This window comes from Pan paniscus, chromosome 13, assembly GCF_029289425.2.
Source record: "Pan paniscus chromosome 13, NHGRI_mPanPan1-v2.0_pri, whole genome shotgun sequence".
Classification (NCBI taxonomy): domain Eukaryota; kingdom Metazoa; phylum Chordata; class Mammalia; order Primates; family Hominidae; genus Pan; species Pan paniscus.
In genome coordinates this window covers 141,066,289-141,138,377 of record NC_073262.2, presented here as the reverse complement: position 1 = coordinate 141,138,377, position 72,089 = coordinate 141,066,289, and the positions used below count along the sequence as shown (strand labels likewise).

The window sequence follows — 72,089 nt, the reverse complement described above, 5'->3', positions numbered from 1 at the left end:
GTCTCCCTAAGCTCCATCCACTCCCCTTCCCATCTCCATGCTGCCCCATCCTGGGTCTCTCCCCTAGCCCACTCAGGGTCTCAGCCCTCTCGCTGTGTCTGCCTCTGCTGCCTTCTCCTCCAACCTCTTGTCTTCTGAGTGAAGCTACCTAAGTGGCAGTGTCCCCAGGGTCCACCCACTCCCTGCGTGCTCTCTCCAGGGTGCTCGTTGATGTCCATAGTTGAGCCCCCTGGGATCCTGAGGAGTGTTTTTGAGGGGATATTAAACTGGACTGGGGTGGGCACATTATCATGAGCTTACAGGACAGGCTGAAGTCAGCAGGTATTTCAAACCCTGCCCGGGCTGTGGCTTCTCCCGCCTGGACAGGTAGTGACAGCTCTCCAAATCTGCGGTCCTCACCCATCAGGGTACCAGCTGCCTCCAGGGTGCCTGGGCCAGCACCACCCTCACAAGAAGCCAGGAGTCTACTCCGGACCGATGGCCACATGAGACCCTCGGAGAGCCAGGGGAAGGGTGGGGACAGGCTCACTGCCTCCTTCTCTCCGTAAATGCCTCTGCCTTTCTGTGGGATGTTGGTGGTTATGGTGCCAGGAAGGGAAGCACGTGGGATCTGCCACCTCCTTGACACCCTCTTCCTTCCAGCTGCGTGGAGAAGCAACTCACCTGTTCCCAAGATGCCAGCGAGCCCACACAGGTCAATAAGCTCACCCGGTTCTCGATGCCACACAAAAAAATCCACACGCTAGCCTCACTGCCCCCCATTGTTCAGAACCAGCCTGGTCCTCTGGACCAGAGGCACCCAGATGTCCCATGGGCATCACGGCAGGACCTGCACGCCATCCTCCATCGCCCCCTAAATCTGGTCCTCAGCAACACCCACTCTTCTGTCTGCTTTGCCGTCCAGTCCAGAACCTTCTCATCTTCAGCGCCTCTCAACCCTCAGCCAGCCGGTCTCCAGCCCTGCTCACTTAGCACCTACGTATTTCCAGAATCCCCCACCCAGTCCTCCTTGCCCTGCCCTAACCCAAATCTGGCATCTCACCACGACTGTGGCAGCCTCTCCCCATCTCTCGCTCCTTTTCAGAGCCTCCTCCCCAAAGGGTCCTCATAGAGACCTATGTCCATGGTGAGGCACCGTGAAAGTTGTCAGAAGCAAAATGGAGTTGCTTGTGTTTAAAGAAACCCTGACAAATAGAGCCAGGGAAGGGCATGGAGAGAGGCTTCTCCTGCACAATACCTGATAACAGAAACTATCACAAAAGACTGTGAAAACCACCACCCAGGCCGGGCGCAGTGGCTCACACCTGTAATCCCAGCAGTTTGGGAGGCTCAAGAAGGTGGATCACTTGAGGTCAGGATTTCAAGACCAGCCTGGCCAACGTGGCGAAACCGTCTTTACTAAAAATACAAAAACTTAGCCGGGCATGGTGGTGCACGCCTGTAATCCCAGCTACTTGGGAGGCTGAGACAAGAGAATCACTTGAACCCCGGAGGTGGAGGTTACAGTAAGCCAAGATCGCACCACTGCACTCCAGCCTGGGTGATAGTGAGACTCTGTCTCAAAAAAAAAAGAAAGAAACCCACCACCTTGCACAAAGGCTGTGGCACAAAAAAATAATTATGTGAGGACATCTGCCTACAACTGTCTGACCAGCCTTGGACTGGCATCACCCTTGTGACTGATCTCTGTAGCCACGGATAATTACCCCAAAACAATGACATAATCCTCCTAGTTTTAGTAACCAGTGTCTTTTCTCTCCTGAGTGTACACATGGCTTACTCTGGCACATGTGCTCCCACTGCAGTGCTCCATTCAGAGATACAGTCCATTTTCTTTCAGAGTCTCTGTCTGTTATTTAGGTTAACACGACCTGGCGCTTTGGGGGTTATACCATCCTGTGAGCTCCCATTCACCCACAGGATAAAAATCCAAATGTTTAGTTAGTTTTTGAAAAAGAAATATGTCTCTCAATATCTCAAGTCAGGAATTTACTATGAATCTATGTACCCTAGAACTTAAAGTATATAAAAAAAAAAAAAAACTTCGTCTTCCTTGAACGTCCTCCTTGCTAAGTAAGCTCAGATTGCCCCAGGAATGAGATACATCAGTGGAGAAGAGAAGTTCTCTGCAAGGAACCAGTGCTAAGAAAAGGCCCGAGGCATCAGCTCCAGCACCTTCCATCCGGACACCGTCCTCCAAGTAGACGCTTGGCTACTTACACCAAATTGCACAGACTGACGCCCACCACCTCTCTTAGGAGCAGTGGAGAGCGATGTTCTTAAAACCTGCCTGAAGAGAATCTGAGTGACTGAAAGATATTCTATGCACAAGAAAGGCTCTTCTAAGCGCTCAGTCCAAGTCCTGGTGAGAAGAACAAGATCTGGACTGATGCCCAGCGTGAGAGCCCTTAGGATGGGCTGCCTGGAAGGTCCAGCCCTTTAATCGTAACAATTAGGAAACTGAGGTTCAGAAAGGGCGGCTGGCTTTCCCAAGCCAGGACAGCTGCCTAGTGGCAGAATCAGATTACAGCTGCGGTTTGAGGGTGATTCCCTTTTTTCCTCTATTGTTTTTTTAGTAACATCGGTGGAAGCAGAATGGAAGAAACGGGAACGTAATACTCATCTGCTTTTGCTCAGCTTGGAGCAGGGAAAGGAGGAAGACGCGGAGGGGGAGGAAGCGGACATGGGCATGCAGGCAGAATAGAACCCGGCTCCTTGATCTGTGCGGGTATGTGGTGGGGTAATACCCAGGCACATACTTTTCCCCCAGTTTTGAAAAAGGTGGTAGGACAATGACCTGGGATGTGGAGACTCTGCCATGCATGAATCAAAACCAGTGTTCCCTGGAGTGGCCCAGTCTGGGGAAGGGCTTGCCTGGCCTTTCTGTGTCATCACAGTCTCTGCCTCCCTTTGACCGCGAGGCAATGGAAAAGACCCTCTCTGTGAATATGAGGTGGGCAATTGTATGTTTTCCCATGAGCCGAGAATCCTGTGAGAGCAGCATGCTGAGCACGCGGAGTTTGTCTGCGAGTCAGCACCTCGCACATGTTTGATGCGTGAATGAATGGCGTGAGAGCATCCAGGAACCCAAACGACATCATTGTTCCCCAGAGGCAAATGGCATGGATTGTCTTTGCGACAGCAATAATGACAGGAGAGCAAATAGGGATCCCCTCTCTTCAGCCATGTGGCTGCGGCGTGTGTCACAGACAGACAAGCACACAGGAGCAGAAACGCAGGCGTGGGGAGAGAGGGCCAAGGGTTCGGGGACTCCGCAGGTCTTGCCACCTCCACATTTCATCTTCAGAATACACTGACCCAGCCTCCCTCCTGTGCGGCCCAGAAAAGGAAGTGCAATAAAAAGGGCTAAGGTCGTTTTCAGCTTCCTTCTGAGTCTGGAAACCTCATCGCTGCCTCCCTTCCTAGGATGGTTCAGGTTAGACGAGCAGAGACAGGAAGCCTGTGGCCTGCACGGGCTGCCGGGAGAGCAGAGCCTGCACCTCGCCCACCTGCACGCTCACCTCCTGCGCTTTCCCTATCTGCTTGAACACTTAAGCAGACCTTCTGGGAGGGACTTCTGGTACGAAAAACAGTCACTGGACCAGCTCAAAGCCAGAGCCAAATATGAAGGGGGACGCGCAGGTTCCATTTCTCGGGTATTAATTGTGTGAGATACACAGGGTTGAGATTGTTCTGTTCCTTTCCTCGCATCAGCCCTCCTAGGGCTGAATGAATGTAAACATACAAAGCTGCATGGGAAATTCCGGCCAAAATATTTACATAGAGGTTTATAAGCAAAAGAGCTGTGCTGTGGCTCAGAACTGTTGGTACTGGCCCGTTGAGTCCTTGCTCAGATGCATTTCAGCTTTAAGGCAGCCTTCTGCTTATTCTCTAATTTCTTCAAACTAACTACTCTGTAGCACTTGGTGAAACACGATTGCATTTTAATTTTTCTGATTATCAAGGAAATGTATGTGGATATTAGCTTCCAGGAAGGTGAAGCAGACCTACTTTCCATTTTCCTCTGCTAAGTACAACTAAAAGCCCTGGACGTTATATATAAACCAAACATGATAACACCCTGGGTAGGGTGCGGTGGCTCACGCCCGGAATCCCAGTACTTTGGGAGGGTGAGGCAGGAGGATCGCCTGAGCCCAGGAGTTCGAGACCAGCCTGGGCAACACAGCAAGACCCCATCTTTACAAATAACAATAAAAAATTAGCCAGGCATGGTGGTGCACTCCTGTAGTCTGAGCTACTTAGGAACTGAGGCAGGAGGATCACTTGAGCCCAGGAGTTCCAGGCTACAGTGAGCTATGATCATGCCACTGCACTCCAGCCTAGGTGACACAGCAAGAACCCATCTCAAGAAAAGAAGAGAAAGAAAAAGAAGAAGGGAAGGGAGGGGAGGGGAGGGGAGGGGAGGGCTCCGGAAGGTAGAGCGAAGGTGGTGGACCAGCTAGGAACCTTAGGATCCAAGGAAGGACACAAGGGTGGGTTCCCTGGCTTTTCTTTTTGTCTTATATATCCCAGACTTAGAGATAAAGAAGTCTGCCACCCAGAAATATCATCAGGCACAGAACACAAGAACTCCAACAAAAGCTTGCTCTCTTTAGCCAAAGAATCAAGAAAGGTGCAGCCTCACAGGGCAGAAAACTGAGACGATAACTGCTCTCCAGCCAAACGCTGCAGGGAAGACTGTGGACCCACCTCATACTAAGAGCAAAGGCCGAGTGGGGAGCCCCAGGCTTCCACCCTCAAGAAGCTTTAACAAGGCACAGCTCTCCCTCCCCAACCAGGAAGGGGAGATCTTTACCACAACCCGGGGAAAACAAGGCCACCCCCACCCTAGTATCAATGGTGCCAGGGCAGTGTCAAAAAGGGCCAGCTAAGAAGAAGGGTTAGATAAGATCCAGACCCTCATAGCATAAAATGAAACTGTCCAGATTGCAAGTAAAAATCCCTCATCATACCAAGAACCAGGAAGATCTCAAACTAAACGGGAAAAGACAGCCTGTAGATGCAGACTCTGAGGCAGCAGAGATGCTAGAATTGACAAAGATTTTAAAGCAACCATGATAAAAATGCTTCAAGGAGCAATTACAAACATGACTGAAACAGACGGAAATTGAAAGCTTCAGCAAAGAAACAGAATATACCTTCTAAATGGAAATTAATGAATTAAAAAGTAATAACTACAATATAAAGCTCAGTGGGTAAACTCAACAGCAGAAGGGAGAAGCCAGAGAAAAAGGTCAGTGAACAGAAAGACAGCACAACAGAAATCACCCACGTTAAACAGCGGAGAGAAAATGAACTGAAAAGAGACAGACAGAGAGGCAGAGTCTCAGGGGCCTGTGGAACAATAACAAAAGACCTCGTATTCATGTCACTGAAGTCCTGGAGGGAGAAGAGAAAAAGGGAGAGGCTAAACATTCATATTTTTTGAAAATATAATGGCCAAAAACACCCCCAATTTGGAAAAACACATAAACCAACAGATTCAAGAAACTGAGAAAACCTCTAACTGGATAAACCCAAAGAAATACATGCCAAGATACATCATAGTTCTGAAAACTAAGGACAAAGAAAAAAAATCTTGAAAATAACAGAAGAAAAATAACATCTTACTATAGGAAAAAAAAAGACAATTAAAATTGTAACAGATTTCTCGCCAGAAACCAAGGAGGCCAGAAGGAAGTAGCAAAATATTTTTCAAGTGATGGGGGAAAAAATCAAACTGTCTGCCCAGAATCCGATACTCAGGGAAACTATCCTTCAGGAAGGAAGGAAAAATTGAAAATAAGGAGAATATGTCATCAGCAGACCTACCTAGAAGAATGGCTGAAGAAAATGCTCTAATCAGAAAGGAAATAATAAAAGAAGGAAACTGAGAACATCAGGAAGGAAGAAAAACACACGTAAGAAAATATATGAATAAATACAATAGGCTTTCCTTCTTCTCCTGAGTTTTCTAAATTATGTTTCATCATTGAAACGAAATTATAACACTGCATAGTATGGTTCTAAATAGATTTGAAGGAAATACTTTAAAGCAATTCTATCGAAAATGGAGAGTGGTAAAGGAAAATACAGAGAAGTAAGGCTTCTACCCTTCATTCAGTTTAGCAGAGAGAAAGCTGTTCAACCGTGTCTGAACTTGGCATCCAGCGCCAGGACAACAGTGGCCCCACCCACATACTACTAAGGGTCAAAATCTCCATCCTAGGGGCTCATGAGGCCCCTCTCCACCAGAGGAAGCAGAGCCCACAATGCTGGGTAGAATCCCTTTTCCTTGCAGAGGGCTTTCTACCACCTCTTCAAATCAGGGGGAAAGCCATATGCCTCTTGCTGAACATCACCTGGGAAACAAGAAACTAGGGCAGCCTGAAATTGCCCCCTGAATCCAAGAGGTTGAGTCTGTCTGGGGAATGACTGGGGAACCATGTAAAAGAGTCGTCTCCACCTGCCTAAGTTTTGTATTAGCCAGTCACTACTATTAGCTTCTCGCTGGCCTCACTGAGGCTATCCTGATATCATGGATTCATGGGCCCCTAAGCTGAGGCCAAAGTATGGGCTCAGGGTATGGTCAGTCTGAGAGTTCCCTGTGCAGGCACCACTGCGGTGGGAAGCAGAATCATGGTCCAAATGAAGAACAAGAATGTGAGAATAAGGAAGAGTCAGTGCCCCATAGTCATGAGTAGGAAGGAGGACATGGGAGGCATGGATGTCCTAAAGGGATTCCGAGTAATTGTATGGAGAGGGGTCTTGGGAAGCGAGTAGCTGAAGGGGAAGGGAAAGGGTACAGGATCTTGGGTGAGCCCAGTCAGTGCTTCCCCAGCCACCAGCTGGCTTGTGTATAAAACAAGATGGCTACCTTGCATCAGAGAGGTAATTTCTGAACTCCCACTCTTCCCCTATGGGAATAGGAGTAAGGTGGGATCAGTTTCAAAGAATCTGCTGTTCAGACATCAAATTCTCTTTTAAAATAGGCCAGGCACAGTGGCTCATGCCTGTAATCCCAGCACTCTGGGAAGCCAAGGTGGGAGAATTGCTTGAGCCCAGGAGTTCAGGACCAGCCTGGGCAATGCAGCAAAACCCTGTCTATACAAAAAAATTTTTTAAATTAGCTAGGTGTGGTGGTGCATGCCTATACTCCCAGCTGCTCTGGAGGCTGAGGCAGGAAGATGTCTTGAGCTCAGAAGTTCTAGGCTGCAGTGAACCATGATTGTGCCATTGCATTCCAGCCAGCGTGACAGAGCCAGACCCTGTCTCCAAAATAAAATTTTAAAAAATAGGGGCCATGGGGACAAAATGAATCTGAATTTTTAAGAGGTGAGCTGAGAGAGGATGCTAAATCTTGAAGCATCCCTGGTTTGATAACAGGTCTGAAGACAAGATTTCAGAGGCGGGGGATGACAGCAGGAAGAAATATGGCGTGGAACAGCGGATCCCTCTGTATGACCCCAGTGTGCTGGGATAGCACACCCGGAAGCTTGAGCCTGGTTTCTCCTGGACTTCACCCCATGCACCTTTTCCCCTTGCTGATTTAAATCTTTATCTTTTCATTGTAATAAACAGTAACTGTGAGCATCCAGCTTTTCCCGAGTCCTCTGAGCCTTTCTGGTAAATCATTGAGCATGAGGATGGTCTTGCAGGCCCCCTCTACTCAGAGCTGGTTTATGAAGTCCCAGAGTGGCTGAGCTCTGTCAGTGTAGAAGCACTTCCTCTGGCTGCACCCATTGTCACTTGCTGAGAGGTCACATGTGCTGCCCACTCATTCATCCAGGACTGGCCTCCTCCAGTGGGCCAGGTGATCCCTTCCTGCCCCCTCTACAGCAAGGTCTCACCCTGCTCAGAATCCTGGGCCTGCAGGGGAACCTGAGGCTGCAGAGGGAAATAGGACTGAGAGGGCTTGAGAACCACTGCTGTAGAAGCATTTAAGCAATTGTCTGTGTCCAGCCATTTTCATTTCTTCACATCTACCTTTTGTTGTCTTTATCAGAGTACCTGCACACACACGTGCCACAAAAGCCAACTTCCAAGAGGTACAAATGAATAAATATCCCAGAATGCAGCCAAGGAGCTTCAACTGGGCAGATGTGCAATGGACCAGAGCTCAAGGCAATGACGAGCCCCCACCATGCCCAATGCACAGGGAAGGCGGGCGTCAGAGAGGACTTTAGCTCCACGTGGAGGTCTGCAAGCCCAGGCTGAGCAGGACCGTCTCCGCTCCAGCAGGCTCACTGTGGTGGCCTGAGGTGCCCCTGAGCTCGGCCTTCACCCCGCAGATTCCTTGGGGAGGCCCTGGAGCAGCTGGGGGGCTCTCATGCTCTCTCTCCTAACAGGCCAAAGAACCATCCAGGCCCCAGTGTAAGCTTGGGGTGGCCCGGCAGGTTGAGGGACTCTCATCCTCCTGCAGAAGCATGGCATTAGAGCCCGGACGTCAGACACAGCGTAGGGGCACATTTTCCACCTCAGGGTCTCCGGCAGTCTGTGAGGGCCCTGCCACAACCACAGTGTCTAGAGCAAGGCTTGGCACAGAGATGCCCATCCAACCACAAACAGAGTAGGTCACTGCAGAGACAGGAGGAGGCAGAAGATGGAGAAAAATCTTGCCCAAAAGAAAAAGGGCTCAGGAATCCCGGAGCTGGTCGTTCCTATTTCCTGTGGATGCGGGGAGCCCAGCCAGCCCCCTGCAGAGAGCACAGCTCTGAGCGCCTGAGCACATCACAGCACTTCGTTTTCGGTCCCACAAGACCATATGTTTTTAAAATCTCCTTGTGCACATGGAGGGGACTGAGACATTTACAGAACTTCCTTCGAAGCAAGCAACTTCCTCCAGGCTGGAAAAATGCAGTGAAGGGGCTAAGCTCAAGTCTGTGAGGACCCCAGGCATCGCGGTCAAAGTCATGAAGAAAAAATTGATTTGATTTATTCCCCATCCACCAGTCATTCATTCATTCTTTCATTTATTCACACCCCTTCGAATCTGAGGACCTTCCGGGGCTCCAGCATCTACCCAGTTCCCATGGCTGGATCAGCCGCTGGAATGGGCGTCACACCCGCACCCCCCCCTTCAGATGGGGGTCAACCCTGGGACAGACGAATTCCCCATTTCAAATCTTCCTACAAAATGCTGCAGGCAATGTATCAGCAGGCGGTCCCACCAAGGGGGCATTAGTGCAGTGGGCATCCATACTCTCCCGGGTCCATATTCTTTGGGAAACATCTGGAGGCTGACTGGTGCGAGGCTGTGACAGGAGCCACGTGGGCCAAGGGCGCCCAGGAGGAACAACTGCCTGGGTCACTGCCTTTCTCCAGGGCTTTCTGAGAGGCGGCCTTTGGGCCCCAGAGGGAGGGAGGGAGTTGGCAGGAAGGAGAAGTTTGTCAAGACTGACGATGGCCAGAGCCAGTAACCCTCAAACTGTGGTCAAAGTGCGGCCTCTCTCACCTTTCCATAATTCTAGACACTTGGTAAGAATGTGGACTCCACCTCAGGCCTGTGCCATGTAGGCCAAGGGTGCAGCCAATTAGAAGCAACTTTTGGACCAAGCAGCGGCGGGGAGGGAGGCCCCTGCAAACAGAAACCAGCCACCTGGAGTGTACGAGGCGCCCCTGTCCTCTGAGTTGACTCAGCCCATGTGCAGGATGCTAGCATTCAACCTGAACCGTACGCCTAGAGCCTCTGTGCAGGTAGCCATCTGTCTACCCTTCCCATCCCTGGCCCCCTAGACTGTTCTGGAAAAATTCCTGCATCCAAAGGTACCTCCTTGATGAGGCCCAGCCTCCTCATGAGGGCTGTAGGCCCCAGGACACTGACATTTCACCAAGGGAGCCAGAATCCCCAGCCCAGGACCGAGCCCTGCTCAGGGGCCTACAGGACAGCCCAGCAAGACACCTGCACGTTACATCTCCTTATCTCTCTCTGGGTCCCTGGAGGGAACATCCCAGGAGGGCGGGATCAGGGCTGTCCCTTTTGCCCAAAGCCTTCCACTGTGGCTGGCGCTCAGGAGGTGTGCACGGGGTTGTGCCAGCTTCCTGGAACTGCCATTACAGGTTGCCACACACCAAGGGGCTCCAAACAACATCCTCTCACAGTTCTGGAGGCCAGATCCAAAACCCAGGTGTCAGCAGGCCTGCTTCCTCCCGGAGGCCCTGAGGGAGAGCCCGCTCCAGCAGCTCCGACGTCTGAGGGCTGCCAGCAGCCCTCGGGGTACCAACCTCGGCCTCATCCTCACAGGGGCTCTTCCTTTGTGTCTCCAGGTCTCCCTCTCCTTTCCCTTTTAGGGACACAGACACTGGACTTATGGCCCAACCTACTCCGGCATGACTCTAGCTTAACTTACTTACATCTGCCAAGACCCTATTCCCAAATAAGGTCACACTCACGGGTAACTTGGGCTAGGACTTCAACATACCCCCGTGGGGGCCACGATTCAACCCCCTACACGATCGACTGAAGGAAGGAACGTGGTCCGAGCCCCAGGAGGAATCTTCTCAGGTGCTCAGCCTCCCTGGACCTTGCCAAGGCCGCCCCCAGTGCCTCCTGCGCAGGAAGAATGAGCGCAAAGGCAGGGCTGAGGAGGCTGCAGGGGGCCTTCCCTGAGCATCCGTCCACTCCCCGTCTGTCCACTCCCTACACCTGGACTCAAACAATGGAAGGAAGCACTTGGTCATATCCATGATCGCGTCCCAAACAGTGTGGGAATACATGCGAGGGGTTGGATGTGCTTGTGAGGAATGGGTACGTGGAGGTGTGTGCATGGGGTGTGATGTGTGTGTGGAGGGGGTGTGTGTGTGGTGTGTGTGTGGTGTGATGTGTGTGTAGTGTGCAGTGTGTGTGCTGTGTGCTGTGCAGTGTATGTGCTGTGGTGTGTGTGTGGTGTGCAGTGTGTGGTTTGTGTGTGTGGTGTGTGCTGTGTGTGGCGTGCAGTCTGTGGTGTGTGTGTGGTGTGCAGTGTGTGTGTATACTGTGCAGTGTGTGGTGTGTGCTGTATATGATGTGTGGTGTGTAGTGTGTGTAGTGTGCAGTGTGTGTGGTGTGTGTAGTGTCCAGTGTGTGTGGTGTGCAGTGTGTGGTGTATGGTGTGCAGTGCTGTATGTAGTGTGTGTGTAGTGTGCAGTTTGGTGTGTGGTGTGTGCTTTGTGGTGTGCAGTGTGCGTGTGTAGTGTGCAGTGTGTGGTGTGTTGTGTGCTGTATGTGGTGTGTGGTGTGCAGTGTGCATGTGTAGTGTACAGTGTGTGTGGTGTGTGGTGTGCAGTGCTGTATGTAGTGTGTGTTCAGTTTGGTGTGTGCTGTGTGCTGTGTGTGGTGTGTGGTGTGCAGTGTGCATGTATAGTGTGCAGTGTGCAGTGTGTGGTGTGCTGTGTGTGTGGTATGTGTAGTGTGCAGTGTGTTCTGTGTGTAGTGTATGGTGTGTGGTGTGCAGTGTGCATGTGTAGTGTGCAGTGCGTGTGGTGTGGTGTGCAGTATGTGTGGTGTGTGCTGTGTGTGGTGTGCAGTGTCTGTGGTGTGTGGTGTGCAGTGTGTGTGCTGTGTGTGGTGTGCAGTGTCTGTGGTGTGTGGTGTGCAGTGTGTGTGCTGTGTGTGGTGTGCAGTGTCTGTGGCGTGTGGTGTGCAGTGCGTGTGGTGTGGTGTGCAGTATGTGTGGTGTGTGCTGTGTGTGGTATGCAGTGTGTGTGATGTGTGGTGTGCAGTGTGTGTGCTGTGTGTGGTGTGTGGTGTGCAGTGTGTGGTGTGTGTAGTGTGCAGTGTGTGCTGTGTGTGGTGTGCAGTGTGTGTGGTGTGTGGTGTGGTGTGCAGTGTGTGTGGTGTGGTGTGCAGTGTGTGTGGTGTGCTGTGTGTGGTGTGTAGTGTGTGGTGCGTGTGGTGTGTGGTGTGTGTGGTGTGTGGTGTGCGGTGTGTGTGGTGTGGGGTGTGCAGCGTGTCAGGTGTACAGTGTGTGTGGTGTGTGCTGTGTGGTGTGCAGTGCGTGTGTGTGTGGTGTGTTTGTGTAGCGTGCAGTGTGTGTGGTGTGCAGTATGTCTGGTGCGTGGTGTGCAGTGTGTGTGGTGTGCAGCGCGTGTGGCGTGTGCTGTGTGTGGTGTGTGGTGTGCAGTGTGTGTAGGTTATGCTGTGTGTGGAGTGTGTGCAGGCGTGAAAGCTGAAGTTCTTCTGTATTCTGCTCACTAGGGTAGAAGTTTGCAGTCAGTGGACTTGCTGGGTTTTATAAGATGAACCAGAAAATAGCTGGTAGTTTCCCCAGTACGAGCAGAGGAAGGAAGAGCTCTATTTTTCGGGATTCGGTGGGTCCTGAAAGAGAGGTGGATTAGACAGCTCGGCCTACCATGACCAAGTGCCCCAGCCTGGGAGGCTGACCCACACAAGTGTATTTTCTCATAGTTCTGGGAGCGGGAAGTCTGAGCCCCAGGTGCCATCAGGCTGGTTCCGGTGACAACCTCTTCCCAGCTTGCAGGCGGCTGCCTTGCTGCTGCGTCCTCCCATGGCCTTTCCTTTGTGAGCACACGGAGAGGCACACACAGAGACAAAGACCTCCCCTGTCTCCTCCTCTTCGTAGAAGGGCACCAATCCTGTCGGATCAGGGCCCCGCCTTTATGAACTTATTTAACTTTATAACCTCCTTACAGGCCCCATCTCCAATACAGTCACATGAAGGGTTAAAAACTCAACATATGTATTGGGGGGGGACACAATTCAGTCCATAACAATGTTACCCAGCAAAAGGGGCTCGCTGCCTATGTCAGTCCATCCTTGCATTGCTATTTTAAAGAAGGGGTGTCCAATCTTTCGGCTTCCTTGGGCCACACTGGAAGAAGAATTGTCTTGTATGACACATAAAATACACAAACATTAACAATAGCTGATGAGCTTAAAAAAAAAAGGTCCTTGCATAATTTTCGTGATATCCGCCACCACAGACGAGCAAAACAGTCCTCACATCATAATCTAACCATGTGCTGCCCCTTTCAGAGGGTCTTTTAAAATCGTCAAGCAGGTCCCAACTTTGCAATCACTGACACAGAAAATGTACGTATCTAAGTAATAAAACGTTATTAATTTTTTGATAATTTTTATTATAAAAGTAAAAGAAAAGAGGACAACATAAAACTAGCAGGATATTTGACATTGTTTTTGAGAAACTAATGCATCAATATCTGGTTCGATGGAAGTAGTTGCAATTCTCAGCGAGTTCTCAAGGTGCTCCTCAGATATTTTGGTTCTAATTTTACTCTTCGTGTGCTTCATCCTTGAAAACAGTTGCTCACAAATGCACACCACACACACACACACACACACACACAGCATACACCACAAACACACTATGGTGCTGCCAAAAAGCGACGACATGAGTAAGGCATGACTGTGAAGCGAGGGATATTTGTCTCTGGGAAGATAGGTCTTACAAAGTCCAGGAAAGAAGCCTGATGAGATTTTTCTTTAAGTTGAATGTCACATTGCAGCCGTATGCATTCGCAGGTAACATATTTATGTTGGCTGAAAATGGAGTTGCAACTATACCAAAATATTGATTATTTTTCCAGAAATCTTAAAACCTGTTTTCAAATTCCTTTATCAAATCAAAAAGCAAGGCAGAATACTTTTTGCTGTTGACAAGCCCGTGTTTAGCAAATGTGTTGAAATCCGTAAAACTGTTTGCCTTAATTTTAGCTTGCCATAATTTCAATTGTATTTGGAACACTGTTATGGTTTGAAACATTGTATTGAGAAGTTGGTTTTCACCTTGAAGATTCATGTTTAACTCATTTAAATGAGTGGTCAAATCCACTAAAAATGCTAAATCTGTAAGCCAGTTTTCGTCATCAAGTTCTGGCACAAATTTTGTTTTTGATACCATAAATAACTCGATTTCATGTCGCAAATCATAAAATCTTTTCAACATCTGTCTCGACTTTACTTCCGAAAAGTAAATGATGTTGCTATAGTCAGCATCCATACTTTTAAGGAATTCCTGGAATTGACAATGATTCAATCTCTTGGCCCCTATGAAATTCACAGCCTTGATGACAATTTGCATGATGTTATCCATTTTTAAAGCTTTTGTGCATAAATTTTCTTGATGTACTATACAATGACACATCATCAGAAGTGAGTTTCAGGCGGCAACTGCATCATTTTCTATTAATTTTACAACTCCCTCTTTTACGTACCATCGCAGGGGCATCATCAGTAACTATACCAGGTATGTTCACAACGCACAAAGAAAATTGCTTTAATGCATCTTTTACTACTTCATATAAATCTCTTGATTTACTCTGTTTTTTAATGGCACTAAAAAAGCCATTTCTTCATTATATGGGTTTATTATTTCTTCATTATATGGCTTTATATAATGATGACATTCTATTCGTCATCAATGCCTCTAATAAAAATGGCAAGTTGTGCCATATGTGTAGCATCAGTGCTTTCATCCATCGCCAAAGCACAAAATTTAAAATTAGCAGTTTTACGCTCTTTTCATAGACTTTCCAATTTCTCCAATTCACCCGGCTATATTCCGGCAAGACAAACTGATTTTAGAGATATCTTCTTTTTTATCAGGGCAAATGATATATGCCATGCCTCCCATACGTTGCTTAAAAAACTCACCATCTGTAAATAGTTTTGCTTTTTGCTATTAAATTTGCTATCATATAACTAGCTTTTACAATAGACTGTTTGAGTTGCAACTTTAAAAAAAATTTGTTTTGTGAAGACAGACATTTTTTCAGTTCTGCTATTTTTGTCCTTACGACACATTCCTTGATATGCACCAAATTTGGCAGCACGTCTTTGCATATAATGCCTTTTCAAATTATAGTCTTTGAAACTGGCACAAATTCCCTACAAATCAAGCAGAGTGCCTTACTATTTGCCTTGACAAAAAAGTAGTCATCTGTCCACTTTTCGTTGAACAATCTTCCCTCATCTGTATTTTTTATTTTGGGGGGGGTTTGTTTTCTTTTGAGACATTGTAGAAGCCATATGCTAGAATTTTAAAAAATAATAATAGATAAGCAACTCGATTTACATTTATTATGAAAATTAATAGACAGGAAAATAGAAAGCAAGGTTTAATAACCAAATAAGAAGACTAATACTTATAGGTCTTCTAACTAATATTAAACACCTATCATTTACAAAGGTAGGTTGAAATATTATCAAATATCATTGCTCAAGTCGCCAGAAGCACATATAACGCCTGAAGGTGTCAATTCAGTTAGTGCTGTTTCCCGTTCCCTGAGTACAGTTTGGGTCCCACTAGATGGCATCAGGTACAGTGCAAGGGAATTTCAGTGTAGAGTAAGGGTCAAGAAGGTGGTCTACCATGTATTAGCTATGCAAACTCCGCCAACCACTTAACCCTTCTGAACCTCAGTGTCCCCATCTGTAAAGTGGGGGCAATAACTCTGCTAACTACCTCACAGGCTATTATGATAGTCACATTTTAACATCATTGACAATTACACTAAGGCAAACCACTACTAAAACAAGTGGCCTGGAATTATTTCATCAATCTGCTTCTGGTATGACAGAGTCACTTTTATCAGACCAAACTCCCTGCCCAAAATAAGAAGAAACACTGGATAAAGGGCAAAGGTCGGCTGGGCGCGGTGGCTCACACCTGTAATCCCAGCACTTTGGGAGGCCAAGGCAGGCGGATCACGAGGTCAGGAGATCAAGACTATCCTGGCTAACATGGTGAAACCCTCTCTCTACTAAAAATACCAAAAAAATTAGCCAGGCGTGGTGGCAGGCGCTTGTGGTCCCAGCTACTCGGGAGGCTGAGGCAGGAGAATGGCATGAACCCAGAAGGCAGAGCTTGCAGTGAGCCGGGATCACACCACTGCACTCCAGCCTGGGCAACAGAGCAAGACTCCATCTCAAAAAAAAAAAAAAAAAAGGCAAAGGCCCCTGGAAGAAGGAAACTGCACTGAAGTGAGCCTGACATTATGTGCTGCTTTCACCCTCCAGGTACTTGAAAATTCCTAATCAGCATGGAGTTGAGAGGATTAGAACCCAAGCAGAAACTGGCTACTATAAATGAGAGAAGTTAAGCAGTTGCATTAGTCTCACAAGACTGAGGAATAAGAATGGAGTTCAAGGTTATCAAGTCAGCTAAGAGCTGAGAACCTCAAGAAACAAGGGAGGGAAATGCAAGAAAGTGAGCCCAACTCTCTGTATCACTTATCTCCTGAAAATCATTGCTGATTTGCAAACAGTAGCCCAAAGGCTGAGAGAAAGCAAAAGTCAAGTGCCTGAAAAGCCAAGCAGAGCTTGGGGCACTCTCACTATGCTGTGGCAAAATTGGAGTTGGAGCATCACATGTGAATAACAATGATACAGAAATAGACTTGGCCTTACAAAGACTGAAAATCACCTCAAGGCAGCCCACTACCTGCCCCTAATCTAACTGCCTGGCATAAGCAAAAGTAAACCTTCTCTAGAGGAAGATAACATCATTCAGGACTGCACGATTTATGATCACAGTGTCCAGCATTCAGTCGAAAGTTACCAGACACACTGGACACAGCACCAAGATAAAAAAGCCACAAGATAATACTATTGTGGAAACAATTCAAATGGCCTTCAACAACAGAATGAATAAATATAGTATATTCACATAATGGGTTGATAGATAGCAATAAAAAACTGCTGCAGAGAACAGCATGAATAAATCTCAGGCACGATGCTGAGTTAACAAAGTCAGACACAAAAGAGTTAATAGTATGGGATATATTTATAGAAAATCCAAATACAGACAAAACTAATCCATGGTGATAGAGGTCAAAAAATTGCTTATCTTTGAAGGAAATATCAGATACAAGGGACATGATGGAGACTTTGGGGTACTAGAAACTTAAAACATCTTCATCTGGGTGATAATTATTTGGATATGGAGATACAATAGACATGGATACGGATATGCATGCGTGTGTTTGTGTGTGAGGAACAATTCATCAGGCTAAATACTTAGGATTACTGAATACATTATACCTCAAAAGAAAAAGAAAAGTGAGAACTAATCATTCTAAATAAATAAATAAGTCCAATACATGACTTTCAAAGCAGATTAGACATAGTTGAAGAGAGAATTAGAGAACTAGAAGATAAGTCCATAGAAAATTAAATACAGAAAGAGAAATAAAATAATACAGAAAATTATTTTAAGAGAAATTTGGAGCAAGAAATATTTAACATGTGAGCAAAGAAAAAATAACAAAGTAACTACAATAAATATAAATTTATTAACTATATCAATTAAAAGACAGATGGATAAAAATGCAAAGTCCAACTCTATTATATTTATAAGAAAGAGATCTTAAATACAAGGATACAGAGAATGTGAAAGTAAAAGGATTAAAAAAAGAAAAGATATACCATGCAATCACTAACCAATGGAAACCCAGCAAAGCTACAATAATATCAAATTAAACTCAAAAGAAGGAAACATCATGACCAGCCTGGCCAACATAGTAAACTGTGTCTCTACTAAAAGTACAAAAAAATTAGCTGGGCATGGTGGTGGGTGCCTGTAATCCCAGCTACTTGGGAGGCTGAGGCACAAGAACCACTTGAACCTAGGACGCAGAGGTTGCAGTGAGCCGAGATCACACCACTCCACTCCAGCCTGGGAAACAGAGCAAGACTCTGTCAAAAAAAAAAAAAAAGAAAGAAAAGAAAGAAACATGAATAGAGATAAAGAGGGATATTTCATAATAATAAAAGAGTCAACTCACCAGAAAGCCATGGCAATTCCAAATTTATATGCACCTAATAATATAGGCCTAAAATATGCAATTCAAATATTCACACAAAAAGAAAAATAGATGAATACACAACCAAAATGGGATATTTTAACAAATATCCTTCCAAAATGGACAGAATAAGCAGACAAAAATATTAGTAAACACATAGAAGATTTGAGCAACATGTTGAAATCTCAACAATTTCAAAGAATTTCCCATTTCAAAGAATACAGATTATGTTCTCAATTTTCTGACTACAGTAGAATTAAGCTACAATTGTAGGGAAATTAAAATTCCCAAATACTCTTTTAAACAACCTGTGATTCAAAAAAGAAACGATAATGGAAATTAGAAATATTTTGAAATGAATGGACATGAAAATATAACATATCAAAACATATAAACATATGAAATTAAAGCTGAAGCCATGCTTAGAGGGAAATTTTTATCAATTTAAATACACATAAGAGAAAAGAAGAAAGGCTTAAAACCAATTATCAAAGTCTCCATTTTAAGAAAATAGACAAAAACAGCAAACTAAACCCAAAGAAGGAAAAAACAAAGCTTTAAGGGCTTATTCAGAAGACATTTGTGAATGTAACTTCTGTCTATTTTTCTGTATTACCTTTCCTATGGTGCTGAAGCTTCTGTCTAATGGGGTATACCTGCAATGAAATTCACTGTAACCCACAATGTTTTGGAGAGATTTATTTCAGTAAAAATACTGCCAGCTTAAACTGAAAAGGATAGAGATAGAACTAAATGAAAGGAGGCAGTTTGACCCCAAAAAATCTACTGACAAGAAGGCTGTGAAAACTACTCCACTGCAAACACACACTACATTTCACCAAGAAAAGAAAAGTAATGATGACTCAGGGTGTAGAACCAAGAGCTCAGAGAGCAGAAGGAAGTGCTAGGAAGAGTCATTTCCAGGCCTCGAGACATAATCGAGGAACTTCTAACATTTCCCCAGCTGGATTTCAGAATTGTTATGGACCAATGACTACTTTTTATCTCTCGTTTTTCCCTTTTACAAAAGGAATATCTATAATGGCTATATTATGCCTATCCCACTGTGGTATATTAGGTAGGGGGCAGATAATTTGTCTCTTTAGTTTCACAGGCCTGAAGATGGAGAGGCACTGTACAGCAGGAACTGTACTCGAAGAGCTTCATCCCAAAGACGTCAAACTTGGAGGCGTTTGAACCATGCATGGGAGGAGAGATAAGGTGAATATAGCTACAGGAGTGTTTTAGATTGTTTGGGCTTCTATAACAAAATACCATAAACTGGATAGCTTAAAAACAACAGAAATTTACTTCTTGCAGTTCTGGAGGCTAGGAAGTCCGAGATCAAGGTACTAGCAGATTTGGTGTCTGATGAGGGCCCACTTTCTGGTTCATAGACAGTACCTTCTTTCTGTGTCCTCACATGGTGGAAGGGGTGAGCTAGCTATCTGGGGCCTCTTTTATAAGGGCGCTAAGCCCTCATGACCTAATCTTCTCCCAAAAGCCTACCTCCTATTACCATCGCCTTGTGGGTTATGATTTCAACATATGAATTTTGGAGTGACACAAACATTCAGACCATAGCAAAAGGGATTTGGGGTCAGGAAGATTTGGGGTTCTTTTTATGGAAGATAGTTGAACCTATAGTCAAAGAAGAGGAAAGTTCACTCTGCCTCTCAAGGGAGGAACTGAAAAGCTATTACGGCCAGGCACAGTGGCTCGAGCCTGTAATCCCAGCACTTTGGGAGGCTAAAGCAGGCAGATTACTTGAGGCCAGGAGTTCAAGACCTGCCTGGCCAACATGATGAAACCCCATCTCTACTAAAGATACAAAAATTAGCCAGGCGTGGTAGCATGTGCCTGTAATCCCAGCTTCTAGGGAGGCTGAGGCAGCAGAATCGCTTGAACCCAGGAGACAGAGGTTGCAGTGAGCTGAGATCACACCACTGCACTCTAGCCTGGGCAACAGAGCGAGACTCTGTCTCAAAAAGAAAAAAAAGAAAAGGAAAGCTATTATGGCAGTTGTTATGGATACAGGAAAGATGAAAAAATGGGGCCAAACCTCATCTCTGAACGCCAAAATGGTACATCCTGCTAACCTAGTCCATATTTTTCACTGAGTATCTCAAAGGTACCTCAAATTCAGCATGTCCAAGACCAGGCCTCCCATGGTAACTTGTATCTCAGTGAACAACAAGACTCTATCCAGTGTATGAGGCAGAAATCTAGACCTCGTCCTGACAGCTTCCTTTTCCCCACTACCTATTATCCAGTCAGTCATCAAGTTCAGAAGCTCTTTTTTTTTTTTTTTTTTTTTTTTTTTTTTGAGATGGAGTCTTGCTCTGGAGTACAGTGGCGTGATCTCGGCTCACTGCAAGCTCTGCCTCCTGGGTTCACACCATTCTCCTGCCTCAGCCTCCTGAGTAGCCGGGACTACAGGCACCTGCCACCACGCCTCGTTAATTTTTTTGTATTTTTAGTAGAGACAGGGTTTCACCTTGTTAGCCAGGATGGTCTCGATCTCCTGACCTCGTGATCCACCCACCTCGGCCTCCCAAAGTGCTGGGATTACAGGCGTGAGCCACCGCGCCCGGCCCAGAGGCTCTTAATTCTTACATCAGCCTCCTTCTACTCCTTCCCCTCCACCATTCACCACCACCACAGTCCAAGCTGCCAGTATCAAGGCTGAACTCCAGCAATGGCCAGATTTTTAGCCTCCCTCAGACATCAAGGCCAGTTCCTGCGGTCAGAAGGCTCTTTCCAAAATGCAAATCCCTTGTGACTTTCCCTGCCTAAACCTGACCCAGAAAGGCTCCATGGTCTCTATCTTCTGGCCTCTCCAGCCTCATTTTGCTCCTCTCTCTCCAGCCCTCTGCACTCCAGCCTCACTGGCCGGCCTCCTCTCAGCCCCTTGAGTGGGCTGGGTGACCTTCCACCACAGGGCTCTGTACAAGCGACCCCTCTTCCTCCACTGTCCAACTTGCCGCCTCTCCTAGTAAACTCCTCCTTGACATCAGATTTTGGCTAAATGCAGCTTCCCACAAGGAGCCCTCCCACCCTCCCTTTGATGCTTGCCTCATTAAACAGCATCCTTTGCTTGGGGTGCCCCTTGATAAGCCCCAGGAAAGCAGGAGCCAGCTCCTAGCACAGGGGCAGGTATATGTAGACAATAAATGCTTGTTGAATGACAATGAATCTCAACCCTTGAAATAAACTTAAGCAGTGGACATTCTTGATCTCCCTCTATAGATAAAGAGACAGGCCAAGATCACAGAGCTGGGGACAGGTCCCTCTCACTGAAAAGGAACAGAAAGTCCAATTCACTTCTGATTAACAAAGAGAAAAAAAAAAACTATTGCGAAAGTACATCTTACTTCGAAACTTATGATACAAAGAACAAATGGAGAAATAAAATGCTGTGACTGGGTTCCTTCTTATTTAATTCCTTTCCCCTTGTATTTTCTCTTTGTCTCTTCTCCCTAATTTTTCCCCTCTCCCTGCATTCAGTAGCTGACTTGTATCCCTTTAAATACTTCCCAAGGAAGCAGCCTGAACAGCCTTTCCCACAGGTTTGGAAATGCCCTGCAATAAAAATGTCAAGGGTGAAATAAGACAATGCATTTTCTCAGCCCTACATCAGGCCAAATTACATAATAAAGGACCAACATCTGAACCATAAAACTCAGGATGAAAGTCACCTTTAACTTGCTGGAATCCTGGTTAAGGTCTGGATTAAATGGAGTGGGGGCTGGAGCTAAAGTTGTCATTCTCCAAGGACTTTCATACATCGGGCAAAAATCTGCTGGGCCCCTTCCCAACCTCCTCCCTTACCCAGTCCCCACTCTGGCCAGAATGATACAAACCTTGCAGAGGCTCTGATGAACTCCCATCAGTTCTCAGCTGATTATTGAGAAATTGTCCTCTTGTGCTAGAATTAAAAGCCTGCATTGTTCCTGCTTAGAGTTCCTCCATCAGAAGACAGATGCCCTTAGGCCCCAATATCCCTAGGGCTGTAGAAGCAATCCCTTTCCTGGCTGTCCTGTAGGTACCATGTACCTGCTAGACTAAACAAAGGTTTGTAACCACACACACCCCAAACAGGCCAGCTCAGGCCAGCAGCACAGCCAAATTCTGGGAGGCCAGGCAGCACTGGGCCAGTCCCCACTTGACAGTGTCAGGCCAGGCAGAGCCTGCAGGTCTAGACATCTCACACCCAGGGACAAGGCTGGTGTCCAGGGCTTTTCTCATCACTGTGTCTTTCATCAGAGCAGGTCCGACTTATGCTTCTGGTTGGTAGCTTTCTAAAAAACTTTCTTACTTAGGTGAAAGGACTCAAAGACTCCTCTCCTAAAGTATCTGAAAATCTCCCTTCTCTACAAACACCAATTTGTACTTTGTTGCTCCATCAATGACCAGCAAACTTTTTCCCCTGGACTTTTATGATGTTAGAAGACAGTGCAAGTATCAGACATCAGCAGGATGGCCAGCTAGAGTTTCCTGGCACTTCCCCCCACCCACCTAGAAAGGGAACAAAACAACAGATACCTATATTTCCACTCCAGTGACTGAGGAGGTACACTGGAGAGCACCAGGGGAGTGGTGAAATCCCTGTGGGGCACGGAAGCCCAGGACAGCACCATAGAGAGGTGAGTGAGGTATCCTGCCTCTGCCACACTGTCTCTCCCACCAGGATCTGCTCAGAGTTGGGGGACTTCTTAGAACCAAAGCCAATGCACCATTCCCAACCAACACCCTAGAACCCATCTACAAGGGTGGGTTCCTACAAAAGCTGCCTTATAAAATTCAAAAAAGCAACTGTTCCATTAGATGTGCAGGTATGAATGTAGGGACGTGAGAAACATGAAACATGAAAAAGCAAGGAAACATGATATCCCCAAAGAAACACAATAAGTATACAGTTAACAGACCACAAAGAAAAGGATATTTATAAAATACCTAAAAAGAAATTCAAAATAATGGCCTTAAGGAAACTCAGTAACATACAAGAGAGTATAGACAAACGATTCAATAAGATCAGGAAAACAATTCACAATCTGAAAAAAAAATTCAAATAACAAATAGACATCATAAAAAATAACCCCAAAAAATCTTGGAACTCAAAAATTCAATTAATGTATCAAAAAAAATACAGTTGAGAGCTTCAACAACAGACTAGATCAAGCAGAAAAGAATTTCTGAACTTGAAGACAGGTCTTTTGAAATAATCCAATCAGAGGGGGAATAAAGAAACAATATAAAAAAATGAAGAAACTTACAAGACTTATGAGACACCATTAAATGAACAAATATTCACATTATAGGAATGCTATGGGGAAAAGAAATGGAGAAAAAAAAGCACAGAAAACCTATTTAACAAAATTATAGCTGAAAACCTGCCAAGTCTTGGGAGAGACATAGATATCCAGATCTGAGAAGCTCAAAGATTCCCAATAAAACTCAACTAAAAATTATCCTCTTTGAGGAATATTATAGTCAAAGACAGAGAATTCTAAAAGCTACAAGAGAGAAACATCAATTCACAAATAAGGAAATTTCCATTAGACTATCAGCAGATTTCTCAGCAGAAACCTTTCAAGCTAGGAGAGAATGGGATAATATATTCAACGTGTTAAAAGAAAAAAAAAACTGTCAGCCAAGAATACTATATCTATAAAAGCTGTCTTTCAGTAATGAAGGAGAAATAAAAAACTTCCCTGACAAGCAAAAACTGAGGGAATTCTTCACCACCTGACTGGCCTTACAAGGAATGTTTAAGGGAATGCTATAGCTAGAAACAAAGAGACAATAATTACTATCATTAAAACACATGAAATTATAAAACCCACCAGTATAGGTAAATCTATCATACTTAGAATAGCCCAGTGCTGTAATGGTGCTATGTAAATCTTTCAATCCTCTAGTTTGATATTTAAAAATCAAAAAGGTCAAAAACATCAACTACAAAAGATAAAGATGTAAATTAAGGCAACTAAAATACAAATTGTAGGGGGAGAGGAGAAAGTCTAGAGTATTTTTATATAACCAAACTTAAGTTGTTAGCAGCTTAAAATAGTGTATTATATCACGAGGCACAGTAGTTCATACCTGTAATCGCAGCACTTTGGGAGGCTGAGGCAGGAGGATCACTTGGGCCCAGGAGTTCAAAAACAGCCATGGTGGCATGGACCTATAGTCCCAGCTACTCAGGAGGCTGAAACAGGAGGATCGCTTGAGCCCTAGGAGATCAACCTGGGCAACAGAGCAAGACCGTGTCTCAAAAAAAAAAAAAAAAATGTACTGTAACTACAAGACTCTTTATGCTAGACCCATGGTAACTACAAAGAAAAAAATTACAGCAGATACACAGATGAGAAAGAGAAAGAAACCTTAACATCAAAAAACCCACCAAACCACAGATGTAAACAAAAAGAGAAGAAGAACAAAGGTCTACAAAACAACCAGGAAACAATTAATAAAATGGTGGCAGTAAGTCTTCTTCTACCAATAATAACCTTAAGTGTAAACAGATTAATTCTACAGCTAAAAGATATAAAGTGGTTGAACTGATTTTTTTAAAACAGACCCATCTATATGCTGCCTACAAGAGACTCCCCTCACTGCTAAAGACAAACAGACTGAAAGTGAAGACATGGAAAAAGATATTCCATGCAAACATAAACCAAAAACAAACAGGAATAGCCATACTGATATCAGACAAAATAGACTTTAAGTCAAAAACTGTAAAAAGAGTAAAAGAAGGTCATAATAAAATAATAAAGGAAGCAATTCATTAAGAGGATATAACAACTATAAATATATATGCACAGCATCCAAATATATAAAGCAAAGATTATTAGATCTAAAGTGAGAGATAGCCTACCACACAAAAATAGTAGGGAACTTCAGGGTTCCACTTTCAGCAGTGAACACAGATCATCTAGACAGAAAATCAGCAACAACAAAAAATTGAACTTATACCACAGACCAAATAAACCTAACAGACATTTACAAAACATTCCATCCAACATCTACAAAATACAACTTCTTTTCAACTGTACATGGAATGTTCTTCAGGATAGATCATATGTTAGGCCACAAAACAAATCTTAAACTTAACAAGATAGAGATCATATCAAGTATTTCTTCAGACCATAACAGAAGTCAATGACAAGGAAAACTAGAAGTCAACAAGAAGAAAAATTTCAGAAGTCTTAAAAGTACATGGAAATTTAACGACATGATCCTAAATAACCAATGGGTTAATAAATAAATGAAAAGGAAAATTTTAAAATTCCCTGAGATCCAAGGTGGGAGGATCACTTAAGGCCAAGAGTTTGAGACCAGCCTAGGCAACATAGTGAGACATTGTCTCTATAAGCAATTTTTAAAAAATAGCTGGGCATGGTAGCACATAGGAGGCTGAGGCAGGAGGATCACTTGAGCCCAGGAATTCAAGGTTACAGAGAGCTATGATTGTGCCACTGCACTCCAGCCTGGGCAACAGAGCAAAACCCTGTCTGTAAAAAATAAAAACAAATTATAATAATTAAAATTCCTTAAGACAAACGAGAATAGAAACACATCATTCCAAAACCTATGGCACACAGTGAAAGCAGTTCTAAGCGGGAAGTTCATAGTGATAAACCTGTACATCAAAAAAGAAGAAATATTTCTAATAAATGACCTGCCATGAACATCTAGGAACTAGAGAAATAAGAACAAACTAAACCCAAGATTGGTAGAAGGAAGGAAATAATAAAGCTTAGAACAGAAATAAAATGGAGTGTGAAAAAAGGACCAATTCAAAAGATCAATGAAACAAAAAGTCAGTTTCTTTGAAAAGATAAACCATATCAACAAACCTTTAGCTAGGCTAAGAATAAAAGAGGATAGACACAAATATATAAAATCAGAAATGAAAAAGGAGACATTACAAATAATATCACAGAAATATAAAGGATCATAAGAGACTATTATGAACACATATACAACAAAAAATTTGTAAACAAAAAAGAAATGAATACATTCCTGGATATAACCTATCAAGATTAAATTATGAAGAATAGGAAATTTTAACAGACCAGTAACAGGTAAGAAAATTGAATCAGTAATAAAAAGTCTTCCAAGAAATAAATAAATAAATATTTTAAAAAGCCCAGGACCTGATGGCTTCACTGCTGAATTCTACCAAATATTTAAGGAAGAACCAATACCAACTCTGCTCAAAACATTCCAGAAAATTGAAGAGGGGGGAAAACTTACTAACTAATTTTATGAGGCCAGCATTACTCTGACTCCAAAACCAGATAAGAACACAACAAAAAAGAAAACTATAGGCCAATATCTCTGAGGAACACAGATGCAAAAATTCTCAACAAGATACTAGCAAACTAAATTGAAAGGCACATTTAAAAGATCATTATGATCAAGTGGGATTCATCCCAGGAACAGGAGGATGGTTCAACATATGCAAATCCATACATGTGATATACCACAGTAACAAAAAAAGGCAACAAAATGATCATTTCAATAAACACAGAGCATTCGAAAATCCAACATTCGTTTATGATAAACACTCTTAGCAAATTAGGTATAGAAGATATATATATATACCTTGAAACAATAAATACAAGATATATATATATCTTTTATTTATATATATATATACCTTGAAACAATATATCTTGAATATATATACCTTGAAACAATATATCTTGAAAACAAGATATATATATATACCTTGAAACAATAAATCTACAGTTAACATCATACCGAATGGGGAAAAGATAAAAGCTTTGCCTCTAAGATCAGGAAAAATAAGGATGCCCATTTTCACCACTCCTATTCCACACAGGACTGGAAGTCCTAGGCAAAGCAACTAGGCAAGAGGAAGAAATAAAAGGCAATCTCTATGGAGTCCAAAAGATAATGCTTGAAATCTAAGGTCCTTTTTAGTATCAGTGACAAGGCAACATTGGATGTAGCGCTTCCCCTGAGATGACATCTCCCAAACTAAGATCAAGAAAAGCAATGCCTCCAACTCCCCAGAGCATCAGAGAAGGCCACGTGAGTAGGTCAAATCTTCATCCCCACCTGGCAGTAAAAGGTGGCCCTTCCCCTCCCCACTGGGTTTGTGTCAAAGGAAGCACAGTAAAGCCTAAATGTCTACCACCACCCATACCCAGGAGTAGTAAAACATCCTTCTTCATCCTTTTGGGTGGCAATAAAAGCTGAGAGGGGAATTTGGACTTCCACTCCTCCTGACACTTTCTTAGGTGACAAAGTGTCAGAGGAAGCTTGAAAAGACAGGAGATTTAAATAAGATCCTGAATACCCAAAATGTCCAGGATACAACTTAAATTCACTTGTCATACCAAGAACCAGGAAAATAATCAACTTGAATGAAAAAAAAACTAGTAAACAGACACCAATATCAAGATGACACACACACGGGAATTACATGATGAGGGCTTTTTATTTGTTAATTTTATTTATTTATTTATTTATTTATTTATTTATTAAGATAGAGTCTCGCTCTGTCGCCAGGCTGGAGTGCAGTGGCACAATCTCGGCTCACTGCAACCTCTGCCTCCCGGGTTCAAGCGATTCTCCTGCCTCCGCCTCCTGAGTAGCTAGGACTACAGGTGCCCGCCACCACCACACCCAGCTAATTTTTTTTTTTTGTATTTTTAGAAGAGACAGGGTTTCACTGTGTTAGCCAGGATGGTGTCCATCTCCTGACTTCATCATCTGCCTGCCTCAGTCTCCCTACATGTTGGGATTACAGGCATGAGCCACTGTGCCCAGCCAATTAATTTTATCTTTTAATTGACAAATAATAATTGCACATATTCATGGGGTATATAGTGATGTTTCAATACATATAATGTGATCAGATTCAAGTAAATAACATACCCATCAAATGTTTATCATTTTTCTGTGTTAATAATATTCAATATCTAGATGAAGATTTTAAAGCAGCCATCATAAAAATGCTTCAACAAGGAATTGGAAACATACTGGACACAAATTTTTTTTAAACAGAAAGCCTTGGCAAAGAAATAGAAATATGAAAAAGAAACAAATGGAAATATTAGAACTGAAGAATACAATAACCAAAACAAAGACAAAAACTCACTGAATAGTTTCCACAACAGAATGGGGAAGACAGAGGAAGGAATCCGTGAACTGAAAGAGAGAACAATACAATCTAAACACCAGAGAAAAAAAATACAGACTGAAAAACAAATGAACAGCGCCTCAGGGACCTGTGGGATTATAACAAAAGATGTAACATTTATGTCATGAGAGTCCTGGGAAAAGAAGAGAAAAAGGGAGGGACTGAAAAAGTACTCAAAGAAATAATGGCTGAAATTTCTCAAATTTGGCAAAAAAACACAAACTTATAGATACAACAAGCTGAGCAAATGGTAAATAGGATAACCTCAAAGACATTCACATCAAAGATACATCATAATGAAACTCCTGAGAACTACGAACAAAGAAAAATCTTGAAAGAAATAGGAGATAATCAGCTGGGCACGGTGGCTCATGCCTGTAATCCCAGCACTTTGGGAGGCCAAGGCGGGTGGATCACCTGAGGTCGGGAGTTCGAGACCAGCCTGACCAACATGGAGCAACTCCATCTCTACTAAAAATACAAAATTACCCAGGCATGGTGGCGCATGCCTGTAATCCCAGCTACTTGGGAGGCTGAGGCAGGAGAATCACTTGAGGTGGAGGTTGCGGTGAGCCAAGATCGTGTCATTGCACTCCAGCCTGGGCAACAAGAGCAAAACTCCATCTCAAAAAAAAAAAAAAAAAACCAGAGAGATAATCAACACCTTACCTATGTGAAAGAAGCAATTCAAATGACAGCAGATTGCTCATGAGAAACCATGGAAGCCAGAAGGAAATGGCAGAAAATTTTTCAAATTCTGAAAGAAAAGAACTGTCAATGAAGATATCCTTCAGAAATGAAGGGGGTGATCAAGACCCTCTTGGATTCAAAAAAAACTAAGAAAATTTGGCACCAGAAGACCTATCCTAAAAGAATGCTTAAGGAAGCTCTTGAAATGGAAAGGAAATGATAAAAGAGGGAATCTTGAAACATCAGGAATGAAAACAGAACAATAAGAAGGGCAAAAAAAAAAACGGGTAAATACAAGAAATTAGGCTTTAGGAAAACATTTTACAAAACATGTATGTTTTTTCAGGCCCTTGCAATGGTTACTATCAACAGATGTATGGACAATGAGTACTTGGGAAATCACTACTTCTTTTTAGGTTGTTTGAAAAAGCTAATTTAGAAGGGGTTTATTTAGGTTTTGTAAAGAAAAAATGTCTTTCTGATTACTTTGTTTGCTTTTCAAAATATCATCATCCCTATTTATGAGTCAGATTTTCCACAGAGAGCATTACATACTCATAAAAACTTGAATTTTATTCCTGAGCTTATTCCAAATACAGTTTCCAGATTTAGCAAATAAAAAATACAGGAGGCCCAGTTAAATTTAAATATTGCATGGGACATAATTATAATAAAACGTATGGTTTATCTGAAAGTCAAATGTAAGTGGGCATCATTTAATCCTACAGGATTTCCTATCATCAGTGTTGGAAAATAAATAAAAGTCCATCTTCAGAAATGCCTCATTGCCATGATCCTATGGTTTGAATGTAAGTGCCTCCCAACCAAAAATTCATATATTGGAACCTAAGACCCAAAGAGGTGGAGTCTTTAGAAGGTGATTCAGTCATGAGGTCTCCTCCCTCAAGAATGGATTTGTTCCCTTATAAAAGGGCTCCAGGGCTGGGCACAGTGGTTCATGCCTGTAATCTCAGCCAAGGAGCTGGGAGGCTGAGGCAGGAGGATTGCTTGAGCCCAGGAGTTTGAGACCAGCCTTGGCAACATAGTGAGACCCCATATCCACACAAAAAAATTTATTTTTAATTATCCTGGTGTGGAGGTACATGGCTGTAGTACCAGCTCCTCAGGGGGGTGGAGGTGGTGGGGATCACTTCAGCCTGGGAAGTCAAGGCTGCAGTGAGCTGTGACTGCACCACTGCACTCCAGCCTGGGTGACAGAGTGAGACTCTGTCTCCAGAAAAAAAAATGGGGGGGCAGCTCCAGCGAGCTAGTTAAGTGCCCTTCCTCCCCCTCTGCCATGTGAGGACACAGAAACGAGGTACCATCGTAGAACTACCTGGCCCTCACCAGACACTGAACCTGCCAGTGCCTTGATCTTGAACTCCCCAGCCTCCAGGACTATGAAAAATAGCTTTCTATGATTTTTAATTATCCAGTCTCAGGGACTGTGTTACAGCAGCAGGAATGGACTAAGACACATAGATTAGGATATTGTGGGGGCTTTTTTAAAGTTTTAACTCAGAAGGGTAAAACTTATCTCCTCCTAGTGGCCTTAAGAAGTAGAAGGCTTTAGAGCTACTCAGGCAGAGATCAGCTACAGGTCTCTACACAAGAAGGACCCACCACCCCCACTCCAGCACACCTCCCTACCCTGGCTGTTGACCTGTACTTGTTCACTGATCACCTCTGCCGGCTCCTCCAGGCATGAAGATGACAAACCTGTACACAGACCCTTCCCCCAAATGTTTGTTGCTAGGCATGTCTAAGATTACAGGCCTCTGGTGAGAGACTGGGGTGGGGTCACCACTTAGCTGGGAGGGGAGGGAAAGGTTTCCTGGCAGAAGCAGCATCTGAAGTGGGGCATCCAAGAGAGAGGAAGGGCCCTGCACAGCTGTGCCACGAGCAGGCCGTGTGGTCAGGGGAAGTGCACAGCTCTCCATGCTGGGGCCAGGAGAGAGGGCACAGGGCTGGGTGGCCACAGCAATGGGTTGGGAAGGCGAGGGCCAGTGGATTGGCAACCCTCCTCAGGAAGCTTCTCAAGTCTCTCCCCAAGTCCTCCATCCTGCTGTTACCTGGTTACTGGGACATCAAATGTGGTTTGCACACCTGGAATTCCGATTGGGTTTTACAAGCCGTGAAATGTGAGCTCTCAGCGCAGCACGACCTCTCCCGCCCGGGCCCCTCGGTCCTCTAGAGCTGCCCTGGAGCCCAGGGCTCACCACAGCTTGGCTCAGAGCCCAACTGCGCCTTCTAACGCAGTGTGGATATCCCGTTTGGGATTTCAAATCCATAAATGCACATTTCCCAAAAACCCCTTCCCAGGGATGCTGGATGGCCAGACTCCCAGGTACAAGACCTGCAGGGAAAGCAGCCTGGGAGAGCCACAGGCAGCCCGGGGCACGCGGATGGCAGGGTCTCTGCAATGGGCTCCCCAGAGGCTATTTTAGTCCACAAAATGAATTCATTTTTGTTGAAAAACATCATTCACTCATTCCTTCACTGACCAGCATTGATAAAGCGCCTACTATAGGAAGGTTCTGAGAGGGACAAGGACGCACAGCAAACGAACAGGCTGCCTCGTTCCAAACCCAGGCCGCTTGCTTCTGTAGAAAGCATCCGTTACTCTTCTAATCCACTCTTAGTTCCTCAACGAACAGGCTCCTCTTCCGCTCAGAAGGCATAGGGCACGGCATGAGACAGGCCCTGGGCTTGGTCCTGGCACCGCCAGGGCGGGGGGCCACCACAGCCAGCTGTGTCTCCTCACCTCCCTAAGCCTCAGTGTCCACAGTGAAAGCCGAGACTGAGCTAGACTCCACTGGCTGCTCAGGGTCTGAAGGTCAAAGCCGGAGTCAGCCCTCGCTGTCGCTGCTGTTCTGACATTCACCGACCCTCAGGTTGAAGTCTCAGAAGGGCCATGAGTCCGTTCTTCCCTGGCGCATGTAAGACAGGTAGGGGCTGACTCTGCCTTCTGTTCCTCTCCAGGGTGACTGTGCTTTCACATGGCTGTGATGGAACCAGGAGACATGATATGCAGAAGACTGGTCCCTGGAGAGCAGAGACTGAAAACACTGGAAGAAGGAGGGTGATGATCACTGCATGCCTCCTGCCTCCACAGGCAGAGGTGAAAGAAGAGGAACCTGAAACTGACCATTAGAATATGGGGCCCAGGAGACCCCGGTCAAAAGCACAGCATTCAGAGATCCAACAGTGGGAATACATTGGAACTCAGGTTTCCAACTGATAATCTAATCTTCAGGGGACCCACCTTGTATATAAAGTTCTCTTTCCTGTAGGAAACAAAGAATAGCTTAAATACCTGAGGACTTGATTCCGTTAGGCCTGTAACATCTCCTGACTTCCACCAACAGAAGCTGGAGTACCTGAGGGTCACAGAAAGCTTCTTTCCTAATTTTTTTAAATGTACATGAAAGTGAGTCACATAGGAAAAGCCCGCTGGGATTGTCCAGGCCATGCACTGTGTGGAAGAGGCAACTGCATGATAGAAATCCTGCATTTCTGCAATGCCAAGAGACATGGGGTCCACATTTTACCACCTCTGATGCCAGGGTGCGTCACACCAGCGATGGCGGTGTCAACTGTGATTGGCATAGTCAGTGATGTCATTTATCAACACTGGTATCCCGGATGCAGTGAAGCGTGGGCCAGACATGATGCTCCGCGTCTGAGCTGCATTGCGTCGTTTATCCCTCACAACATCCCACAAACGACATCGCATTGGCAGCCCCACTTTGCAAATGAGGAAACAGAAGCTCAGTCAGCTATAAAACGCTCCCAAGGCCCCCCAGCTAGGGCATATTAGCACCATAATCTTAGCCCCGCTGGCTCTGAAGCCTCAAGCTCTAACTAGGATGCCACAGCACCACCCTCATTCAGGGTCCTGGGTGTGGCGGGGAGCGGGAAGAGAGGTGGAGGAGCCATGACAGCCAGTGCTCACTGAGCATCTCTCAAAAGACAGGCATCGTAAGGTGCCTGCCTGCTGGCCCATCCAGCTGTCCTAACAACCCTACCAGGCAAGCACTGTGTTATGCTTCCCATATTGAAATGAAATTAAGAAAACAATCCCATTTACAATAGCACTAAAAGGAATAAAATACTTAGAAATAAATTTAACAAAGAAGAGCAAGACACGCACCCCCAAAACTATAAAACATTACTGAAAGAAATCAAAGAAGACCTAAATAAATTGGAAGATATCTTGGGATAATGAATTATTAGACTTAATATTGTTAAGATGGAAATACTCCCCCTAATACTCAATGGATTCAACACAATTACTATAAAAACCCCAGCTGCCTTTTTTTGAAGAAATTGACAAGCTGATCCTAAAATTCATATGGAAATGTAAGAAACCCAGAATAGCCAAAATGATCTTGAAAAACAACAAACTTGCAGTACTCATACTTCATGATTTCAAAACTTATTACAAAACAACAGTAATCAAGACAGTATTGTATTGCCATAAGGTTAGAAATACATCAGTAGAATTGAGAGTCCAAAATAAAACCTTATGTTAATGGTCAATTGATTTTCCTTTTTTTTTTTTTTTGAAATGGAGTGTCCCTCTGTACCCCAGGCTGGAGTGCAGTAGTGCACTCTTGGCTCACTACAACCTCCACCTCCTGGGTTCAAGCAATTCTCCTGCCTCAGCCTCCCGAGTAGCTGGGATTATAGGCACCCATCACCACCCCCAGCTAATTTGTATTTTTAGTAGAGACGGGGTTTCACCATGTTAGCCAGGCTGATCTCAAACTCCTGACCTCAGGTGATCCACCTGGCTCGGCCTCCCAAAGTGCTGGGATTACAGGCGTGAGCCACCACACCCAGCCATGGTCAACTGATTTTTGACAAGGGCACCAAGACAACTCAATAGAGGAAAGAATAGACTATTCAACAAAAATAATTGCTGGGACAACTGGATATCTACGTACAAAAGAATGAAGTTAGGCCCCCTACCTTACACCATATGTACACATTAATTCAGAGTGGATCAAAGACATAAAATGTAACAACTAAGAGACTATAAGACTTGGAAGAAAGCATGGGAGTAAACCTTCATGATCTTGGATCGAGCAATGGATTCTTAGATCTGACATCAAAAGCACAAGTAAAAATGAAAAATAGACAAGTTGGACCTCTTCAAAATTAAATGCTTTTGTGCTTCAAAGAACATCATGAAGAAAGTTAAAAGAAAACCTACAGAATGGGAGAAAATATTTGCAAATCAAATATCTGATAAGAGAATCGTATCCAAAATATATAAAGACCTCTTCTAAGTAACAATAAAAAGACAACTCAATTTTAAAACGTGCAAAGGATCTAAACATACATTTCTCAAAGGACATATGTAAACAGCCAAAGAGTACATGAAAAGATGTGTGGTAGTATCACTCACTAGAGAAATGCAAATCAAAACCACAGTGAGATACCAATTCATCCCCACTAGGGGGACTAAAATCAAAAAGACAGACAATAACAAGTGTTAGCAAGAATGTAGGGCAATCAAAACCCTTGTGCATTGACAGTGGGAATGTAAAATAGTTCAGCCACTGAGAAAACCAGTTCAGCAGTTCCTCAAAAATTAAATATTGAGTTAATATATGACCCAGCAATTCCATTCCCAGGTATATACTGAAGAAAACTGAAAACATGTATCTATATAAAACTTTGTACCCAAATGTTCATAGCAGCCTTATTTGCAATAGCCAAAAAACAGAAACAACCCAAATGTCCATGGACTGATAAATGGATAAACAAAATGTGGTGCATCCATAGAGTAGAATACTATTTGGCCATGAAAAGGAAGGAAATTCTGACACATGCTATAACATAGGCAAACCTTAAAAACATCATGCTAAGTGAAAGAAGCCACTCACAAAAGGCCACATATTATATGATTCCATTTACATAAGTATAAATGGGATAGATAAATCCATAAACACTGAAAGCAAATTAGTTGTAGCCAGGGCCTGGCAGGGACAGAACTGGGGCGTGAGTGCAAATAGATATGAAGTTTTTTGTTGGGGGTGATGGAAATGTTCTGGAATTAGACAGTGGTGATCAACACACAACTTTGTGGATATGCTAAAAACTGTTACACTTTAAAGCAGAATCCTTTAAAATGGTGAACTTTATGGTGTGTGATTGTATCTCCACAAAGGCATGTAATTCGCTGCCACCAATGGCATGGCCTTGCTCAAGAACTCTGGAGGAGGTCCAGGCATGGTGGCTGACACCTGTAATCCCAGCGCTTTGGGAGGCCAAGGCAGGAAGATCACTTAAGGCCAGGAGTTTGAGACGAGCCTGAAAAATATAGTAAGACCCTGTCTCCACCAAAAACAAAAAAATTAAAAATTAGCCAGATGTGGTGGTGAGCAACTATACAGTCCTAGCTTTCCGGGAAGCTGAAGCAGGAGGATCGTTTGAGCCCAGAAGTTCAAGGCTGCAGTGAGCTATGATCATGCCACTGCATTCCAGCCTGGGTGGCAGAGTAAGACCCTGACTCAAAAAAAAAAAAAAAAAAAAAACACCTCTGGGGGTGGGAGGTGCTGTACTGGGTGTCTCGTACTGTGGCTTGGTCTTGTCCAAGACTCCTCAAAATATTTGTGTATCTCCTTTACCCCAGGGCAGTACTCACGTAGTGGACATTGATCCTTTTGAGGAATGGCTAGCAAAACCAAGACTGCCTTGATCCCCACAGCTGTCGCTTGTCCACTGACTCAAGTCCTATCACAGTCCTCCCTCCCCCACCAGCCCACCCCTGACAGTGTAACTGGAGCAGTATTTCTAAAATACACATTGGGCTGCATTACTTCCTTTCTTGAAACCCTCCAGCTGTTCCCCATAACCAGTCCTAGTTAAATGGCCTCATATTAGAATCCACTGGGAAGGTTTCTAAAACTATTGAGGCTCAAGCTCAACTCCCAGAAATTCCGATTTTACGGCTGTGGTCAGCAGGTAAGAGGCTCCCGGGGATGTCCACATCCTAGTTCACAGAAGCTGTGAATATGCTGCGCTAACTGGGGTTGCCGATGGAATTAGTGTGGCTATTCAGTTGCCCTTAAGAGAGGGAGATCATCCTGGATGATCTGGTTGGCCCAGTGTCATCACAGGGTCCTAAAAAGTGTAGGAGGGCAGCAGAGTGGAGCTCAGAGTGATGTGGTGTGGGGAGGACCCCCAGCCAGGACTTTGTTGCTGGCTGTGAAGATGGAGGAGGGGGCTACAAGGCAAAAATGTGGGCAGACTCTAGAAGCTGGAGAAGGCAAAGAAATGGAGTCTCCCTGGCGTTTCCAGAAAACACACAGCTCTGCCCACATCTTGATTTTGGCCCAGTGAGGCTCGTGTGGGGCTTCTGACCTATAGAACTGTAAGATAACAAATCTGTCTTGTTTTAAGCCACAAAGCTTGTGTCATCTGTTAGTAACAATAGGAAACTAACACACAGTTGATCCAGACAATGCCCAGGCATCGGGAGCTTTTTAACACACCTCAGGCACTGTGCAGCCAGAATTAAGAACCACTGATCAATGGTAATATTCCTCAGCTTTCAGCATTCACAAACACAGACTTCTCATTTTAAATAGACATTTTTAATGATCACCCATTTTAATAAATAAAACGTTTTTTCATTATTGTCAACTATCTCACTTTCATTTCTGAGAGGGATGAAGGGATGACCTTTTTGCACCCTTCACCAAAGCATCTGTGTCTGGTTCAGTGATGGCTAAGTCCAGCTAAAGCACAGGTCTCACTTCCAGGCAGTTTCTTTGCTTATCCTTTTTTATTCCTTTTTTAAACTAAATCAGAAAATTTTAGCCTACAATTACAGGTTTTCAGAAATGACACCCATCTGTGAGACGTTCTGAACATTTGGATCAAATGTGATGCTAAACCTTTGGAGCTGTCCCTGAGGATGACTTACAGCATCATCAGATACCACACTGGCCCCCCTCGCAGCCTGGAAACTGGGACAGAGCGGATTGGGGGAATGGCAGCAGATGGATTCCTTGTTCACTCTTTGAAGCATTTCACTCTAGAAAATATTTTCTTCATGTTCTGTAGCTGCATTTGGACATGATTTTAAAAATATGCCAATAACATCAATTTCTCCAACAAAAGGCAGTGGGTTAGAAAGAGCCCTTGTAAGAAATCCTGGTACTAGCCAGGCATGGTGGCTCACACCTGTAATCCCAGCACTTTGGGAGGCTAAGGCAGGTGGATCACTTGAGGCCAGGAGTTTGAGACCAGCCTGGCCAACATGATAAAACCTCATCTCTACTAAAAATACAAAAATTGGCCAGGCATGGTGGCTCACGTCTGTAATCCCAGCTACTCAGGAGACTGAGTATCACTTGAATCCGGGAGGCAGAGGCTGCAGTGAGCTGAGATTGCGCCACTGCACTCCAACCTGGGTGACAGAGTGAGACCCTGTCTCAAAAAAAAAAAAAATCCCATTACCTGACATCACCACCAATTGTGGTCTCTCGCCTTGAAGCAGAAGGTTCACACCACTCCAGGTACTGGATCCATCAATGAGGCACACCCCAGGAACAAGCCACATGGCTCTAACTGCTTATTTGATTGTTTGACTGAAACTTGAACTCAGAAATGACCTACACTTAACAAGGTTGAGATGCTAGAGCTTTCCCAGCATGGAGGAGGGATTCCAGAGGCGTAGGGAGATGGGACCATTGGACTGGGTTTAACATGTGTGACCCGCACACCTCTCTCTCAAGTACACACTGCAAGAAGGCTCCAAAGCACTCTCACTTTCACTTGGGCACTGAGAAATGCCTGGGAGCACCTGCATCCCTGAGAAGCTTTGCAACTGCTCTCTTTGGCAGGCAGGTGCGATGGCAGGGACACTGCCACTGAGCTGGGCTCTCTGATTTCAATGGGGATGATAGGGTTCCAGAGGAGCAGAGGCCAAATGCCAGGACTTGACCAGCAAAGACCAGGCGGCTGTGTCTGCCAAGGGAGGGAGCAGACACACGCTGGGGATCAAAACACCCTGGTCCACAGGGCTCTTTGCCAGTGGCTAATTGAACATGGTATCCCTAGGAATACAAGAGGACTGACTGATGGAAAAAAGCAGAAAACCTTAGGTCTGGGAGCCAAAAATCTGACTTGAGTCACAACTGTGGATAGCAGCAGCCTCTCTCCCAGTTCCCAGACCTAGCTCAATTCACAGGCCAAGATTCTTGAAAGTAAGGCTGGGTCCCCTGAGGAAGAAGCCTGCAACACTGCTACAAGCACATGACACGCCTCCTCCTCCAGCCTGCAGATCATTCCCCAGTGCTCTGCCGGGATCCAGGAGCACAACTTCCTTGCCAGCTGGCACAGGGCTGATGAGCCTGTCGGTGGGCGGCTCTGGAGGGACACTGGTAAGAGGAAGGGGTTTCTCTTCCTAGTTCCACTGTGCTTTCCTTCCTTCCGACTCCCTTGGCACTCGCGGGTATGTGGGACGCCAGTGGAGCTTACCTCCAGCAGGTTTCAGCAGCACCCAACACGGAGCATCCTGGCTGAGTTCTGCGGCTGTCCCAGGTGGCCTCCCAAAAAGTTCAGCTGCCCCACAGGCAGCTGCCCAGCATTCCCCGGGAGCCCAGCCTGCTCCAGCTTCCCAGCAAGTCCAAAAGCACCCCCTGCAAGCAGCTGTCCCGCAAATTTCTTTGGCATCCCAGCAAGTAATTTCCTGCCCACAGCTTCACCCTACCAAACATGACGCCCTGGCCCAGGGCAACCCAGTGAACTTCTCCACCCTGGACTAGGCTGCTTTCGATTATTCGCTCTGCCCATGAGAGTGGCTGTGGGACACAGGTCTGGAGGTCCTCAGCATTTCTGTGCACTGTCATCTCACAGAGCAGCTACTGAACATGTGTGAATGCCCGGTTAGAAGGGGCACCTCCCCTAGGTTTGCTGCAGTCTCCCCCACTCCCGACTATTCAGACCTAGTATTTCTGCACTATGACTCCTACGTGGCCCCAGCAAGTCTTACCATCAATGACACCGCCCACCAGCTTCTGCACTTCAGGGCACCTGGCTCCTGGTAGTCCCAGGGAAAAGCTTCCCCACACGGAACTGGAACGTGTGAGACACATCCCTGGATACAAAGGACCGAGCTCAGGATGCCCCAAGACGTGCTGGGACTGTACTACCAACCACTCTCTCCTCAGGGTGGCCTGGGCCCAGAAACAATCCTGACATCCATCCAGGCCACAGCACTGAGCTGCACACAGAGCCCTTCAGTCATTCCCAGGTCTTACGCAACAAACTTCAGCCAAATGGACTGAGAGCTCTTCCCTGTATCCTGTTGCCTCCACACCCCCCACCCCTACCTCCAATGATGGCAGACCCCAGTTCTGTTCTCAGCCACTCCACATAATAAACAAAAACCCCCAAGTTAAAGGTAGCCTAATGAGGCAGGCAGTTCCCTTAGAAGTTTGAGCTGGAAGCCAGACAAATCCATCCAGAGTCACATGAGGCCAGCAACATCCATGAAAAAATGTAAACCGTCCCTGTGAGCCACTAAAAGACCCTGGCTAAGGTCCCCTTAGCCGAAGCTAGGTCATGTCCATGCCCCATCCATCCAATCAGGGAGAAGGGAATGGGGGCTCAGGCTACGTGGGTTTCCCTCAAGGGACTGGAAAGAGCATAGTGGGGTGGCTCAGGAGTCCCCGGCAGCTGGTAGAGGAGGACAGTGACATGACTCTGGCAAGGGATCTGGGCAGGCTGGAATATGCCATGTAGCTCCTGCAAGCTTCCCACAGACCCAGCACCATGCATGAGCAGCACCCAATGTGGACATGTGAACAGAAGTTCAACTTCTGGCTAAGGCTATCCCCACAAAGGCTGCTCTCAAGGCCATCCCCACAAAGGCTCTGCTCTCAGATCTCCTCTCTGGCATGCGCTGTTAAGTCAAACAAGGACAGTGCACATTCCCTGCACACCTAAGGTCCTCCTCCAGCCAGAACTTTCTAGTGCAGAGTGAGGTGGGGCCCTTGGCTGAAGGTTTCCTCACACTGGCTGCACTCGTAAGGACTGGGTCTCTGGTGAACATTCCAGTGCTGAATGAGGAGATCTCTGTGGTAGAAGGCCTTCCCCTATATCTGCATTCATGAGGTCTTCCTTGGATGGGATTTTGCCGAGGGTGAGAGGCTGGACCTGCAACTTAAAGCTCTTCCAAACAGGCTGTACTGAATGGCTTTTATGCAGCGCAAGCCTGGGATTTGGCAGGAGGTTCCTTCCATTCATTGCACTCCGAGCAACGCTCTGGGTGATGCACATTCCAGGACTAAATCATCAAGCATTTTGAAAATTCCATTCCATTCCCTCCTGCCAAAACCCCCCAAGTTAAAGGTGGTTAGGGTTAGGGTATGGTTCTCCATTGAGAATTCTGCTGTGAGATGAATCAGAGCTCCATTAATTTATGTTATTTATGTTATTTGCTGCTTTTAGCATCCTCTCTTTGTCCTTGACCTTGAGAGTTTGAGTAGTGTATGCCTTAGGGTAGTCTTATTTGGGTGGAATCTGGTGTTCTAGACCTTCCTGTGCCTAGATGTTTAACTCCTTCTCAAGCTTTGGGAAGTTCTCTGTTATTATTTCTTTGAATCTGCTTTCTACCCCTTGCCCTTGCTCAGCATCCTCCTGAACACCCATGATTCTCAGATTTGGTCTTTTGAGGTAATTTTCTCTCCTGTAGGTGATCTTCATTCCTTCTCATTCTTTTTTCTCCTCTGTGTATTTTCAAAGAGACAGTCTTCAAGCTCACTGATTCTTTCCTCTGCTTGGTCCATTCTGCTGTTAAGAGCCTCTAATGAGTTCTTCAGTTCGGCAAATGTATTTCTCAGTTCCAAGATTTCTGTTTGATTATTTCCATCTTTGTTAAATTTCTCTGATAAATTTCAGAAGTGATTTTCTGTGTTCTTGGTGATCCCTGAGTCTCTGTAAAACTGCTATTTTGAATTCTTGGTCAGAGAGCTCACAAACTGTCTTCTCGTTAGGGTCACTAGATTTTTGCTTTGTCCTTTTGAAGAGGTCACAGTTCCCTGTTTGCTGTTGTTTCTTGTGAGTATACATCTGTCCTTGCATTGAAGGATTATTTATTCCAGTTTTCTCTGTCTGGCTTGTTTTGGGTTTTATTGGATATTTTTGCTTAGCAAGTCTTTACCACTAGGTCACTGCCTCCTTTTCAGCTCCACATGGCACGTTAAGCCCAGGCTCACCTCAACTCCAGAACATGATGGGAGCTTTGCCTGTCCTGAACTGGGAAGGTCCCAAAGGAATTATCCCAGCAGTGTGACAAGGCTGGTGAGGGGTTTGTGCCCAAGGGAGCTGGGAAACATACCTCCTCCAGTGGCTGCTGCTGAACAGCCACTCTGATTTGGCATCTCCTGTGGCTGTTACAGAGCAGTCTCTCCAGGGCTGGGGATGGTAGTTCCCCCTCCCCCATTTGTCACTGCCTGTCCCCACAGATTTCTCTCTTCAGGCAGTCATGCTGTGCCTGTCGGTTAATGCAAGGACAGGTCTCCTGCCAGGGATTCTAGCATGGTGGGAAAGCTGGTTGACCACCTCAGTCTCACTCTTCCCAGTGTAAAAACCGGTGAGTCGGTGATATCGTTTGGCTCTGTGTCCCCAGCCAAATCTCATCTTGAATTATAATCCCCAGGTGTCGAAGGAGGGACCAGGTGGGAGATGATTGGATCATGGGGTGGTTTCCCCATGCTGTCCTCGTGATAGTGAGTTCTTATGAGATCTGATGGTTTTATAAGTGTTTGACAGTTCCTCCTTCACACACACACTCTCTCCTGCCACCTTGTGAAGAAGGCACCTGCTTCCCCTTCCACCATGATTGTAAGTTTCCTGAGGCCTCCCCAACCATGCAGAACTGTGAGTCAATTAAAGCTCTTTTCTTTACAAATTACCCAGTCTCAAGCAGTTCTTCATAGCAGTGTACTAATACTGTCAGGGAAAGATTCTCCACTCAATTGTTGCTAGGCAGAATCCGGGGAAGGGGCATCATGGATGCGCAAGTCTGGCTCTCCTACCATCTGCCTGGAGTTTTTTCACTTCTTTGTGGCCCCAGAATCTGTCTCATACTCTTATTTGAGTCCTGGGTTGTTGCTGGTGAAAATCTCACACTGTATATTTATTTTGGTTTTCTGTTGGGGGTGTGAAGCCAGCTTGATTCTATACCGCCATTTTAAAGCTGAAAATCCTCCAGGGCTAAATCAGAGCAGACCCTTGGCGGAACACTTTCTGTGCATTTGTAAGGACTTTCTATAGTGTGAACTCCCCGATGCTGAATGAACTTAGCGATATGGCTACAGGTTTTCCAACCTTTACTGCATGAACAAAGCCTTTCTGTTGTGAACCTTCCGGCACCAAAGAAAGGAGAGTCCTTTGCTGAATGCTTTCCCACATCAGCTGCACTCACAAGGCTCAGCACCACAGTGGACTCTCCAGTGTTCAATGCAGCTTGCAGCTGGAGTTGTGGCTAAGAAACTTCCCACACTCACGGCACTCATGAGACCTTTCTCCAGCACCGGGTTCCCCGTCCTCGGGTTCTCTGGTGCTGAACTGTGCATTTGCAGCTCATGGCCCCCTCAACATGCCATACTTTCCAGGTGAAAGGTTCCCCCAACTTCGGTGCTCGTGTGTGGCTCCCCTCACCGTGATGGGCTGCTGCTGAAGAGGCCAGTGCTGGGTCCCATCCTTGCCTCACCCTAAGGGCTTCCACGATGTGTGGACTCCACAGCTTTCCACAAGGCCCTGCCCTCGGCCCTCCTGCAGCGTTTCTCTCTGCTGTGCTGCTTCTGGGCTGGTTTAAACAGAAGCCAAAGCCTCTCCCACATGCCTCTCACGGGTATGCTTTCTGCCCAGGGTGTGCTCTCTGGCACTCAGTCAGGGGCAAAATGCTTTTCAAGACTGGGCATTTTCTCTTCACCTCTCCCCACGGAAATGACGATTATTCAGCTTTTGCTCGCACACACTTCCCATCAGTCCTGCTCCCGCCCTCCACTCTCCTAATAGGCGTCTATCACAATATGGTTACTGTTCAGTGCTTCTATTTTAGGACTATGTAAATACTATTCATAAATTATATGATAGTATTACTGCGGTAACTTCTTCTTTCCTACCCATTTTCCCTGGAGTTACGTCCCTTGGTTTCCTAGGTACTTGTCAATAATTCAATCTCAGCTCCTATGTAAACCCTCACTATGTTCAGAGGCAACAGGTGTCCTAATAGTTAAGCTATCTTCTCTGGAGCCAGCCCTAAACCCAACCTGGCTGCCTTCTATGCTGAGTGCACGGCTGCCGTCCTGGAACCCCCTTTTGCTGTGCTCCTGGGGACTCACCTTGCTCTTTGCACTGGCTCTCCCGTTGCCTTTAGGCCATGCTTTCTCCTTTTGGAGTACATTCTCTAGTCCTTTTATTTAAAAGGGCGTGTAAAGGCCGGGCACGGTGGCTCCCACCTGCAATCCCAGCACTTTTGGAGGCCAAGGCAGGCGGATAGCTTGAGTCCAGGAATTCAACACCAGCCTGGCCAAGATGGCAAAACCCTGTCTTGACAAAAAAATCAGCCAGGCACGGTGGCACATGCCTGTGGTCCCAGCTACTTGGGAGGCTCAAGCAGGAGAATCACTTGAGCCTGGGAGGTCAAGGCTGCAGTGAGCAGTGTTCGTGCCACTGCACTCCAGCCTAGGTGAGAGACCCTGTCTCAAAAAAATAATAAAAATAAATAAAACAGTGTGTGGAATATACATTTTTAAAGAGTCTACAAGTCTTTTGGCATGACTTTTAATCTATCTGGAAATAATCTTCCTTCAGAATTGGAGAAGGCCCACATTCCGTGTTTCCTATGTGGCATCTGAGGACTGCAAAGTTATTGATTCCTAATACTCTGCATGTGTACTGTTCATTCCCTCCAGCCGTTCCCCGGTGTTCTGAAATCTCACACTCATGTGCCTGGATGCGCACACTGATAAGGAATGGAAGAAGGCAGGGTGCTTTCTCCTTCCATTGCGTTGAAACTAGGTGCGCTGAGCCCTTGTAATCCGGAAACTGACAGCCTTCATTCTCAGAATTATTTTATTTGCTGGGATGCATTGAAAGATGTGTGAGGGCATGTCCGGGGCCACGTCACGTGTGAGGGCATGTCCGGGGCCACATCACGTGTGAGGGCATGTCCTGGGCCATGTCACGTGTGAGGGCATGTCCTGGGCCACGTCACGTGTGAGGGCATGTCCTGGGCCACGTCACATGTGAGGGCATGTCCTGGGCCACGTCACGTGTGAGGGCATGTCCTGGGCCACGTCACGTGTGAGGGCATGTCCTGGGCCACGTTACGTGTGAGGGTATGTCCTGGGCCATGTTATGGATGGCTAACTTTAGGTCTTTCCTTTTAGGCTGGTGAGATTCCTCAAAGAAGTCTCGTTCTGCTTTATTTCTTGCTAGAGGATACGACTGAGCTATGGATTTTAGATACTGAAGGCTGAAAGCGGCACACCTCCTCTGGTCTTTCACGGGTTTGAAGTAGGCACGGTTGCCCAACTGTGTGGAATGGGGAGTCTAACGGCTTCTTAAACAGGCCTCGGCTCCTAGTTTCACCTTATCTCACAACTACTTCCAGGGGTACCTAGAAGTGCCAATTCCAGATCCTCTGGGAGCTCTGCAAGACAACTCGGACGCTCGGATGTTCCCATTTCTTTCTTACAATGTAGATTTCTCAGGTGTTTCTAAGTCAACTACCATTCACCTATTTTCTGGAGAGGTTCCCAATTTTGTTGCTATTTTTAATCATCCTGGTGGATTTATGTTTTAAAAAAATTCCCAGTCATATCAATGGGATTTCAGGAGGAAGCAATGGTAAACAGCTACATCTAGCTGTACAGGAGGCTGGGACACGAAGCCTTTATTCTGGGAATCCAAGTGTCCAGCTAAAAACTTTGAGTTGTATTATCACAGATGGAGAGAGTGGATGATGAATGGAAACTAGCAATCTCTGCCACATAAATCCAGTTAGTTTCGAGGCAAAGAGAGACTGAGACCGCTCATGATAAAAAGCCGCCTTTGCAGGAGAGTAGGAGAGGTGGCAGAGGTTCCGGGACAAGGAATGAAGAGGCAGAACACACAAGGAGTCGCTGACAGATGGATGCATGTCTTTATTTAGTTCGTTCATTCCAGGTTCATCCCACATCTTCACATCTCACCCTCCCACCGTCAAAACAGGTCCCATGTAACAACAGGGGGCCAAAAACAACAGGCTTGCCCACAGTCTCCATCACCCCCCACCCCACGGAACACTGTGGGGACAATGGTACCTTGCTTGAAAGCCACAGGTTTCAAATACTTTTAGGGGCACAACTCTCTTCAAACTGGAAACCACGAGCCACGTAGAACAGGCTGTCAGGGAGTTTCAACCTGGGCAACATTTGGGGTACGTCCCTGGAGCCCCAAGTTCCCTCAGAGCAGGTGAAAACTCCTGCTTCAGAGCCCTTCTTTCTATCCAATCACTTGAAACGTTCCATAGAAAGAAGAAAGAAAAAAAGAACTCCCTTCTTGAAATGCGAATACCAAGATTTCACACGACCAACACTTCCACCTGTTGAAATAAACAGTCCACAAAATTAAGGCATTTGGGGGCAATTAGAGGGAAGTAAAGCATTTACTAAAGTTACAACAGCATATCAAAAGTGTTCATTATGCTTTTGAAGGCTCTTAACTAGGCACAAGGGCAGAAACAGTCACAGTCCCGGCCACTGCAGGCAAACACGTGTTGATTACCAAAGCAGAAAGGGAAACAGAGGGCTGGTGGTGAGCATTCTCTTCAGCAGGTCCCCAGGCACCAGGCCCCCCTCCAAGTCATGCCTCACATGCCCAACAGCAAAGAGAAGCAGTGGGAGCTGTGCAGACACTGCAGGGCAGGGCACTGCCGGCTACATTACAGCAGCAACTGTACACACGAAACAGCTTCTTCATAAACACCATTCTCAAACTGGATTTATGCATATTCATACACTACCTAGTATATCTAAGAGATCTTGAAATCAAAGCAACATAAAAAAGAGAGACTCGCCTGCATTCCAGGCACTGAGCAACGACATGTCAAGGCAACAGAAATCCCCCTCCTGCCCCCACTCACTTCTCCATCCCACTGTCTGCTGAGAATTTCTAGTATTTATTCCACACATCACTGTACACTTCAAAATCTGCACATTCCTCTCCGTGGAATTCTCCTGGGATGTGAATCCCACCCACGTGCATCATGTACACATCTAAACTGTTTCATTCCACACTGAGAGGTTCGGGTTTGGAGCGTTCATTCCACACTGAGAGGTTCGGGTTTGGAGCGGGAGGAGGGGAGTGAGGCATAAGTGAGAAAGGAGGTCACATGGCCCAAACAGGTACTTCCAGGAGGCCAATCCCAGCCGGTGGGGATCCAGGCCCCAGGAGGCCAGGCCTACTGGCCGAGTACCGACAGCCAGGTGAGGAGGCAGAAGCTGTAGCCCTAGAGCCAGAAGACCCACACTAGCGTCATCACCAACATACAGGGGGGCCACAGGCTCCCAGTGCCCAGGTTAAGGTGCAGTCCTCACCGAGAAGGCCACATCAGCTTCCTGTGAGTGTGTCCCATGGATCTGGGGGTGGCCAGAGGCCCATCACCACGGGTGTTTGCACTTCCTAAAACCGCACGCAGCGATCTCCAGACTCGTTCTCGGCCATGAGCAGCAGAAATGCTGCAGTGCTGTCTGCCAGTGTACAGGCTGTTCAGGAACCCAAGAGGAATTTCTCACCAATACGTAAACATGCACCACAGCTAGACTGCGGTTCCCTGACTTTGGGATTTCAGAGACAGGTGAACTTAAGAAGAAATTCTGGGGCTGACAAACAGCAACCAACATTTTGTTTTGCAACCAAGAGCATTTCAAAAAGCAAAAATATTGCCCTCTACTTTTACCTTCATTACATAAAAGGAAATTTTATCATCCAAATAAGGAAGAAAATAACTTCAGAATAAAGAACAATCCTTTAAGTTGAACAAATGTGACTTCATCAATTATTTACCATGCTGTTCTCATACGCCTCACCTGCATAGAGCACTCTGTCCCCAGTGCTATGCTGTGGGCCACAAGGACTCTGGCCCATCGGGGTCCACAGTCCAGCCCGGATCTCCCAGGGTCACACGTTCATCCAGCCCTGTCACCATCTCAAATGCATTTCCACTAAGAAGAGGGACAAGTCACCAGGACAGCAGTTTACACACACGGAGACTGCTTGCGTAACACATTGCTTCCCATGTGACCCCACAAAACCCTGCCAGAAAGGCACAGCAGGAAGCCTTGTCCCTGTCTGAAGTGGAGCTGCCTCTGTTAACAGGGATGTGGCCAAGGCCGCACGGATGGCAGCAAAGCACAGGCCAAGCGTCTCTCTCAGGCAGACTCTTCCTTGGCTCAGTCCTATGTCTGCTGTATCTTCCTCTCCTTCTCTCAAGAACTTTTAATTTGAAGAATCAATTCATTGAAAAAGGAAAAAGAAAACTTACTAAAAACAATTGTTCCTTCTCTTTAAAATTACCTGTTTAACAAGTACATTTTAACAATGTACTAAATTTTCAAATGTCAAAAGAAAACACCAAAAAACAAGCATTGTTGCCTTAAACACTTTTCTGGAACAAGGCAGAATATAAATAAATAAATAAATAACACGAGTGATGCAAAGAGTCACAGAATGTGGGTGATATTGATGGGTTTATCTAAAACCCCTCACCCGGGACTCCAAAGCTGAATTCTCAGAGTTACCAACGTTGTCCCCCACCCCACCACAGCCCAGCCCAGCCCATCTGTTGACAGCAGCCAAGGCCCAGGGCCCAGGACTGTTCCACAGCCAGCAGCTGCCCTGGCAGTGGTGACAGTCAGATGCTTCTGGGATGCAACCAGGGGCAACCTTCAGGCTCCTTCCCCCAGCCCATCGAGCCCCTCTCCTAGGGAGGACTCCGGGCCAGCCAGGCAGCAGCCTCACTGAGGACCACGTTTCCCTGCCCCATGGGACTTGGGCGCCCCAGGGCTTAGAAAGGTGATTTCCTAAAGTGCTTAGGTGGAAAGTGCGACTCTTCCTATTCTGTAACCTGTCCTTGCCAACAGAAAAAAAAGGGAGCTTTAGTGAAGGCAATGCCACTAAAACCCAGGAGGAATGACCTTAGCTACCCACCCTGTTTTCAGATTCATATTTGGCAGCTATGAAACAAGATACCAAACCTCCAAATTGTTTGGATTCTGAAAAAATTGGCAAAGGCTGGCTTGAACAGAGAGGAAGTTGAACATGTCCTCTGCAAATGAAAAGCTGAGACCCTAGACACCTGCAGGCCAGCCAGGCTGGGCCACAGGCCAGGGAAGGGCCATGAGAGGACCCCTCCTCCAGCTCATTCTCTCCCCAGATACATCATTCCCTGGCCAGGTCTGGGTGAGTCTTCTCTGCAAGGATCCATTCAGTCCACTCCTCCTAGAGAGACCAGGGGCAGTGACCTGGTCCCTCCGAAACAGGCCCTGGGCTGTGCAAAGGAGCATGACGCCCATGCTGCCACATCTGGGTCCTTGCCTCTGTGCAGCCTGAAGGTCACACCACCACACTCATGCATGGGACTCCCACGAGGCAGCATTCCCAGGTGCCGCTTCCCAAAAGGTTCAAGAACTGAGCCACCTCCTGCACCAGGCAGGGCTGAGGAGGCCTCGTCCTTAACAGGCCCCTGCAGAAAGTACTCAGTAGAGCAGACGCAGAGCATATCGTGTGTCTACAACATGGCTCACCTCGAAAAAAGCCACCCTCCTCTGAGCCCAAAGGGTGGCAGGAAGAAGAGACTCGAGGTGGGAGGAGCTAAACAGTAAGCCAGTAAAGAGCCAGAGTGCAGGGAGCTAACCAGCCTCCCTGAAAGCCCCTATCAGCCCTACCAGGGTGATGAGCCACTGCCTACGACCTCCAGTGACAAGGCCCAGTCCACTGTGGTGGCTCCAACTTCCATATCATCATTCCTTAACTCCCTACAGCTCCTGCCCCAGCCACAGCCCAATTTTTGTCCTAGTCCCACTTTGGTACCACAAAGAACACGCCTACTCCCTCTCCCGGGATGAAGCCCCTGCAGCACCCAGCCCCGGCTGTCCTGGCCCTCCCCAGCCGCTCACCACCTGCGGTTCCTCTCCTATCTTGGGAAGACCCTCCTGGCTTCAGCAGGACCCAATCCCAAGCTCCCCTCGGGAACAGCACACAGCCCACATTTACACAACCATCACAGCTTCTAACAGTGTCACCTCAGCTGAGGAAACACCTCCCGGATTGCATTTTCCCCTCTGAATCACCCGAGGACTGTTCTTCCCTTCGGAACTGCATCTGCACATACACGGGTCAGCTGGGGTGACCCACACAGAGCCCATTTGTGACACAAGGGGTTGGGGGTATAGAATTCTATCCTCTGGCTGTAGAACGCAATAATGGCCAGACACTGCCTGCCTGCTAAGACACACAGTGATGCTACTAAGTAAATAAAACGGTATCATTGTTCAAGTTTTACAAATTGGATTTCTCTTATTACAGAAAATCAAACACAGATTTGAAATCTGCTCCTTCCTAAATATATCTGAAGTTTAGAATCACCATGGATCCACACAATGGTCCTCATGGGCTTCAAATGACGAAATGTGATTCACTGGAAACAGCAGCAACCTGGGAGGGCTCTGAGGCTGCAGCCACCAGCCCACCTGCCGGTGACCCTCACACCTGGCTGCGCAGCCCTGGGTGAGGGGAAGCCCAACCCACACAGCCAAAGCCATCAGCAATGATAACCCAGGCCATCTCTCTCCCGGGAAAGACTTCTGACCTCACTGCTATCCCCTGCGTAGATTCTAGAAGCAGCAACCAAGACAAAAGAGAGCAATCAACCAACCGCCAGATGTTCTGTCCACTGGACAGCATGCGCCTGGAGGCTCATAACCACCCAGAGGACTCGCTGCATTTTTCACTTTCTGGTACGTGTGGGGGACAGAAGACAGCGCCTCGGGCATTTTCCTCGCCTATTAGAACTGGCAGTGAATGCTGTTGGAACGGTCCTTGGTCCCAAGGAAGGCAGTCATTTCCTGGGGAGTTTGGTGTGGGCCTCCTAAAATCAATCACTGGAAGCTCCCTAAGGTGAAGTGGCAGAAAAATCGTGACACCTGAAGAGAGGCACAGTAGGTGTTGGAACAGGTGCCGTGCAGCCAGGAAACCACCCTTGAGTGAAGACACTCACTATGAGACCTCCATCGCAAAGAGAGAATACTGAAGGGGCAAGGAAGGGGCGTGTATGACAAGTGCATGTGTTACCCCAGGAGCAGGGAAAACCAACCAGCAAGTTCATGAACTGCATTTCTGTCCTCTATTTTGCTTACGAAACTCCCTTTTCATTGAGATACTAGAAGGCTTTAATCGAACCATCAAATTGAGAAGTAGAAAAATAAAGAGAAGCACAGTTCCAGAAGTGCTGGGAGTCTTCCCTACAGGGAAATTAGTAGGCCTCCAACCTCAGCCCCTACATGTGCATATCCCATGGCCCGTTACATTAATATGCAACTGAAAATCCAGAACAGAGAACTTGGGAAAAACAATAATAACTTTAGTATAAGCGTCTCAGCTGACAATGACCCAAGGACTGTTCAGCGGCCCAGGCACCTGAGGAGCAGTGACAGTCTACGAGGACATCTTCTGCAGCAACAGCCATCAGGAGACCAGCAGCAGCACAGCACTCAGGGCTCGGTGTCCACCTCCCCGCAGATCACCTTCTCCCTCGCTGGAATCAACCGCGGCACTTGGAGTCTACTCATGGAGTAGAAACTTCTTTATGGGGTCTGGCAGAGGCAGCGAAGGAATCAGATGAAGCCGGTGTTTGCCAAGAGCTCTTCTCACAGCCACACGGCACAGACACAGCAAGGTTCTGGGAACACCTGAAGGCCGTGGGAAGAAAGAGAGGGATAGAGGAAGGTTCATTCTATTCCAGTTATAGAGAGAAAAGGCAGCTGGGACTGCCAGCCAGAAGTGCACCAATGCTCACTACCAACTTCAAAACGCTCAGTGAAACACAAAGTGATGGCTTTTCCTGATGGATGAGGAGAGCAGGCCCCAGGGAGGAAGGTCTTCTTATCTGCTCCTTCTGTTGCAGGAAAGAGCGAAACCTTTCCAGCCTCGTTAACCCAGGGCATCTGCTCCCTGGATCACAACTCGACCGTGTTTAATGCACTAGAGAAAGAAATCAGAGTGGACCACTGAAGGCCCCAAAAGGTGCGGGCCGTGGACGCCCGGCCTCTGTCAGCCCCTTCCCTTAGTCAATCCCTGAAGCTCCACCAGTGCCTGGGGAACACAGGCTGAGCAGTGCTTGAGGGGCACAGGCTGACGACTTTGCCCCCAACGAAAAGAGCACAGCCAAGTTCTGTCTCGATTAGCGAGGAAGCTGAGGAGTGGAACAGTCCTAAACGCAAGCTGCTTCTTCTATCAGTATAGCTCCCAGCTGACCATTCATTAACTATTTGTGGGAAGGCTACACAGGAGCATGCTTTAATGAACTGGTTTAGGGAAATCCAGTAACAAAAACACAATGAATTTAAAGTCCTTTGAGAGGCAGGGAGAAGGAAGAGGTTATCAACTTGGATGTCTCAAGACCCAGACTGGGAGCGGTGGGCGGGGGTGACATGTGGGCAGGAGGTTAAAGACAACACATGAGGTCAATGTCTGAATCTCAGAGAGCCTCGGATAACAAGACCAAGCTATGGATCAATTCCAATCTCTGGTGCTATTGATGCATTAATCGTTAACAAAATCTTTCTTCATAAATAAGCAGACCAGGAACTTTATTGTTACAAAATTTAGGCTTATCACACAATCCAAAGTAGCGGTACTTGAGTGGAATTGAAGAAAGGAGAGTAAGGAACCCTAGAAAGCCCCGCTTGCAATTTGTTTTAAGGGCTCATTTAAAAACCAGGCATAAAAGAAGTCACTGTCTATAAGAATCTGGGGCCACAGGTCAGAGCAAAAGGATAAAGAGAATATAATTCTAGGCCAAAGCAGTGGCTCGTGCCTGTAATCCCAGCACTTTGGGAGGCTGAGGCGGGCAGATCACTTGAGCCCAGGAGTTCAACACAAGCCTGGGCAACACAGCAAAACCTCATCTCTACAAAAAACCCAAAAATTAGCTGGGCATGGTGTGCGCCTACAGTCCCAGCTACTTGGGAGGCTGAGGTGGGAGGATTGCATGAGCCCAGGAGGTCATGGCTATAGGGAGCCATGATTGCACCACTGTACTCCAGTCTGGGTGACAGAGCCAGACCCTGCCTCAAAAAAAAAAAAAAAGAGAGAGAGAGAGAGCATAATTCTAGGAGTTCTGACAACACACATGTACTTTTAGAGATTCCCTGATATCAGTTCTTGGTATTCAGGAATTTAAAAAGAGAGGATCAATCTGAACAACCATCTGGAAAACTGCGAGTGCTAACTGAAGATTTTGGCCAAGTGCTCAGGTGGAGGTTTTTGTTTCTTGTTTATTGCTACATCTTGATTCGTTCAATCAACCCAGCCCACAAGTCGGAGCTGAACTCAAGCCACTTACTTCTGGCCTCTTTAAAGACCTGCAAGGCCTCAGGGTCCACCTTTCTTCTTCCTCTCGACTCTGGGCCCAGCGATTCCCACTTCACTAGATTCAGGTTGGCTCCAAATTCTACCAGCAGGCTCACGAAGGCTGCCTCACAGCCGTGGCGCAGAACAGCATCCATGACGCACCCAGGGGAGCCCCTGTAGAATCCCTGTGTGTTGACAGGACCATTGCAGTTGAAGTCGGGGTTCGCGCCAGCCAGGAGGAGCAGCCGGAAGCACTGGAGGTTGTGGTAGGCTGCGCTGATGTACAAGGGGCAGACCACCAAGGAGGTGAGCCGCCGGGAGAATCGGGGCTGGACATCAGGAGTCAGGTGGTGGTTGACGTCAACATCAGCCCCGTACCTGCAGGGAAGAAAGGGAAAGTCAGACTGTGCAGGGGACTGACCACAGCCCACAGATCCCACAGATCCAACAGCCACCCTGAGCAGAAGGCCTTGATTCAGTGACACCAGGCGCTGTAGGAGACTCCACAGATCAGATAGCTTCACTACGTTCAGCAAGATAAGGTAGCAGGAAAGAACTTGGAATCCCCGCACACAGAAAAATTCCTAAGGGAAGTCCTTCAAACCATTAAAGGTCCAATAATCCCAAGGCTATTTAAACTATTTCAGAGCAAAGAAAAAGAAGAGAAACTTACAAATTCATCTGATGAAACTGGCACAATAACCCCAAAACCCAACAAGGGCCAAAGCATAAGAAAAACTACCAGCTAATTTCATTTAGGAGTACCAACTTTTAAATCTTCAATAAAATTTTAGCCAAAGAGAATCCTTAAGTATATTAAGAAAGCAATATACCATGACCTCATGGGAGTTATCCCAAGAATGCACAGGTAACTCCAATATTAGAAACTCTATTAATATAATCCATTGTAAAATGAGGCTGAGGGGAAAATCCTCTGATTATCTCTGCAGATGCAGAAAAAAAAAAAAGGTGGGCATATGACAAAACTCAAGAGCTATGCGTGTTTAAAAATGCTCAAGAAAACAGAAAGTGATGGCTTTTCTTTAACATGATAAAACATACTCCCTCAGGCCAGAAGTCAGCATCTCATTTAACAGGGAAAGGCTAGAAGCACTCCGGCCAAAGCTGGAGCAAGACAGACTCCTGCTTTCCAGCCTCCTGTTGAACACTGGTGTCAAAGGTACCCTGTGCAATCAGGCAAGAGAAAGAAATTAAATGCATAAAGTTGGAAAATAAGAGGTAAAAATTTCCTATTTTCAGAGGATACAATGTGTCTGAAAAGCCCTAAATAATATGGGAAAACAACTAACAAGCAATGAGAGAACTTATTGAAGTAGCAGGTTGTCAAACCAATAGGCTTCATATAAAAAGTAGAAGGGAAAATTCCATTTATTATAGCAAAATAAATTTTACTATGACATATCTAAGCATAAACGTAATAATAAATGTCCAAAATTTGCATAACAAAAATGATAAACTACTACTTAAAGTCAACAAAAGTAGACCTAAGAGAATGGAAAGACATAGCACAGTACTGATTAAGACCCAACATCAAGAAGATAATTCTCCCGAAATTTATTTTATAAATGAAAATGTCATTACTAGAACTAAATAAGTTGATTACAAACATAAATAAATAAAAATAGCATCCCCGGAGCTACATTAGTTGATATATAAAGTTCATCTGTAAGATGAAAGAAGATGAAAAAGTCAAGCAAGAAGGGGGTGGTGGGAGGTAGCCACACCATAAGTGAAGTTTATTATAAAGGCTAAAAATAAAACTGTGGCATTGGTATGTGAACAAAATTGACAGAATGATGGAACTTTACAGAAAATCTTGAAATGGGCCAAATTGCACATAGAAATTTCATATATGATAAAGGCAGTATCTCAAACAAGGGAGGGTGTAGATGTTTTACTAAGTGTTTTTTGGGGTAACTGGACATCCATATGGAAAAAGGTAAAAGTATATCCATTCACCATAGCATATACTGGAATAAATTCCAAACTGACCATAACTTAAAATGTAAAATACGAAACCATGCAAAAACTAGAAAAAAACCTCTAAGTAAAATTTGCCTAATTCTGACACAAAATCCACAAATAAAATGTTTTTAACATGAAAATTTTTAAAAGAAAAACTCTTGCATAGCATAAGCATGACAAAACAACATAAGTAAAAGTAAAACAAGCAATGAAAAATTGGGGAAAAGGGTTACAAAGGGTTAATACCCTTAACGTATAAAGAGCTTCTAAAAGAAAAAGATCAATAGCCCTACAGAAAAATTAGAGAGATGGGGCGGGGCGTGGTGGCTCATGCCTGTAATCCCAGCACTTTAGGAGGCCAAGGCAGGTGGATCATCTGAGGTCAGGAGTTCAAGACCAGCCTGGCCAACATGACGAAACCCCATCTCTACTAAAAACACAAAAATTAGCCGGGTGTGGGTGTGCCTGTCATCCCAGCTACTCGGGAGGCTGAGGCAGAATTGCTTCAACCCGGGAGGCGGAGGTTGCAGTGAGCTGAGATGGTACTGCACTCCAGCCTGGGCAACAGAGCGAGACTTCATCTCAAAAAAAAAAAAAAAAAATTAGAGAGATGGACAGCTACAAATGGCTCTTAGCCACATGAAAACACACTCAGCCTCACTCGGAACAGAAATGCAAATTAAAACTATTCTGAGATATCACTTCTCACCTATCAGATTGGGAAAAATCCAAAAATTTATTGACCAGGCTTTTAGGAAACAGGAAATCTCATTCATTGTTTGAGCAATGAAAAGTGAACTTTCCCCCTGTAGAGTGGGCAATCTGTCAATCGCTAGCAAAATTACATATGCATTTACCCTTTGACCCATCAATCACACTGCTCAGGATCTATTTCCAAAATACATCTGCAAAACTATGGAAAGATGTATGCACAAGGCAATTCATTAAAGCAGCATCCCTAACAGCTGGAGACAGTAAACCACCCACGTGTCCACTAACGGGACTGGCTGAATGAACTGCAGCTCATCTGCACAACGCCGCCCTGTGCAGCTCTGAAAAGGAGTGAGGGGGGTCGCTGTACACTGCTCCGGAGCAGCCTCCGAGCACAGGAAGAGGGAGGGAAAGCAGCACAGTGAAAGTGTACAGTCCACTACTGTTTCTGTGGGGGAGGAGGTTGCAGTGTGCTTATGGTAAACCATGGAACTTTTTAAATGGTTATCTACTGGGGAGGGAGAGAACAGGATCAAGGAGACAAGGATACAAGCTAGATTTCCAAAAATTTATACCTTGGCCAAGCGCGGTGGCTCATGCCTGTAATCCCAGCGCTTCAGGAGGCCAAGGCAGGCAGATCACTTGAGGCCAGGAGTTCGAGACCAGCCTGACCAACGTGGCAAAACCCCGTCTCTACTAAAAATACAAAAATTAACTAAGTGTGGTGGCGGGCACCTGTAATCTCAGCTACTCAGGAGACTGAAGCAGGAGAATCGCTTGAACCCAGGGGGCAGAGGTTGCAGTAAGCTGAGATCATGCCACTTCTCTAGCCTGGGCAACAGAGCGAGACTCCATCTCAAAAAAAAAAAAAAAAAAAAAAAAAAATTGAAAGCAAAAAGAAACACATGAACTCAATCAGGTATCCAGCTGGTGCCATGATGCGCTGCCCACTAGGACATCTTTCTTTTCAGGCACACTAAACATCCAGACTCCCATGATTAGCACAGACCACTCCCAGCGTCACGTTCACCTGGAAGGCCCCAGGCCAGGACTCACAGCTTGTCGGCAGGGCAGCGTCACACAGCTCTCCACGTGGGCATGCACACAGCCATGAGTGAGGTAACCCCTAGGCCGCCCCTCCTATTCCCCAGTGACAGCCCGATGGGAGGAAACAAATCTCACATAGGGCAGGTGCAGGAGCCACCTGACTTAGAAGCCTCATTCTCCACCAAAGCCAATCTCTAAATGACTCCATTTACTTTACTTGTCCTTGTCACTGTACTCAGAGATGACCAAATATATGGCTCTCTATCAGACGTTTAGGGTTCTTCCAGGCCAAGTGCAAACTACCAATCATTTTTACTCTGAACAGGGATCAGTCAACGAGGGGCCCCTGGCTCAGAGTCAGAGTCCTGACAAGGTGAGAAGGCCACCTGGCATGAGAGGTGAGAGCCCAAACAGGTCAGGAGCCATGTATGGGAAGAGGCAGCAAAAGGGGGCTGGCTGGTGCCACACAGGGGACAACAGGACAACACAGTCAGTATGTGGAGGGCAGGGGAACTGGGTTTCTCACTGGTGAAAGGAGAATAGTAAATGCGAAAGGCAGAAAACTAGGATGAACCTTGTGGCATGAGCCTGGATTAAAGGTAGCCAGGTGAATTCCTGTCAATGTATATAAAGAAATATAAACAGAAATGTGGAATGTACATACAACCTTAGCTTGGTCCAATAGGAGGGCGTGAAAACAGTGATACCCCAAAAGCAACAGGCACTCCTAGTGTCCAAATGTAGGGTTCTGCACACCATTCTTCACTAAAAGAAACCAGGACTCCTAGGAGAAATGACTTATTCCAGGACTGAGGCAGTCAAAGTGCAAGATGAGCCGAGAATATCTTGTTACAGGAGAAAGTGAGGAGCTGCTCACAGAATGACTAAGGTCATGTCAAAAGGACAGAGATGGCTTGAAGCAGCTATCAGTAGCCAAACTGAGACAATACGAATATCAAAATAAGTAACAATAATAATGAATTACAACTCATTGGATAATATCAGAAACCATGAGTCTATACTAACAAATAAATAAATGAACAAATTAAAAATCTGAGATGAACAGGACATATACATGGTTGTAAAGCACCTCTCCTCAAAATACTACTTACAGAGAGAAAAGGAATAGCTTTACGGGAGCGAAACATGGCAGGCACCACCTTAATCAAATAACGGAAGTGAGTATCGGCAGTAATGGACACACTGCGATCACACGCAGCCTGATAAGAGGGGAATGCGAACACAACCTCCCTTTGCGATTCCTGCCCAAAACGCATGACATGACTCTAATCTGAGTCAACATTAGAGCTGGCACCTGTTTTCTTGAGCTTTCATCAGCCCACACAGTCCCGCAATGTCTCACAAGATTCGTCACCACCAAAGTATTTCATTTGTAATAGGAAAGGGCAATATGTGGGGACCAGCGATGACGGGACCAGAACACGCAGGGTGCAGGGAGGACAGAACTGCATCACCTTCTATGCCACAATCACAGCGCTCGCCAACAGGTAAGGCCAGCAACCACGCCTTCTAACCGTCTCCTCAGCACCATCCTGAGTGTCCAGAGAAACGCTCCCCTGGAATCAAAACTGCTGCTTTCAGGAAGCACAGGCCTGAGGACCAGCACACGGACCAACACGCTCACATGACAATGAGGCTTCCACTACAAACACAAACACCACCCACTCTCCAACCAACACACTCACATGACAATGAAGCTTCCACTACAAACACAAACACCACCCACTCTCCAAGACATTCTAGGAGTGACAGGGGAAGCATTCTAAAACACACAGAGCCAACAAGAAATTAATATTTCATTTCATACACCCAACCAATTAAGCAAAGGAAAACTGGATCTCAAGCAGTGATGGTTTTTTTGCTTATTCTTAGGGAAAATCTTCCAAAACGTTTGTAATTTTGGGCAATATGACAATCTGGTATTAGCTGAGCTGTGGGAAAGATAGCCCTTCATCCACTCATAAAAATATACTGGATGAGATCCAGTTAATTTTAATCCTGAATATTTTCCAAATTCCTCTATTGCTTTTAATATCACTGGCAAGGAACCACTGGGAGAACTCAATAAATCCATATAACTTTTGCACATACAGAAATACCACTCTGTACCTTTTTTCTAAAATATGAGCAATACATATCAAGTGAATTTACAAATAACAAAATGGAGGTGACTTACAGAGGGACAGAAAATTGCAACAGTGAAAGATGAGAGCCCTAAGGGGGAACTGGCACATGGAAAGCAGAAGCTAAGTTATTTCCAGAGAACATCACTGTTCAGTAACTTAACCGTATCACTCTACTATCCAAGAGTCAATTATCTTGGAATTTAGAATATAGAAAACTTTTTAATAGAATAATGTATGTTCTTGGTACCACCTTGTGAAAGTAATGTCCTGTGCTCCAGTGAGGGAGTAAGATGTCTTAGTAACGTTTTCGCAAGAAGGGCATCTGTGGCCGGGCGCGGTGGCTCACGCCCGTAATCCCAGCACTTTGGGAGGCCGAGGCGGGCGGATCACAAGGTCAGGAGATCAAGACCATCCTGGCTAACATGGTGAAACCCTGTCTCAACTAAAAATACAAAAAAAATAGCCGGGCATGGTGGTGGGTGCCTGTAGTCCCAGCTACTTGGGAGGCTGAGGCAGGAGAATGGTGTGAACCCTGGAGGCGGAGATTGCAGTGAACTGAGATAGCGCCACTGCACTCCAGCCTGGACGACAGGGTGAGACTCCGTCTCAAAAAAAAAAAAGAAAAAAATGAAGGGCATCTGTATATGTACTTCTCGGGCAGCCTGCAGGTAACTCAAAGCAGTTGTGCATCATGAATTGACTGAAATACCCAAAGGGCTTTCTGGAACCAACATGGAATTTCCCTGATTGATCCTACTCAAAAGCATTTCCAAATTAATAGCTTACATTCTCCAAGGTGCAAAGACAAGGGACTGCGGTAGCTTAGATAATCAGGTTAGAAATCCTTAAAAAGAGGGAAAAAGCCTTGCAGCTTTATCACCCTCTAACGTAACAACCTTACCACTCTCATTTCTTTAGCCTCCCAAAAGCCAATTGTGTAGCTATTTAATTTATAAAACCCTTCAACAGGAAAAACATTTCTCAGTACCTAATTTAAAGACCATATTCCGTGCTGGGTAAAGGGAATCCCAGGTCCCTGCTCATCAGAGCCACCCTGGCTGCAGCCTATAACAACAGAACCCTTACCTAATCCTTTTCAATACAGAAAAATTTCCCTGAGAACCAGCTACCTAAACTGCACCCTGTCCAAATGCAGAGCAATTTGGTCTCCAGAGTAAAAGAGGGAAAAAAGCATCTTTGCTGGAAAGAAGTCACTAGAAACATGAAAAATAAAAGCAATCTGGTTCAAAAAGAAAAAAAAAAAAGGCAACCATTAGTATGATTAAAATAAGACTGTAGGCCAGGCGCTGTGGCTCACGCCTGTAATACCAGCACTTTGGGAGGCCGAGGCGGGCGGATCACGAGGTCAGAGGATCGAGACCATCCTGGCTGACACGGTGAAACCCCATCTCTACCAAAAATACAAAAATTAGCCGGCCATGGTGGCGGGCACCTGTAGTCCCGGCTACTCAGGAGGCTAAGGAAGGAGAACTGCTTGAACCCAGGAGGCGGAGGTTGCAGTGAGCCAAGATCGCGCCACTGCACTCCAGCCTGGGCAACACTGCAAGACTCTGTCTCAAAAAAAATAAAATAAAATAAGACTGTAAACCTAGTATAATGGAAGAGGAAAGAAAAAAACAACATATAAGAAGAAAAGATATCAAATGGAAATAGTTACAAAACAGAAAGATAACAGAAACAGACCCCAACATCAGCTATAGCAATAATGTTCACTGTATTAAAAAGCAAAAACTTCTAGACAAATAGTTCTACACAAGCACAAACAGAACTACTGAAACTCCCTAGGATTAAAACTAAATATTACATAATGCCATGTAAATGGGCCTTAAATAAAACTAATAGTACTCTTGTTTTGATAGAGCATAATATGTAAGCAGGAACTTTTATGAGCTCAATTAGCATCAAAATTTTCAAAGCAAAACCTATTCAAAGTACAAGGGGAAAAAATGGCAAAATCAAAAATGTGATCAGAGACTAACAGAATTCTTTAAATTTCTGGCAGATCCAATGACAAAAATGTAAAAAAAAAAAAAAAAGAGAGAGAGAGAGTGCTAACCTAACAAAGTATAATATGTAAACAAAACACCCATGGTCATGTACTTGTTTCAAGCATTCACAACAATGTAGTCTGACATTAAAAAATAAGAAGAAGCCAGCATTGTGGTGCACACCTGTAGTGTCAGCTACTAAGGAGGCTAAGGCAGGAGGGTCACTTGAGCCCAGGAGTTTGAGGCTGCAGTGAGCTATGATCACACCACAGCACTCAAGCCTGGGCAACAAAGTAAGACCCCATCTCAAAAACTAAACAAAAATAATAATAACAATAATTTTTTTACGTCAAAGAATCCCCAAAATGAAAACTATCTGGTCCATATTATCTGAGCATAATACAACAAAAAGCATTATTAAAACCTTATCTTCCATAACTCTAAGAACAAAGAGGAAATCAACTTCAATTAGAGCTATTTAAATAATAAGGAAAAAGCCTAGAGAGGATGGTCAAAACTATAGTAAAAGGTAAATTAACGTTGCAAGTTTGCATTCTTAAGAAAAAATGAATAAGCAATCAACTCAAAAGGGAAAAAAAACTAAAAATTAGAAAAAGATAAAAGTAAATATAAAGGAACAGATAAGCCGAAAAACAAAGAGACCTGATAAAGCCAAGAGGCAGCTCTTTACAAAGGCCAGCAAAACAGGCGAGTCATCTAAAGAGCCGAATTCTAAAGACAGAAAAACTGCAAAATACAGAGAAGAAAAATAAAGTGGCTGCAGGAGCCAAGCGAGCTCCACAGTACTGGCCTGATGAGGGCCTTCAGGATGTCAGCCCGGCCCACGCGAGAGGCGTGGTAGACAGGGGTGCTGCGATGGTGCCGGCTTCCGTTGGGGTCCGCGCCAGCTTCGAGAAGGATCTGGGTACTCTCTAGGTGCCCGTTCACCACAGCCACATACAGGGCCGTCTGTCCTTTTACGTCCACCAGATCCACCTCGGCCCCCTTCCGGATGAGGAAGTCCACACAGCTCCCATGGCCTGCAGTGGCCGCGATTCGCAACGGTGTGCAGGGGAGCCAGCCACAGCACCAGACAGACTTCTCGTTGATGCGGCTGCAGGAGGAACACAAGGGGGCTCATGAGAGGCAGCCGCAAGACAGGGACAGGCTGCACTGCCCCCCTCACCCTGGCAGCATGGACACGGCCCCCCTCTGGTTAATAACACCTCCACCTGGGCTCTGCCTTCTGAAATGCTCTCACACCTTTCCCCTGCGGGACCAGGGCATGGCAGGGCAGGCATTACGAGCCCCATTCCAGAGACAGGAAACTCAAGGCACCTGCAGAATGATCAGCACCAAAACTAAGATCTCTAGTTCTTAGATTTCCTGACTGCTGTCCGAAGTGCCTTCCTCTACAAAGGTGCGAAGGGTCTGCCTGGGAGGCAGTGCCAAATGAACAGCGCACTCGCCCGGGAGTCTGGGTAAGAGCCCCTAGGCTGCTCTTCCCCAGTTACCATCTGTGAAGGCTTGAGGCTGGGCCTCTCTAGGCCTCAGCATCCTCACCAGGACTAGGTGACTATGTAGGCCCCCAACCTCTAACACTGCACAAATGATGGCCTGAAGGAATCACTAAGGTGGCACGGGGGCTACACCCCTGGCCAAGAGCGGCAGAGGAACCTGTCCAGACTCAGCTCTCTGCAGATGTCACAATCAGACTGCAACTGCCTGCCCCACCAACCGACCCAGCAAGGCAGTGACCGCAACGGGTTCACAGCGAGCTCCCAGTGTCACTGAGAACAAAGCTCAGAGGCCCAGAGCACCAAACCAGGGCCCAGGAACATGCAGTGGAAGCAGCTCCCAAGCCAGCCCTCGGGGCTCCTCCGCCAGCTGCGCCTAGGCTCTGACTGCCCAGGAAGGTCGAGGAGCACTCCAGGAACTCATCACCAAAGAAGTAAATAGCAATGGGAAAATGTAAAGAACCAGAGATGCCCTGAGCCTGAGTAAAAGAAGGAGGAGAAACAGTGCTGGGAAATGCAATATAGAAAGACTTGGGCTGAGACCTCACCGAACTCTATTTCATTCTGTTACATCTGCAAGTTGAATTAAGGTTTTCTTTGGGCTTGAGTCACCCACTTTAAATATCTGTGCGTAATCCATCTGTCTTCCTATGACAGTCCTTTCTGGTATTTTTCTTTTAAATACTGATATCTGTTCTGATGAAATACTGCTGAGACACTAGAAGGAAATGAAGAAATACATTCCTGTACTGTTAGAAATCCTTTTCTTGGGAACTATGCAAAGAAAAGTTGTGGCATTAGTTTCAGCACCAACATGTAGGCATTGCTTCTATCACCGCACTGGCATTTGGGTCCTGAAGGGAACGCGGAGACACAACAGCAGCATGGATAGTTCCTGGCTGCTGCTGAGTTTAAGCTCTAGCTGGGACTGCAACCTTAGACCCGCAGAACAATCAGAGAACACTCCAGAGAGCAAGCAGACTCTGCTCCCCCAGGTGTCCTGAGCAGGGAGAGGGAAGGGCAAGCATCACTTGCTGCGAAGGAAGGGCTGGAGCCATTTTGTGGGGACAGGCAGAGTTTGGCAAGGCCAGGACAGGGGACCACTGATGAGGGGAACAGAAAGGAGAAAGCTGATGAGGTAAAAGGGCCTAAGGCTGAGGCCCAGGTCCCGGGGGCAGATGACTAAGGGCCTGAGAAGCTAGAGGAAAGGGCACTAGGGAAGGTGGTGAAGCAGGGTGAATGTACAGAAGCGCCTGCAATCAAGAGCCACAAGAAACCCAAGATGGGGCGGGGCCGCCACTGAAGAGGGAAACAGTGGTACCTTCAGGAGTGACATCAGGAGGCTGAGGCCCACAGAAGGCCAGAAGTTGCCAGAAAACACTAAGGTTAATGGCAGAGCAGGACCTGAACTCAGGTCTCCCTGCCCACACTGTCTGGCTGTCTCCTACAACTCTGACCATGCTGCCTCAGTCTCCTTTATCCCCATCCTCTAAAACTGGAACACATTCCTCCCAACATCAAGGTCTTCATCTGCACAGGGACTGTGGGGCTCAGCTTCACGCAGACCTTCAGGGCCCTAGTACCCGGACCAGCCCTGGGCAGCGCCGCTCACCTCCGGTAGCTCTCCTCTTGCAATAGGCTCCTGAGGGTCTGGAGGTCCCCGACGTAAGCTGCATCATGGAGCCTCGTGTCCTCACAGTGCTCCAGCGGGTGATCACAAAATTGCTCCCTCAGCCACTCCTTCAGATTACGACCTGCACTGAAGAGAGGGGCTCCTGTTAGCTCAGGGAGGCCCTGCCAAGACTAACCAAAAGGGGGTGCCATCTGCAGCGAGCCTTCCCTCTCCCAGCTACGGGGCACCTTCAAATGCTCAAGAAATAAACCACAAGCTGGGCATGGTGGCACGCCTGTAATCCCAGCTACTCAGGAGGCTGAGGCAGGATCACTTGAGGCCAGGAGTTCAAGATCAGCCTGGGCAACACAGCAACACCCTGTCTGTAAAAACAAAAGAAATAAATCACAGAAAATAGTAGAAACCTTCCCTTATTAAATTAGCACACTCCTGACACCAACGCTGACAAGAATAATTTTTTAAAAGTTGATGGGGCCCAGGAACTATAAGCCAAACCTACTGAAGAATAAAGAAACAAGATCCTAAAGAAAATATAAGCAGATTGAATCAATATTGTGTCAAAGAATCCACTGATAAGGCAAACCTGAAGAATACGGATGCAAGATCCTAAAGAAAATATTAGCAGATTGAGCCAGGCGAGGTGGCTCACGCCTGTAATCCCAGAACTTTGAGAGGCCGAGGCAGGCAGATCACGAGGTCAAGAGATCAAAACCATCCTGGCCAACATGGTGAAACCCCATCTCTACTGAAAATACAAAAAATTAGCTGGGCGTGGTGCCGCGCACCTGTAGTCCCAGCTACTCAGGAGGCTGAGGCAGGAGAATTGCTTGGACCCAGAGGCAGATGTTGCAGTAAGCCAAGATTGCGCCACTGCACTCCAGAGCCTGGCGACAGAGTGAGACTCGGTCTCAAAAAAAAAAAAAGAAAAAGAAAAAAGAAAGTATCAGCAGATTGAATCAATATTGTATCAAAGAATCTAGCAAATATCTTAGTACTGGTATTTGGGAATATCTTAATAGTGGGAAACTATGAAGGAGAACATAGTCATCTCCTTCACTACAAAAAAGACATACGGCAAAATCCAACGGCTGAGCAAATGCTGCTATCTGCTACACGGGTGACTCCCTACCACGCTGCCCTGGGCAACGGCCACAGGGAGGCCTGCCTAAGAAACTCCTCAGACAGGTGCACTTGACCATAGAGAAGTCCCACCTCAATAAAAACGAAGGTTAAAAACACATGTACATAAATATAAATCCAGCCCATTTAATGAAGACTATAAAACTCAAAAACAACACAAAAGAACAGAATAAACAGAAAAAACACCAAGTACTTGGATTAAAAGATTCAATAATCAAGGAATTTTAAATAAAGCGTGACCCATTTCTTTGGGGTTTTGTTATCAGATGTCACAAAAAATATTCTAAAGTTTATTTTAAAATATAAGGGAGAAGAACTTTTTTGGTTTTTAGTAAGTGTACAGAGAAAAGACCTACCCTACTAGGTAACAGAACACTCATCAGAATAAAAAAGAAAATCAAACCATCAGCTGCCCAGAAAGATCTCAGTATAAACAACCTAATACCGGCAGCCTTCATTTCACTGCATTTCACTTTATGAAGCTTCACAGGTAATTGTGTTTTTTTACAAACTGAAGGTTTGTGGCAACCCTGTGCTGAGCAAGTCTTTTGGAGCTATTTGTCCAACAGGATGTGTCCATTTTGTGTCTTCTGGGTCACAATCTGGTAATTCTTGCAATATTTCAAACTTTTTCATTATTTTATCTGTTATGGTGATGAGTGATTTGTGATGTTACTATTGTAATTGTTTTGGGGTGCCACAAACTGTGCCATATGAGACAATGAGCTTAATCCATCAACGTGGTCTGTGTTCTGACTGCTCCACCAACCAGCTGCTCCCACTCTCTCCTCAGGCCTCCCTGTTCCCCAGACACAATATTGAAATTAGGCTAATTAATAACCCTACAACAGCTTCTGAGTGTTCAAGTTAAAGAAACAGTCACACATCTCTCACTTTAAATTAAAAGCTGGAAATGATTAATTTTAATGAGAAAGGCATGTGGAAAGCTGAGAAGGTTCAAAGATAGGCCTCTTGTGCCAAACAGCCAAGTTGTGAATGCAAAGGAAAAAGAGCTTGAGGGAAATTAAAAGTGCTACTCCTGTAAACACACAATTGATAAGAAAGCAAAACAGCTTTATTGCTGATATAGAGGAAATCTGAGTAGTCTGGAGATACGATCAAACCAGCCACAACATTCCCTTAGGCCAAAGCCTAATCCAGAGCAAGGCCCTAACTCTCTCCAATTCTATGAAGCCTGAGAGAGCTGAGAAAGGTGCAGAAGCAAAGTGTGAAGGTAGCAGAGGTTGGTTCACGAGGTTTAAAGAAGCCATCTCCATCACACAAAAGTACAAAGTGAAGCAGCAAGTGCTGATGTGGATGCTGCAGCAAGTTATCCAGAAGACACGGCTAAGATAATTGATGAAGGTGGCTATACTAAACAACAGATTTTCAATGTAGAAGAAACAGCCTTCTATTGGAAAAAAAGATGCCATCTAGGACTTTCATAGCTAGAGAGGAGAAGTCAATGCCTAGCGTCAAAGTTTTAAAGGACAAGCTGACTCTCGTTAGGGGCTAACGCAGCTGGTGACTTTAAGTGGAAGTCAGTGTTCATTCACCATTCCAAAACTCCTGCCTGTGCACTATAAATGGATCAACAAAGCCCAGGTGGCAGCACATCTGTTCACAGCATGGTTAGTGAATATTTTCATCCCAATGTTGAGACCTACTGCTCAGAAGATTCCTTTCAAAATACTACTGCTCGCTGACAATGCGCCTAGTCACCGAAGAGCTCTCATGGAGATGTACAAGATTCATGCTGTTTTCATGCCTGCGAACACAGCCATTCCGCAGCCAATGGATCAAGGAGTCATTCTGACTTTCACGTGTTATCATCATTTAATACATTTTGTCAGGCTATCACTGCTATAGGTAGTGGTTCCTCTGATGGATCTGGGCAAAAATGAACTGAAAGCCTTCTGGAAAGGATTCACCAATCTAGATGTCATTTAGAACATTTGTGATTCATGGGAGGTCAAAATATCAAAAGGAGTTTGAAAGAAGTTAATTCCAACCCACATGGATGACTTTGAGGGGCTCAAGACTTAAATGGAGGAAGTAACTGCAGATGCAGTGGAAATCACAAGAGAACTAGAATTACAGCCTGAAGATGTGACTGAACTGCTGCAATCGCATGATCAAACTTGAATGGATGAGCAAAGAAAGCAGTTTCTTGAGCTGAAATCCACTCCTGGTGAAGATGCTGTGGACACTGTCATAATGACAACAAAGGATTTAGAAGGCCACATACACTTAGTTGATAAAGCAGCAGCAGGGTTAGAGAAGACTGATTCCAATTTTTAAAGAAGTGCTACTGTGGGTAAAATGCCATCAAACAACATCTCATGCTACAGAGAAATCTCATCAAAGGAAGAGCCAGATGACATGGCAAACTTCATTGTCATCTAAGAATTACCACAGCCCCCGATAAGTCAGGAGCCATCAATACTGGAGCAAGACCCTCCACCAGCAAAAAGATTGTGACTCACTGAGAGCTCAGATGATGGTTAGCATTTTTAAATTAAAATGTGTACATTTTTAGACATAATGGTATTATTGTACTCGGTTTTTTTTTTGTTTTGTTTTGTTTTGTTTTGAGACGGAGTCTCACTCTGTGGCCCAGGCTGGAGTGCAGTGGCGTGATCTCGGCTCACTGCAAGATCCGCTTCCCGGGTTCACGCCATTCTCCTGCCTCAGCCTCCCGAGTAGCTGGGACTACAGGTACCCGCCACCACACCTGGCTAATTTTTTGTGTGTGTATTTTTAGTAGAGAAGAGGTTTCACCATGTTAGCCAGGATGATCTTGATCTCCTGACCTCGTGATCTGCCTGCCTCGGCCTCCCAAAGTGCTGGGATTACAGCCATGAACCACTGGCGCCTGGCCTATTACACTCTTAATAGACCATAGTATCATGTAAACATAACTTATATATGCACTGGGAAACCAAAAATTTCATGTGACTTGGTTTACTGCAGTATTCACTTCATTACAGTGTTCTGGAACTGAACACACACTATCCCCAAGGTATGCCTGAATGTGATAAACCGGCATCACAATCAGCGAGAATGGAAAAGAGTATTCAACAAACGGCATTTGTACAATTAGATACTTATTAGGAAATAATTGAGTTATTCACCTCACATCATAACCCAAAATAAACTCCTGAAGATTTAAGAGTTTTGTAAAAATAGTCACACAGATTCGTGTGTAAGAGCAAAAACTCAGACTGCTTGGATTCAAGTCCCTGCTCTGCCATGCTGTCCTAGTGTGAGACCAGACAGGCAGGTATAAAGCACCCACTCCATAAGGGGGCTCTTTCCAGATGCTGACATTGTTTTTTATATTAAAATTAATCTCTTTTGAGTACTACTGTACATGAGACTCAACCACAGGTGAAACGGGGGTGATGAGTAAGTGTCCCAGCTCTGCAGGGTTTGACAGTCCATTCAGTTGCTCATGCTGATCCCACAACCAGACCGGCCGCAGATCAACAAGCCGGCATGAACAGCTCTTTAAGCCACCACCCCAGTCTTCCTTCAGTAACTATCCTCCCCTGTAATTACTCCACAGTTGCGGTTACTATAGGGTGAAAAAGTTCAAAGTCGGAGTGGGAAAGATTCAGGTGTAGGGCAATAACCAACAGGTAAATGGCGGCCACAGGACTTTTGCTGAGCCCTCTTCTGGGCCCCCTCTGCTGGCCTCTGTGCCCTGCTCAAAGTAGACTCAGACTCTTTCCCCAGCTCCAGATTCAAAAGCAACTTCAAGTTTGTGTTTTGCTGATCAACTACTCCAATGACAACACAACTGCCCCAGGATAGCACTTAAGCTTCAACTGAAAATCTGTTGCCCCTCTACCAGGGCCGAAACACACTGAATAACAAAACAGCAGTGCATGAGGATATAAAAAGGAGCCCTCAGCCGAGTGTGGTGGCTGCCGCCTGTAATCCCAGCACTTTGGGAGGCAGAGGCGGGCAGATCACCTGAGGTCTAGAGTTCGGTATCATCCTGGCCAATATGGTGAAACCCCGTCTCTACTAAAATACAAAAATTAGCCGGGCATGATGCCAGCACCTGTAATCCCAGCTACCAGGGAGGCTGAGGCCGGAGAATCGCTTGAACCCGGGAGGCGGAGGCTGCAGTGGGCCGAGATCACGCCAATGCACTCCACCCTGGGCAACAAGAGCGAAACTCCGTCTCAAAAAAAAAAGGAGACCTGTGCAGCCGGCAAAGCCAGTGTTTATTCCCCAGGAACCCTCTTTATACTGGGAAGTAGCTGTTGGTCCTCTTTTTCCCACGGAACACCCATCATTCCGTCTCTCACTCTCACATGAGATGACATCCTAGACCCTAAGGTCCTGGCTGTCTCTGAAGTCAAAGTCAACGCCAACCAAAGCCCAGGATGGTAGATGCTTTGTCTGGCTTTTTCTGGTCACTGCAGTATCTTCTGCTGGGTCTAGCCAACAGCAGGTCTTCAATACAAGTCTGTTAAATGATTGGAAGGAGGTGCAGAGGGAGGGATGGATGGAAAAGGCTATCTGCACCAGTCTCCAAGTCAATCTTTTGAGATTTTTAAGAAATGTATTGGTTTATTACTAAGAAGGAGAGGAACCCCTCCAAAGACAAATATAGGCATGTAAAGAAAGCCCAGAACACATGAAACTATTGGCGAGAATGGCAAGCTCAGAAATCCAGCAAGAAGGAACTCCCACCACACCACCGGGAAACGGGAACCTGTCCTGACCGCTTCCTTCACATCTGCATGGTAGGGACACTTCAAGGTGGAGACCCTAAGTAGGACAGTTATTTTGGAAGGTGGGTGTGAGCCTTTCTATCTGCCTCCCTTGCTGGTGGGCCAAAGGCCCCTGGACATGTTGTGTCACTGACGAGCTCGCTGGAGACGGCGTCCCCGTTGTCCCTGGTCTGTGCCTATGGTGGGTGGGAAGGCTGCCCCGCTGTACCACCGGACACGCCGTGGGCGGCAGAATGGTGAAAAAGTGCCTGCCCTCCCGAGGGCTACCCTCTGGCTGGCTTTCCTGATCCGTGCGCTCAGAGCTGGAAGGTGGCCCACGTCCTACTTTTGCGGTTGGGTCATATCAAATCTGTATCGGCTAACGGGAAGGAAGTTACGAGCAAGTTCCACCGGAAAGAAAATCTAGCGCGGGGACTGCACTCGAGGCCGAGGAGCGGGCAGCGCGTCCGTGGTGGGGTCGCCCAGCACTGCGAGCCGCGCTGAACCCGACCCCCGGCCTGCGGGGTGCGGCTCCCTGGCTGCCCCGTGGACCCGGCCAGCCCGGGACGAGGACGCAGGGCCTCGGCAGGGACGCCGGAGCCAGCCCTCCGCCATCCCCACACGCCCCGCGGCCCAGTGGCCGCGCGCACGTTACCTGCGGAGCCCGGCCCTGCCCGCCCGTCTGGGCTGCCGCCCTCCGCCATGGATGCTTCGGCCTCCGCAGCCGCCCCGGGCCCGCGCACGCCCCTCGGGCAGGAAGCAGAACGGCCCGCGACCACTTCCGGCGCCGAGGGCGATGGGGGGCGCGTCGGGGTCGCGGCTTCCGGCGGGCGCGCGCCGGCCTCACTGGTTTCCGGGGCCGCGCAGGGGCCGCGCAGGGGCCGCGCCTCCGCTTCCGGCCTCGCTGTCTAGCGGGATGCTGGCTGGTCCCTTCGTCCGGCGAGAACTTCGCGAGTAACCGACTCTCTGGATGACGGCCGCGCTGTGGTTTCCTCACATAAGAAGCCAAGGAGTCGGAAAGCCCGTTGCCTGAGGCAGCAGCCTGGGAATTTCGGTCCGGCGGGTCATCCCCACCCCCACGGACGGGGCGTGGCTTCTGCCAGATGTGGGCGGGGCCCCGAGGGCCGTGGCGGGCGGGACCCGGGCCTCGGCCGGGCTGGCTTGGTCCCCGCAGGTGCCCCTGCTAGCCACGAACAGCCCCGGGAGGGTGGATTCGGAGGCGCGGGGACTGGTGAGGGCCCACTGCAGGGCTGAGCGTCGCAGCGTGCTGTGGTTTTAGATGAATGCTCCCCCAAATCCCTTCCATGAAGCCCGCAATCGGGTCGGTAACTGATGACGGCCAGTGGCTGACGCGAAGTTCATTGAATAAATGAATGCATTCGTGAACAAACGAGTAACATTTCTTGCACACTCCCAACTTCAAATATCGCAGCGTCGTCCCACCGTGAGTATTGGCGTTGGTCCTTCAGCACGGATTCCCTTGGCTCCTCCCATTCTCCCCTGCTGAGTTAGACAGCGGGGCCTCATGCAGGAGGAGGATTTGTACACAGCACAGCAGGAGGCTGATGAGGGAGTCCGGAGACCCCAGCAGTCGTGGGCGTGAGCTGCTGGCTCATCCGTGTGTACAACATTCCAGACTGGAGTAAGGGAAGCCGCAGGCGCAGCCCCGCGAGTGCCCCTGCTGAGGCTGGCCCTGGGTGGCCCAGATGCACCAGGGGGGCCCACTGGGGGCAGACCTGGCAGGCCCTGTGGGGGTTGGAGGCGGGAGTGGGGGTACTTCCTACAGTGGTGTTTGGTCTTGGTAACAGCAGAGAGCACCACTGGCATGAGGGACAGGTGACTCCGATGATGACGCTGCTAGGCCAGGAGCCAGGGGTGTGCCCAGCCCCTGGCTCCACCACAGCTGCACATCCCGAACTCGGAGCTTCAGCAACTCCGAAGCCTGAAGCCGCCTCACGTGTTGTTGGATGGATGAATGGATAAACGAAATGCCGTCCATCCATGCAATGGAATCGTACCCAGCCTTAGAAAGGAAATGCCGTCCGTCCATACAGTGGATTCGTACTCAGCCTTAGAAAGGAAGGGAATCCTGACACACGTCACAACACGGATGACCTTGAAGACGTTATGCTGAGTGAGATAAGCCAGTCACGAAAAGACAAATACAGTACTGTGTGATTCCAATTATTTGAGGTCCCTGGAGCAGTGAAATCGTGGAGCGGAATGGGGGTTGCCGAGGGCTGGGGGAGTGGGGAATGAGGAGTTAGTTTTTAATGGGGACAGAGCTTCAGTTGAGAAAGATGAAAAAGTTTTGGAGACGGGTCGCACAGCAATGTGAATTGTGCATTTACAGTACTGAACTGCGCATTTAAAGAAGGTTAAGTTTTATGTTCTATATATTTTACCACAATTGTTTTAAAGAATTTTTTAAAAGAGGTTCCGGTGCAGTCAGGGGTGCGGGTTGGGTGTTGGGTGGTTCAGAGCACCCAGGTGATTCTAAAGTGCAGCCTGGTGAGAGCCAGGTCTCCGGGGTCCTCTGCTGCTCTGCCTGCCTGGTCCCTGTGGGCCCACAGTGAGCGTTCTGCGTGTCAGTAGCCTTGCATCAAGGTATTCAGTCCCTGAGCAGAGTGGCCCTCCTGCGCCTGCACCTCCACCTTCCCTGCCACCTGTTGACCTTGGGATCCTGCCTCTTAGAAGAAGAACCTGAGGCCGCACGTGGTCTGTAGCGGGGAGGTGGCCTCACATCCCCACCTCTGTGCCTCCTAAATGCCCACATGGTGCAGGGCGGTGTCCACAGAGCCAGCAGTGCTGGAGGGGGAAGGACACTCAATTGCTGGCCACTCTGCCAATACCATCACCCCCATTTCTCAGGACCCTGAGATCTGGGGGCCTGGCG

General features: G+C 46.4%; 1 protein-coding gene across 2 annotated transcripts; it reads right to left on the bottom strand.

Moving 5' to 3' along the window:
• Positions 1-44,784: 44,784 nt before the first annotated feature.
• On the bottom strand, positions 44,785-71,582 carry ASB1 (ankyrin repeat and SOCS box containing 1). Of its 2 annotated transcripts, XM_003813089.4 has the most exons (5): positions 69,849-71,582; positions 63,306-63,447; positions 60,988-61,290; positions 52,269-52,654; positions 44,785-50,613 (listed from the first exon to the last, which is right to left on the bottom strand). In XM_003813089.4, exons 1-5 carry the CDS (start codon positions 69,895-69,897, stop codon positions 50,486-50,488), a joined length of 1,008 nt encoding a protein of 335 aa, XP_003813137.1. In that variant the 5' UTR covers positions 69,898-71,582; the 3' UTR covers positions 44,785-50,485. The 2 variants fall into 2 exon arrangements, with proteins under 2 accessions (XP_003813137.1, XP_024783731.1); XM_024927963.4 differs by lacking the exon at positions 60,988-61,290 and having other exon boundaries at positions 69,849-70,066.
• Between the last annotated feature and the right edge of the window lie 507 nt (positions 71,583-72,089).

Excerpts from the sequence above, each read along its gene's own strand:
- ASB1 (XM_003813089.4), bottom strand. The coding sequence starts at position 69,897 with ATGGCGGAGGGCGGCAGCCCAGACGGGCGGGCAGGGCCGGGCTCCGCA. Across the intron at positions 52,655-60,987 it reads ATCCTGAAGGCCCTCATCAG|GTACGGGGCTGATGTTGACG; the intron begins GCCAGTACTGTG and ends TCTTCCCTGCAG. Across the intron at positions 50,614-52,268 it reads GGTCTTTAAAGAGGCCAGAA|GTGTTCCCAGAACCTTGCTG; the intron begins GTAAGTGGCTTG and ends CACGGCCTTCAG.